We start from the raw sequence: 72,089 nt of genomic DNA, 5'->3' as shown, positions 1-72,089 counted from the left end.
TAGTATACAAGAACCATTTGTAAGTGGCTGAATTCCTGCGCATAATAAAAAGGAAAGTATAGCGTCCTGTACCCCCAGTAGAAGTTATGGTTAAATATAAAACCCCATAACTCCCCCCATATGTTCATACCCAAGGTGTATACGTTTCAAGAGTTTTGGTGCGTAACCTCTTTCACTTTACATTATTTACAGATTTTAAACTTTGTGATGACTCTCAAAGCATAAAACAATCAACATATATAATTCTTTCAAGAAATCAAACATACCAATTTAATTCTTGAATAACTAGTGACCACATTTAATTTAATATTGAACTCTTTTAAAACTACCTCGGTGTAGAAGCACCGCATAATGCACCGCAAATTCTATCCCTCGGTGTTTAGAACACCTTAAGTGCATAATGCACCGCAAATCCTATCCCTTGGTGTTTAGAACATCTTAAGTGCACTTAGGCACCAAAATATGAATTAAACCTCGTGTACATAGAAACTTAAATAGGTCTTTTCCCATGCTTATAACATCAATAAAAATTGTATGAACCATAATGAGAGGAATGGTGTCCTTCCAATAAGTGTATTATTCCTATAGAGGGTTCGGAATTATTAGAAAGCTAATTCTTCAGTGAGGTCAAGTGATTAGAATGCCTAGGTGAAGGCCGCTTTCGATCAATTGCGGCTTAATCTTGACTGAACCCTTCAGGTCGCACCCCAATCGAATAACCGATCCAAATCGACGAATCAATCCGAAAGATTATATGAGTCATTAGAGATTACGAACAAAGACGTCGGATAACGAGCTTAGAGCGTCAAGACCGAGCGTCGCAAGTCAAGCCGAATTTAGAATTTTACAAGACGTAAAATCAAGCAAGCGACAAGCTTGAGCCTAGCCGTAGCCTCGCATTGGCCTAGACATGTAAGTGCTAGGCTAGGCGAGGTCCCAAACTATGCGTGCCTAGAATTCCCTAGCACACGCACATCGCATGGCACAAGCATCGCAAGATGCGTGCATGCGTGTGTGTGGTGTGGCTGTGCATGGATGGGCGTGCTAGAATAGCAGCGACAGCTAGGAAGCATTGCAAGCATGGTGCGTTTAGCATGCTAGGCCAAGCACCAAGCCCATCGCTAGCACACAACATCACAAGGCTGGGCGTTGCTAGCCCGAAGCATCGCACATGCTAGTAGCGGGCTGCGCATTCAAGTGCTAGGCTGTGCGAGCTTGCTAGCCAAGCTGGGCCAGGCATCGTTGCACGCTGTGCTTGCATTCCAGCGTAGAGACACCAAGAAGCAGCACGCTGCGTGTCAGGCATCGCATAGCATCAGCCCAGCACCTCGCATAGCAGCGCATGTGCAACAACCCAGCATACATGGCTTGCTAGCAGCACGCATGCATAGGCGTGCTGGCTGGACAGCCCAGCCTTGGTGCTAGGCGCTAGTTGGCAGCCTTGCCAGCCAAGGCATGCTGCCAGCCAGCCATGTGGCATGGTCAGCCGGTCAAGGAGGGGACCAAATGGGTTGGTGCTTGGCTTGGGGAGCAACGTAAGTTGGTCTTCCCTTGGTGGTCCTCACCTACTCTCTCTCCCTCCTTGTGCAACTTGTAGCTTGTTGATTGAATTGTATTTTTATTTTGTTTTGATTAAAATAAAATAGAGGAAAATGCAAATCTCCCACATTGATGGGAGGATGGAGATCAAGTCTCCATTCCCTATAAATACCCAAGTTTTTGGTTTTGGGAAGAACACTTGAGTGGAACTAAAAACGCATCTCCTTAGTAAAGTGAGAAAACCTTAAGTTCGTAATACACTAGTTTTTATCGGTCAAGTCCCGACTAACCTTCAGGACTAAGACCCTTCGGGTCGGGTCTAGGGTGCGAGCCGTAGGAGGCCGTCGCACTTGCGAGGCTCGGGCTTTTTAGTAAGAGCTTTTGAATTGAGCGAAGCACGTGTCAAGGGTAAGAATGTCTTTTCTCTTTCTCTCTATTATGTTGTTAATTATGTGATTAAATATTTTGTTGCTTTAATTAGTGAGTGGGTCTTGAGCGGGTTTCTCTTTCGCGTAGCGTTAGACGCTACGAAACCCAACAGCGATATCGGAGTCACGCTCATTTTAATTATTGTCACTAGTAATTAATTGAGGTGATTTAAAATGGATTTAAATTCTGGTTTTGCTTTCTAATTAGATTAGAAACTCGTTTTAATTAGTTTTAATATCGTATTTTACTAATTTTGGCCTACGAATCCAGATTTCGAATCAAAAATAGTAATTGTAGGGTGGAATCTATGTTCTAAATCGTTTTTGACTCTCTTTCGAGAGCTTTATAGAAGCCAAAAACATGTTTTTCGAGGGATTTTTCGTGTTTGACGAAAAATTTTAAATTTTTAAACCTTGATTAATTATGGTTTATTAAAGGTAGATTAAATGTATGGTTGCATCACTAGTCTACTTCCAATATAAACATCATTAAGCATGTTTATGAAGTCATAATTGGTGCTTAATTTGGTAAATTCATTTTTCACATAAACTTGAAATTTTCACATTTTTGCAAATAAACTGCTTTAAGTATGAATGTTTTCGGTAAATTTGTAATTTTTGAAGTCCCTAATTTTTTTTTAAAGATCCAATCTTTAATTGTTTATTTGGTTGGAACTTTGATTGCTAAATTCCATGTTGAACTAATTTTTGGATTTAATCATTTTTGGGTTGATTAAAGTCCTAAAAGTTCAAAACTTGTTATTGAAATTTAAATAATCTTCATATTGGAAGATATAATTTTTCAATTATACACAAGTTATTATTGGAAATTTTTCATTTGATGAAAGAGTATTTTTCCAACGTCCTTAATTTTGTCAAATCTTATTATTAATTTATATTTGATTAAATTAATTATGAGTGTAGTCTTTCAATTTTGTCGCATCAAGATAGACCTAAATTGATTTAAAGAATGGTTCTTGAATAATTTAGGTTTGTGCAGTATTATAATTGAATTTAATTAAGTTGGACATATTTTATTTTTCATTTTGCTCTAAATTGATTCTAAAATAAATTTAGAATTAAATTTATGTCACACATATATCGGGATTAAAATCCCGAGATAAAAGCACGTAAATCGAGGTAAATCACCCAAGCGTCACCAAGGCTAGCCGGGCTATTCACGCAGCCCACATGTGGCTGCCTAGGTGCGCATGTTGGTGCTCTTACCTCATCTTGGTGCTGCTGTGTGGTGGGCTGGGAGTGGTGCACTTGGTGCGTGCTGCTGTGTGGTGCGTGGCTACTAGACGTTACTCGCAAGAGCTGTTGGGCAGCAAGACAGCGAGCGCCAGCAGGCCCTGCCACATACTGCTAGCGCCAGCGCGCATATTGCGATGCTGCTGGTGCTAGCAGGCGTAGCGTGCCTCGCTAGGCAAGCGTGCCTGCGCCCAAGCACACACAAGCCGCATCCTTGATGCCTAGCAAGCCTAGCTCCATGGCTAGTATGCTAAGCGCTCGGTTTTAGTGGGCTAATTTGATGTTACGTGGTCTATGAGTTTTGCCAATTTTTGCTATTTTAATTTTATTTAATTACTTTAACGAGGCTAAGCCTCGGTTATTCCGGCTCTTGCAAAAATAATTTTGACAAAATTTGGTTGAACCAACTTAATTAATTGGATTAATTAAGTTGGATGCGCAATTTAGTGGGAGCTTCGTTAATTGCATGAACTAATTGGGTCTTAATCACATAAAACATTTAACAACTTTTACTAGTTTTAATTAGGCGCGTTAATTAGATTAACCACCTAAGTTAGTTACTAGTTTGCGTGTGTTATGCATTGTCACTTGTTTATCGTTGTAAAATGTATGGGCCATTCACATATAGTGAATGGATGAATGGAATGTATATTGTTTCACAGGTTATGTGAAAATGACAATTAGTGGGGCCCGACTAGGATAGTAAATACAGTCTGCGATCCGTTATGTATTTTTGTAAATCTAAATACGGTCTACGTACTGTTGCGTATTTTTGTACCTTAATATTTAGATTATTCCTAGTCGTAGTAGCTAGTAGATGCATAGTTGGCGGAGATGTCTCGATGACAGCGTTTCTAAGAAGACAAGCCAAAGAAGTTGCATCGGAGACCCTTGATGATTTGAAGATTTCAAGGGGTCATGCTAGTTTCCAAATGCATCTTATACTTATGATTTATATATATATTGTGTTTATATAAGATTAAATTATTGTATGATAGATGCATGTTTAGTATTTCAAATGTTGCAATGATTAATTAAGTTCACTTAAATCAACCAACATAGAAACCCTAGGTCCCTATAATATTGAGCCAAATTTGCCATTCCAAGAACGACACTTACCGAACTAATGCGCGTGGTGCTGGGCTACGCCAAAGCGAGGCATCACCGCTTCCTTTGGAACGTAAGGTATACTAGGTATACAAGTTGTCTTGGTTAAGCTCAACGATATCAGTAAGGAGTCTTTAGATGTCGTGGCAATGGAGATAAAATGTCAAAGAAGCATTAGATGCGATGTTTTATCGAACCAAGGGTAGCTTGGAGCTATTAGTAATTGGATTGCTTACCCTAAAAATATTAAGTGTTATCACAAGCCAAAGCATGCTTAAACACTTTTTGATTTTTGGGATCTTGGAATCATTTTATTCTCGCCTAAAAGGACTAATGTTAATGCGTGGATAAAATTCTCAATAAGATTGAAAATTTGCATGAACGCTTTAAATTTCAAACTTAATGGTTTATGAATGGTTTTGTCATTTTAAATTCTTTCAATTCTTTCAATTTTAAATTCTGCAAGTAACTCAAACAACAACTCTATGTGCCCGGAACTCCCCGACAAGTTGGCTTTTAGCCTTAACTTGGTCAACTTCAAGGAATGGGAGGAGGAACTCAGGAAAACTCTTCGGAATTGTTCCTTGGAGTACACTCTTGATACTCCCATTCCAAGCTTCTTCTCTAAGGGAATCATGAGCGATGAGGCTCATGATAAATGGTCTTCCGATTGCAAGAAAGTCACACATCTAATGGCTAATTCCATCCCGGAAGATTGGAAGGAAAAGCTCTCCTTCTATTTTCTGGACATATTTCTCAAAGCACTTGAGGATTTTGTAAATATAAGAGTCACCAAGAGTGACAATGGAAACTATGATGGACTCGTGTTTGATTTGACTAGGTCACTCTCAAACATGAAGATAAAGCCACCGGATGTGGGCTGTCTTGCTAAGGAAAGGCGCCGGCTTTGGTTAAGGGTCTATAATACCAAATTGAGGCCCGGTATGCCCCTCCAACCTCATGTGCTTGGAATGACTAGGCTCTTCAAGCACATGCAGCTTCTCAGATCTCATTGGAGGATGAGATGGCGGGACATATCTTGCTTGCTTCACTCCACTCGGGCTATGATGCACTTAGTGTGCATATAGTTGCGGGAAAGGAGACACGCTCTTTATGAGAGGTGATGCAATTGCTTAGCCAAGCCACCTCCTATGGAGTGACTGAAAGGCCCTTGAGAGCAAGGAAGAGAGAGTTCAAGAACAAGGCGAAGATGCGATGTTTCTATTGTGGTAGGCAACGCCACTATAAGAGGGAATGCAAGCTCTTCCGAAAGGACGAGGAGGAGAGGAATGTGGCATCTGCCTCAGGTATCTTCATTAACACTTGTGTATAAAGCTATTCATAGGTATTGGATACCATGTGTAACTCACTTTATGTTTCCTTTTCAGGAACCAAGTGAGAGGGCTTCACAAGTGGATGTTCAATGACAAGCGAACGACAAAGATGGTCTTTTGATCGTGCTTGTAGGCACATTTATTTTGTCTATGGCTTGAAACTAAACAATGGTTGTTTCTCATGATTTTGAACATACTTTTGATCTATGGTGTTGGACACCAAGTTACTTTGATCACAAGACTTAATCAATGGTTGGTTTTTTTGAAATGTCTTGGTTATATGTTCTATAAAATTGCATGTTTTACATATGTTTAGACAAATTAGTGATACCGCTAAAAGAACTAAGACCATTGAGTCGAATCAAATCTACTTGTGCCATTGTCGTCTTGGCCACGTTAACATCAAACACATCAAGAAACTTCTTCAAGAAGGTGTTCTTGACTCATTAAACTTAGAGTCATTTGAAAATTGCAAAGGATTTCTATTAGGCAAGATGATAAAGAAGCCATTCTCCAAGTTGGGAGAAAGGGCTAGTGACTTATTAGGTCTAATACATACGGATGTATGTGGACCAATGAGTTCACCCGCAAGACATGGTTATAGATATTTCATTACCTTCACAAACGACTATAGTAGATATGGCTATGTGTACCTTATGTCGAGCAAATCTGAATCCTTTGAGAAATTCAAAGAGTTTTAGAGTGAGGTTGAAAATCAGCTTGGCAAGAAAATCAAAGTGCTTCGATCAGGTCGAGGTGGCGAGTATTTGAGCCATTAATTCGACGATAACTTGAAAGAAAATGGCATTCTTTCAGAGTTGACACCTCCCAGAACTCCACAATGGAACGGAGGAATCGAACCTTGTTAGACATGGTTCGATTAATGATGGGTCTTAGTGAACTTCCTATCTCTTTCTAGGGACACACACTTCTAACAGTGGCACTAACTCTGAATCGTGCTCCGTCAAAAGCTGTTGAAAAGACTCCATATGAATTATGGACGAAGAAACCTCCATGGTTGTCTTTTCTTAAGATTTCGGGTTGCGAAGCACACATCAAGAGATTAATTTCTGACAAACTTCACCCAAAATCTAACAAGTGTTTCTTTGTGGGCTACCCAAAAGAAACCAAGGGGTATTACTTCTACAACAATTCCGAGAATAAAGTGTTTGTTGCTCGTGATGGTGTATTTTTGGAGAAGGAACACCTTTCCAAAATGACAAGTAGGAGGAAAATCGAATTCGACGAAGTTCAAGAGGTCGAGCAACAAAGTCAACCTGACAAAACTGACAATCAAAGTGCTTTAAAAGCAGTTAATGAAATTAGTCAGAGTCAAACCGACAATGCAAATGCTCAACCTATTACCCTGCGTAGGTCGCAACGGCCAAGATCTCAACCAGACAGATTCCTTGGTATTGTCTTAACCAAAGATCAAGACATTGTAGTTATGGATGGTGATGAGCAAGCGACTTACAAACAAGCTATGACGAGCCCTGACTCTGCAAAATGGAAAGAGGCCATGAAATCCGAGATGGACTCCATGTTAGGAAATTAAGTCTGGGACTTGGTTAATTTTCCTGAAGGTTACAAACCTATCGATTGCAAATGGATTTTCATGTTGAAAACATACAAAGATGGAAAGTATCTGTATACTAAGCTAGACTGGTGGCAAAAGGTTACAAGCAAATTCACGGAGTTGATTATGATGAAACCTTTTCACCAGTCGCAATGCTTAAGTTCGTCCGGATTATCCTAGCGATTGTTGCATATTACAATTATGAAATATGGAAAATGGATGTCAAAACCGCCTTCCTTAAGGGGATTTTGGAAGAAACTGTGTATATGACACAGCCGGAAGGTTTTGTTGATCCAAGCAATGCTGGGAAGGTATGCAAGCTTAAGAAGTCCATTAATGGACTAAAGCAGGCAAGAAGAAGTTGGAATCTGTGATTCGATGAAGCCATTAGTAAGTTTGGTATTATTAAGAATCTAGATGAGTCTTGTGTTTACAAGAAGGTCAGTGGAAGTGACATTGCATTCCTAGTATTATATGTCGATGACATATTACTCATTGGAAACAGCACTAAACTGTTAGAGTCCATAAAGGGCTGGCTTGGTAAGTGCTTTTCAATGAAGGACTTAGGAGAGGCATAGTATATATTGGGCATCAAGATCTATAGGGATAGATCTAAGAAGATGATTGGATTAAGCCAAAGTACTTATACTGATAAGGTACTGGAACAATTCAACATGGAAGGGGTTAAGAGAGGGCATCTACCCATGTCCCATGGCATAACTCTCAGCAAGAAGCAGTGTCCATAGACACTTGATGAGCGAGAGAGGATGAGTCAGATTCCATATGCTTCGCTGATTGGATCGATCATGTATGCCATGATATGTACTAGGCCAGATGTGTCGAATGCCTTGAGTGCTACGAGCCGATACCAATCAGACCCAGGAGAGGCACATTGGACTGCGGCCAAGAATATCCTACAGTAACTGAAAAGGAACAAGGATAAATTCCTGATCTATGGTGGATGTAATGATTTGGTTGTTGAAGGTTATACTGACGCGAGCTTCCAGACTGATAGAGATGACTCCAAGTCGCAGTCGGGGTACATATTCTGCCTTAATGGAGGAGAGTTTAGTTAGAAGAGTGCTAAGCAGAGCACCACTACAGATTCTACGACTGAAGCCGAATACTTGGCAGCTTCGGAAGCAGCTAAGGAGGCACTTTGGATTCGTAAGTTCATTGGTGAACTTGGTGTTGTACCCTCAATTCGTAAGTCCAATAGACCTCTACTGTGATAACAATGGACCTGTTGCTCAGGCCAAGGAGCCAAGGGAACAACAGAAGGTCAAACATGTCAAGCGGCGATTTCAGATTTGTAAGATTGGAACGGACGACAATGTAGCCGATCCATTGACTAAACCTTTGCCTTAAGTGAAGCACAAAAAGCACGTTAAGGCAATGGGGATCAAGCATGTTGGAGATTGGCTTTGAATTCCCTGTATATGTGTTTTAATTAAACTTGATGTTTTAATGTAAAACACTATGTTGAACCATTCAATTTTGGAGCAATTAAATTTTCAACAAATTTATTATTACTCCATTTCTATTTAGTTGTTGTTTAGAACTAAGTAATAAGTCCATTCGATTATTGAGATATTCAAAATAGGGTATCAAGACCATGTCTTGGATAAAGAAACACCTGTAAATTGAACATTGAATATTTTAATCGAAAATCATCCCTAATCATGGTCATATAAATGATGGACTATTAATGACCACTTGAGATTAGTGTGTAATATGATTTATAATACTGTTTCTTGTGCTACGAGACATGATTGTCATAAATCATTTGCACATGTACTAGTTTGGAACTCAACCGGATCGACCTGTGAGAATACTTTAAGAGATATCAAATCGTCTTAAGTATAATTGCACACTTGTCTGGAAGGACAAGTGGGAGATTGAAAGGAATGATGTCCTTCCAACAAGTGTATTATTCCAATAGAGGGTTTGGAATTATTATAAAGCTAATTCTTCAGTGAGGTTAAGTAATCGGAATGCCTAGGTAAAGGTCGCTTCCGATCAATTACGACTTAATCTTGACTGAACCCTTCGGGTCGCACCCCAATCGAATAACCGACCCAAATCGACGAATCAATCCGAAGGATTAGATGAGTCGTTAGAGTATTACAAACAAAGACGTCGGATATTGAGCTTAGAGCGTCAAGACCGAGTGTCGCAAGTCGAGGCGAATTTAGAATACGACAAGACATGAAATCAAGCAAGCGACAAGTTAGAGTCTAGTCGTTGCCTTGCATTGTCCTAGCCATGCAAACTCTAGGCTAGGCAAGGTCCCTACCAATGCGTGCCTATCATCCCTTAGCACACGCATATCGCATGGCACAAGCATTGCAAGATGTGTGCATGAGTGTGTGTGGTGTGGCTGTGCATGGCTGGGCCTGCTAGCATAGCAGCGCCAACCATCGCATCATGCTAGGCATGGGGAAGCACAGCTAGCAATCATGGTGCATTGCGTGCTAGCTAGCATGCTAGGACAAGCACCCAACCCATCACTAGCACACAACATCGCAAGGCTGGGTCTTGCTAGCCCGAAGCATCGCACATGCTAGCAGCGTGTTGCGCATGCAATAGCTAGGCGGTACGTGCTTGCTAGTCAAGCTTGGCCAGGCATCGCTGCATGTTGTGCTTGTGTTCCAGCGTAGGGGCACCAAGAAGCAGCTCGCTATTCGTGCTAGGCATCGCATAACAACAGCCGAGCACCTCGCATAGCAGCGCATAGGCAACAACCCAGCATGCGTGTCTTGCTAGCAAGGCGCATGCATAGGCATGCTGGCTGGACAGCCCAGCCTTGGTGCTAGGAGCCAGCCATCTTGGCAGCCAAGGCAAGCTGTCAGCCAGCTATGTGGCATGGTCAGCTGGTCAAGGAGGGGACCAAATGGGTTGATACTTGGCTTGGGGAGCAAGGTGAGTTGGTCCCCCCTTGGTGGTCCTCACCTACTCTCTCTCCCTCCTTGTGCCACTTGTAGCTTGTTGATTGAATTGCATTTTTATTTTATTTTGATTAAAATAAAATAGAGGAAAATGCAAATCTCCCACATTAATGGGAGGACAGAGATCAAGTTTCCATTCCCTATAAATACCCAAGTTTTGGGTTTTGGGAAGAACACTTGAGTGGAACTAAAAAGACATCTCCTTAGTAAAGTGGAAAAACCTTAAGTTCGTAATACACTAATTTTTATCAGTCAAGTCCCGACTAACCTTCGAGACTAAGAAAGTTTGGGTCGAGTCGAGGGTGCGAGCCATAGGAGGCCTTCGCACTTGTGAGGCTCGGGCTTTGAAGTAAAAGCTCGTAGATCGAGCGAAGCACGCGTCAAGGGTAAGAATATCTTTTCTTTTTTCTCTCTTTTATGTTGTTAATTATGTGATTAAATATTTAGTTGCTTTAATTAGTGAGCGGGTCTTGGGCGGGTTTCTCTTCCGCGTAGCGTTAGACGCTACGAGACCCAACACATAATAAAATTCTCTTTTTATATTCCAAACTCAATTAAACTTTTAGTTTAACTAAACATGCTTTCAATTATGCCAATAATAAAGCAATGGTTCAATAACAATATTCCATAATCACCATTCTAATAAATAGATATTCAAACCAATCATGCTTCATAAATAATTCACCAAATTCATTTCAATTCAACAATCCAATTCAATTCACCAATTCCAACCAATTCCTAGCATTAAACTAACTTGGAACTAATCAAAACATATCCTAGCATGCTTCTACACGCTATATAAAATTCCGAGTACGCGTATGTACCTTGAAAATGCTACTAAAATAGTCATACATCCTAAAACACTTCCCAGACAAAGTCTCCTATATAAAGGGACAATAAAACTACATCAATTACCCTTGTATACGCAATTTCCAGCAACTTAAACTCACTTTAAACAACTTATAATAATCTGAAAATTATTTTAAAACCGCTAATTAGCCTCACTTTTAGTGGGTAATTAACTCCTTTCATTAAAATCAAATTCTACTACTTTAAGCAAAATTCCAGCATTATTGTTTAATAAAAAATCGATTATAAGTTCACCAAAAATACATCTTTATACTTATGATACGACTGTTGCGTGTCTACCAAAAATAAACCTATCTAAAACCTCCTAAAATGTAGTAGGGTAAGCTAGGGTCGATCCCACATAGAATTAGATTATTAAATTATTACTTGTGTATGTTAAAAACCCCTGATTTGAAGAATGACTATTACGATCTAATATATAAAACTACGGACTTGAAAATGAGCTAAGTACGGAGATATAAAACAAACAGTAACAATAAATATTAAAAATCAAGAATGACAAAATAGGGATCAGGAGATACAATATAGCATTGGAATATCGATTGATCATCGAATTATATAAATCATGTTTTTATCTCAATGTTAGGCGATGAAAACAAACAAACATTCAACACTTCCCTTAATTGCAAATAAACAAAACAAGCTCTTGGAATATTGTCTTACTAACTAACAATCTAGAACAAGCTCTCTAGGCTCGATTAATTTAGCAGCATTAATAACTAGGAAGTAGCTAACTTAAGCCACAAATCTCATGAGCTCGGATCGTGCAACTTAAAGGGCTGATAATCATAGGCATCAAACAAGCTTCAGTCACCTATCAAAAACCTAAGTGCTACTAAGGAGTATTAATCCGGACAATTACGTATCACAAATCAATATTCTAGCAATTAAACTAGCAAACTATACTAAAGATGGCCGGTCCAAAATATAACGCAACTAATTCATACCAATACACCATATTATCATTCCAATCAAGATATAAACATAATAAGCTTAAATCATAACATTCTTATTCTCACAATACAATAATCCAATGTATACTATATCTATGTACCCACGACTAATCTAGCCTGACATACTGAAAAGTGAAAGTATAACAATGGAAGCTATATAAATAATATTACTTAAAGAGAATAATGAGATAAAAATAAACAAGTAAATGAATCTAATTTACTTGAAACAATTCTTAATCTGATAATACTGAAATGATGAAAACAAAATTAACTTAGTACTAAATCACCAACTATTGAAATACTGCATGCAAAAATCATAAATTAACAACCACGAACAACCAGCCCAGAAACTTTCCCCCAAAGTACAACTTTTAACTTAACGAAATTCCAGCCTGTTTCGTAGCAAACCGAGAGCTACAACCACCTCGATTCCTCCGTCTTACTGTTCTGCTCCCCTCGAATTTGATGCTGCTGCTTTTCTTCTAGCTCTATTCTGAATTTCTCTGCCCAGCAAGATCTCCAGATAAGCTGCAGAATCTCACCCCCAAATACCCCCAAAAATACGGATCAGAATTCCACCAAGAACTCCCCTAACAGAACAATAAAGAACCTTTTATTCATCTCAGCTGCTCCGAGTATTTCGCTCCTATCCTCAGCTGACTCCATCTCTATCTTTTCTTGCTTGACAATTTGATTTTCCGCAAAAATCGCTCTATGGTTTTGTTTGTGCCATACCCGCAATAAACAGTAAGAGGAGTTCTCACTGCTCTTTTTTCTTTCTATTGTTTTGGCTGAGTAACCAGTTGGTGTACCTCATGAGTTCATGGTCCACTTGGCTATTTGCTATGAAACATTATTGGGTTGACACACATGTGAGTTGATTAGGCTTGTGAGCTTAGCTTCGTTTAATCTAGGAGGTAATAAAATATCACTTTGATATCGTAATCTTCCTTCCTACAAACAAATAATAAAACTGTAGTAAATTGTGTCTTGGGAAGAAAATTACTTATAATACTCTTAAATCATTAATTGTCAATATAAAATCAAGAGTTTAATATATATAAATAATATAATTTTGTGACCCTATCAACTTAAATAATCACTAGAATCATTGGGTACATAAAAGCCTCAAATCAATTTGTATAAGAACCCTAAAAAAATCAGGTCTTGAATAATTAAAGACCCTAATTTTATAATTTATGAAATCTGAAAAATAACAAATGTAATAATTTGAAATTATAGTTTTAAATCCTTCAAAACATGGTTTGATACTAATTAAACATATTTTGAACAATTAAAACCAAAACCTATAAATATAATTATCAAGATAATTAGAATAAAAGAGAGGAGAAAGAAGGGAGGAGTTAGGTGATATGGTGGTGGTGGTCGGCTGGTCGCCGACGGCTGGTAGGCGGCCAAACACCGGCAGTGGGCCAGCCTTGGTGATGTGGCAGCACTAAGTGGAATTGGATTCACTTGATCCAATTCTTACGTACAAGGAGGAAAACAAGAGAAAAAAAAATAAGGAAAAAGAAAGGAAAAGAAAGAAAAAAGAAAAGGGAAATGAAAAGGAAAAAGAAAGAGAAAACTAACCTTTTTACTTATTAACTTTGTGTGGGAAAATTTTGGAGATAAATGGAGTATTTATAGTGAAGAGTAGGTTAGAGTAGGTTTTGGCTTCATAAAATTAATATACTTAAACGATAAAATAGTTGGCTCAAATGTAAAAATAGGATGATTAGGTTCATTATGAAAATGAACTACATCCGGATTGAATAATTATTAACCCAAAAATCAAAACTTGTTTACTTAAATCTGATAATTAAAATAATTTAACCTAAAATATATTTTATAAATAAATAAGTAATTTATAAAATACTTTAAAAATACGGGGTATTACACTTAAATTCGGACGTCCCAGTTTTTTGTGAGATGCACTTCATGGTGCGGCTTGATGCAAAAACGGACAACTGGTTTATTCTTAACACCTAGAAGGAATATTGGGTGGCTATGCGCAAGCCGTCCAAGTGGCGTGACTGGAAGCACCGATTCTACCGCATCAGAACTGACAACGAAGAATTCAATTTGCGGATGAACCACTTCAACGCCGAGCCTATCCAGCTCGAACCTGGGATGCACAAACCCACTAAGTCGCATGTCCATCTTGACAACGAATTTTAACTTGACTATTTTAAGGTCAAGAAGGTGGTCAGGAATAGGAAGCCTGTGACCGTGCTGTCTAATTGGATTCCATTGGCCGACTGGCTTAGGAATCCGGTATTCATGTCGGCCTGCGGCCTATACCGAAACTACCCCCAAGGTGGAACCTTGTGACTTGCCCGTTCGAATGCTTTTACAACTTGAAAATGTTCTAACACTTCTGTTTTCTTTTTAGACGAAGCTCTTGTGATGTTGGACCCTGAACAAAAAGGAGAGACCAACATGTCTGACTTTATCTTGGTGTGGTACAAGTTTTGCCAGCAGCAGTACAACCAGGCTAAGGAGATACTGATCACTTGTTTTTTTTTTTTTTTTTTTTTGTCGAGTTGGTATGTTGGGAAAGGAATCCTTTCCTACTTCGCTCGGACGCAAGTCTTTTCATTATATTGCCGAGCTGGTATGTTGGGAAGGGTGTCCTTCCCAATTTTGCTCGGACACTGTTTCTTACTTTGGCTTCACACTGTTTTTTTCAAGCGTCCACTCCGAAGACCAAGAGGAAGGAACAGACTTCTGCCTCCAAGGAAGGCCAGTCGTCCAAATCAAGGAAATTTATATCCTCAAAGGCTAATTCTTCCCCCAAGGCGGCCAAGACCACGCCGCAGACTGTTCTAAGTAGTCTAATGGAGAACAACCCCAGTTGACACCGAGTATGGGCTCCAAGTCTGTGGTTCCACAAGCTAAGGAAGTATTAGGAATACGTCCACATGGGTGAAGGGGGAAAGTTATTGGTAGGCGTGTCGCGTACCTTACAAAAATAACCTAACTATTCCTCCTAACTATGTAGTCGGGAAAGTAAGGGTCAAATCCCAAGAGACTAAGGCTCACCTAAATTATCTAGACTCAAGTAATCACTAAGCAAGAATCAATCAATATGGAATAAACTAAGAGCTAATGTATGGAAAACTAGGATAAATCAAACGAATATAATGAATCAATAAGCTAAAACATCCAAGATCAAGTATCACCACAATTACGATCGATGCAATTACATATCTACTCCTAACATACAATTCCAATGAACACGGGGAAAAGATAACCCTAACAAATACCAAGGACCTTTCTCGAGTATCAATGGCTTCACTAGTAGAAAATCATAAATTAGCACCGAGGAATTGGCAACGGTTATTATAAATCGGTGCCCCAAAATATAAATGGCATAGGTTAACCGGTGCCCCTTGATATTTTTTTTCTAAATTTTTTTAATACAAAGAGCACCGGTTAACCGGTGTTAATGTTATAGTGTTATAAGCCGTCCTCTCTCCTTACCCCACTCTTAATTGCATCCTCTCTCTTCTCTGCTCAAACCCTCCTTTCTCTATCTTCAATCTCTTGCCTCCTCTTGCTCTCTGTCATTCTTTACTCCACCACCGCCCCACTATCTCTTTCATTCTTCTCTCTATCTCTTTCATTCCCAGATCTTTCTTTCTTTCTCTATCTTTCTTCGTAGTAGTGGGGAATTGAGGGTGATGGCGGTGGTGAATGTTGTCGCGACCATCGTAATTGGCAGCGGTGGTGCCTTCCCTTTGCAGTTGTGGTGGATTTTTTCACGAAGGTATGTTGCTCTTCGATTTGAAATCTAGGGTTTCTGATTTTTATCAATTTAAGGTTCAATTTTTGCCTTTATACAAAATTGAATCCTATAGTATGTTAATTGAGCGAGATATTTGACAATTATTTACATGCATGTGTTGGTGAGTTTCCTTTTCCCTTCTATTTTAGTCGTGGTGCTGCGAGGTTAGTTGTTGCGTGTGTGGTGCGCTGCTATTGCGTGTTGTGTGTTTTGTGTGGTGCTCTGTTGTGCGGTGCTGTTGTTATTGAGTGTGGTTGTGTGCTAGGTTGTTCTAGCGTAGTGTTGCGGTGCTCTATGTGCAAGGGTGCATTTCATCTATTCTTGTGGCATATTTACATGTTTATCAAATCAATATGTATCATGAGATCAGAGTGGGGATTTCATAAACTAATTATACTTGCATATACTTTTTTAAGAAAACATTATTGAGTTTTGATTTAATAATAGTGAATCATGTCTTCAACTTGTGTTTATGATTTGATATTTTCAATGCTTTGGCCAGATTATTGCGTGATATATTTAGAGAATAAGTATCATTTTCATTGTGTTGTTATGATATACCTCTTCCTTCATAAAACATACTAGATTGGATGATTTTCAATTAGTTTCTTGTTTAAGTCAGTAGCACTGGATGTACTATATGATTTTGCATATGTTTAGGACAATTTTATGTTATTAGGATAGTTGTTTGTTGACTTATGATAACTGTTTTTGAACCTTGTTAATAATTTAAATCAAAAGTTATAAAAATTATGTAATTTGATTTTGTTTGTATTGTATATTAATCATGTATACATGTATTTGTTCTTTTTCTTCATTTTGTATGTCGTCTTGTATGCTTGGCTTTGTCTTTATTAAATGACTAATGTGCTACATACCACATTTCTAATGTTGTATTGGCAAAATATATGGGTTTTGCTGTTGAATCGTGGTGTGGGTTGTTATTAGTTGTTAACATGGAGTGTTCTTGTTTGTTGTAGGGATTGAGTATGAGGTCATGGGCTCCAGCTATACATATAAAACTACTAATAGGTGGTGTTTGTGCCTAACAGGACACTAGTATAGTTCTGTGCAATGTATGTGTGTGGGTTGGCAATAGGCAGGGGTGTGGTAGTGTAGTTGCTTGGTGCTTGTTTGGTTCGTGAGTAAAATGTAGTTAGTAAAAGCCAGGTCTAAGTGCATATGCAAGCAACCCTCAGGTGGATGCTGCTAATTCACTAGTTTCTCTCCTAGAGCAAGCAGAAGCTGTTATTCCCAAGAACTTGCTTGGGAAGACTCCGGTCAGAGTTGGGGTAAGCTATTTAGCTGATTGTTATTCTTTTCTAATTGATTGATTGTCTAATAAATTGTTATTTGACAATATAACCTGAAAGAATTGAGCCATTTTCTCTTATAGGCAACCGCAGGTTTGAGAAAACAGGATGATGATGCTCTGGAAAGAATATTGCAAGAAGTATGTTCTTATTGACCCTCTTATCTGTCACGGATGATTACTTATTAGACTTATTACTTTTTGGTGCCTCTCATTATTGATTGTCAAAGAAGATTTAACAGAACGATTCTTTCTTTTAATGTCTTTTAATTGAAGTTGGTATCTTATTCTACATAGGTCAAGGACCTGCTCAAGGATAAAAGCGATCTGAAATCAGAACCAAAATGGGTCACTGTCTTGGATGGAAACCAAGAAGGTGCATTTCAATGGGTATGTGGTCACATCATGTGTATTTTAAACTTCTTTTGTTCCATATGCTAAAGTTCCAGTGAAATAGTTTTTACTACATAAATACTATATCTGGGTTCACTTAGTAGAATTAAGGACTAAATTGGATATAATTATTTGGGTTCATTTAGTAGAATCAAGGACTAAATTGGGTACTACTATGTGGGTTCATTTAGTAGAATTAAGGACTAAATTGGGTAGCAAAGTGACTAGTCTCTTTCTCTCTCTCTCTCGATGCTAGTCTGGTGTGTTTACCATTTTCCAGTTTTTTATTTTCCCTTTTTCCCTTTGTGTATTGACTAGATTTCATCACATTTTACTGGACATTTTTCCCCCCTGCTACTTGGTGCTTTCTTGAATCGTCTCTACTTATAGACTATGTCAATCTATTGTTGTTTCTCCCTAAGGGCTCAGTGATTGTTAGGTAGGGCCTTTCATTGCTGTACAAGTACTATCCTCTTTCTTTTATATGAGCTTGTGTTTGTTTTTGATTACTGATGGTTATGCTCATAAAAGGGCATTTTTTTTCTCTTCTTTTTATTTATTTATTTTATTTATTATATTTCTTTTTTTTTTTTTTTTATTATTATGGAGCCTAGTTGATTGGTTATAGATTTTGAAAGTACTCTCTATGCGAGTGTATTTCTCCTCTTAATTTTTTCTATGCATGATGCTAGTTATTAGTGGTTTCAGCATTTGACTTCTTTATGTTAAGCCTCTGGATATTAATTTGTTTTCTTCATTGGTGTGTAGGTAACTATAAACTATCTTTTAGGAAAATTGGGAAAGCGAACTCAGATACAGTGGGAGTAGTTGATCTTGGAGGAGGGTCTGTTCAAATGGCATATGTTGTTTCTGAGAGTGATGCTACCCATGCTCCAAAGGTGTCTGATGGTGAGGAGGCTTATGTGAGGGATATGTATCAAAAGGGTGTGGTAATTTTTGTTGTCCTTTTAATTTATTTTATTTTGGATGAAAAGTGTAAATATTTCCTAGTTATTAATGAAAATAAATAAGTTTTCATATATATATTGTTTGCGGACCATTTTAAGAGGAAAAAAGCAAAAAAATAAATAAATTTTTTTTTTATTTTCTTCAAGTACAATGGCACCGGTTAACCGGTGCCAAATGTTGGGAAAAGTAATTTTTTTTTTTAAAGCATGTAGTTGGCACCTAACCGGTGCCAAAGCCTTTAGTTGGCACCGGTTAACCGGTGCCAAAGCGTTTAGTTGGCGCCGGTTTTGAGCCAGTGCCAAATTTATAGGGATTTGGCATCCCTCAAATCCCCAACGGTTCAAAACCGGTGCCATAAGGGGGGTTTGAACCGGTGCCTTTTTACCTTATTCGTCTAGTGCTTCCCTAACCCACAATCAAGCCTATGCTCATGGTATCATGCAAATTAGAGACATTAAACACTTTATTTCAATTCTCAATTATCCGTTCAACTATTCTCATGTTGAATTTCAAATCCTAAATCAATTTACTCAATTCCGTTAAAATCCAACTCTCGCTGTGATAGAAATAATGGAATAATAACAATACTAATTATCTCTAATATAGCATTGGCATAATCACAATCAATTTAGCATAGACAGTTACAATGGTTATTAGAGAATTTAAAGATTAATTCATGCATCAATCATAATTGGGCTACCCTAGATCTTGGAATAAGAAATCTACTCACACATATTGAAGAAAGCAATAACAATCATAATTATAGAAAACATGATTGAAAAGCATAAATAATTGAAAGAGAAAGGAATAAGAAATCTACTCACACATATTGGCGCGCTTTTTTTTCAATACTATTGGCACCGGTTCAAAGCTAGAGCCGGTGCAGAAAACGACAATTTAGGCACCGATTCAGGTCAAAACCGGTGCCAAAAATACCCCAAAGAAATAAAAATATTTTTTTTTTGCATTGTTTTCACTTTAATTGATATAGAAACATTAACATATATATAAAGTTACATATTTTCATTAAAAAAGGCTGTAATATTACAATTTTCGTCCAAAAAAAAATCAAAGCAAGGAACGAAAATACAGCAAATTACTTAGCACCATGACAAATAAAATTAACTTGGCAAAAAGTGTACTATGTTGATCACTTCACACAGCCTGCCTTCCATGAGAAATCTTGTGCCATACAATTTTGGATCATCTCTCTTGAAGCCGGAGTTCCATATGTCTCTATTGCCCTCTTCACTGTTGTTACTACAGCTTGTAAATCAGTTGGATCCACCGCTTCACACTGATATACCATTATACACCAAAATGTCAGCTCTTCAGAGTACAGGAATGATCATTATACTAAATAGTATAAAAAAAATGAAATAGGTTGATTTTTTTTGGTTTAGGTGATTGTTACATTTGCACTGAAACGACCCATGTGGAATCCGGTGTAACCTTCTTGTACAGTATCGACAAGTCCACCAGGGGAGGCCACTAATGGCACCTGATCAATGAAAGATCAGAATAGGTCATCATGTTCATATATTGATGTACAAAGCTTCAAAAATAGGATAATTCATTGCATAAAGCTGTCACAAACCGTTCCATAATGCATTGCACGGAGTTGGATTAGCCCACAGGGCTCAAATCTGCTAGGTATCAGCATGTAATCAGCACCAGCTACAATCATATGAGCCAATGCGACGTTGAATTTGGTCACCCCTCTCGCCGTTTGAGGGTAGAGAGCTTCCAACTATTGAATCTGCTTCTCCATTTCCTTCTTTCCTGTCCCCTACTCCCCCCAAAAAATCATGAAAACAAATCAGAAAAATGGTTTTGTTAAAGAATAAAAAGGCATGTTTGAGGTAAGATTTATTCTTACAAGAACAATAATCTGCACATTTTGCCCGATGAATTGAGGAATTGCTTCTGCAAGAATGTCAAAACCTTTCTGCTCTTCAAGTCGGCCTATAAAACCAATCAAAGGGATATTCCTGTCCACGGGTAGACCAACGTCAGCTTGCAGAACTTCCTTTATAAGAGGCTTTGCATATGCAACCAGGGGCGGACTTGGCCTTGTGCCTGGTGGGTCAAATGACTCACCAAGGCCCAAAACAATTTTTAAGTTTTTTTTTTTTTTTTTTAAAAAAAAAAAAAAAAAAAATTATTAGTTTGTTAATTTTAGTCTTGTCAATTTTAAGCTTGTTAAATGTTAGTTAGTATTGTAATCTTGTCAATTTTCTATTTGGATGATCTTTGTAAATAATTTTTTTTGGGAATTTTGGTAAAAAAATTTTTTTTTACATATTTGGTTATCGATTGTGAGTTTGTGACTCACCGGTCAAAAATTCCTGGGTCCGCCACTGTAATGCAACCTGAAAGAAGCGAAAACTAACACATTAGGACATTTCATGAAGGTTTACAAAAGCAAAAATCTTGTTTAATGTTACTTACAGTTGATCTATCATAATTAGATCCAACGTACTTATCAGTAGTTGGATTCCATTCCAGCACATCCATGCTGTTCACTATGCTAGTGATTCTAGTCCTCTGAACTATATCATTGAGCTCCACACCTCTCTCAACACTCGATACAATCTCTTGTGCATAGAAAGGGCTCACATTTACTACACGGTCTGATTCTAAAATACCTGCCTTCATCCAGTTAAATTTCCTTCCCTTTACAAGTTTGCTGTGCCTGTATCATGCACTTAACATTAATTGTGGACTAGTAAATTAGTAATCCGTCCATGCAATGCGATATTTAGTAGGTAAGATACTTAACCCATCAAAAATATCAGCACATTGGCTAACAGAAGAAACCACCATTCAGCACCATAAACAGCAACATCAGCCAGAGCCCAGCACTCAAGAGCCCAGCTGCAACACCAAACAGAACCCGAGGCAGCTGCAACAGCAGCTGAAACTTTTTTTTTTTTGCTGACTTTATATTAACTTTTAGAAGCAAATTGTTCCAACAACCAAGCGTACAAATAAAGCAAGTGAAAGCTCACAGCCTGGCTAAGGTCCATACAAATCTACAATATTAATCCCATTAAGACGACCAATATTAGGCCCTAATCATTAGCAAAGCAATGGATGCACCAAAATTCAAATCAGAATACTAAATGTTCAAAAAAAACACATACTTATAGAAATATATCCCCATTACAAGGAGTGCAAAATATAAGTAAATGACTTGTGCATTTACCCTATCCGTAGAAAATTCAAACAAAGATGGAAACAGTTGTTGTGTCTACATACCATACCACCAAAGAAATGGCTCGTTCACCAAATAACCAAGACCTAGACCCCTGAGTAATTGGTCCACCAATGAAAGATGGGATGGGACTCCAAATTCTAATGATCTATCCATTGCATCATTTCTGAAAATCAGAATAATTCAAAATGACCCTTTACCAATCTTTAGGTTCTACACAAGGTTAGGAACAGGCACTTCTTTTCAGTTGATCAGACATATAACAGGATGGATTAGGTTTGAAGTAATAGAAACCGTATATTAAGATAATTAACAGGACAGAATCAAAGCACTAGCCGTGAACCCCTATATCTCACTTGATAGACTCAACCAGACAACCTAATCAACCCAAAATATGGGGCATCGGGAAACGGTCCCAAAATATCCAGTCCCCATTGGGCAAATGGAAGAGGATTCAGGATTGGATGAAGATCTTGCAATGGCCAATGAATAACTGGTGCGAATTTTTGGCATTTTTCACATTTTCTGACCAGTTCCTTTACATCTACGATCATGGTTGGCCAATAGTACCCGACCCTTAGTGCCTTATGGGCGAAGGTTCTTCCCCCTATGTGGTTTACACAGATGCTGAGGTGGAACTCCCAAAGGATATAATTAGCATCTTTTGGACCCACACACTTCAATAGCGGGGCTGAAAAAGATTTTTTCAGAAGCTCTCCTCTAAAGACGATGAATCTTGAGCTGATTCTTTTTATCTTAGAGGCTAAGCTCCTGTCTTCGGGGATTTCTCCTCGAAGTTTGTAAGTTAAGATGGGATCCATCCAGCTTGACTCATGTGCGACGCAGCATATGTCCATTGTTCCATCCACACTTCTTTCTCGGCACACCTCCACGAATACGGATCGATTCAACTCAGTTAAAGTTGAACTTGCAAGTTTGGAAAGTGCGTCGGCTTGTGCGTTCTGACCCCTTGGGATCAGCTCGACTTCAAAAGTTCACAGCTTCGCAATAACAACCTTGATCTTCGCGATGTAAGGTATCATTGAGGACTCTTTGCCCTTATATTCGCCACGGATCTGATTTGCGACGAGCTGAGAGTCTGTCTTTTAACAAACGTGTTCAACATCTAGTGTTATGCACACCTCTCGGCCAACAATTGCTGCCTCCTATTCAGCTTCGTTGTTTGAAGCCTTGAACGAAAATTTTAGTGCATACTCAAAGGATTTGCCTTCGAGAGAGGCCATAACGACCCTTGCTCCCGAACCATTCACGGTGGAGGATCCATCCGTGAAAGCAGTCTACATTTTCTTCCCTTTATCGAGTGTCTCTTGATAGGAACACTCGGCAAGGAAGTCTGCTTAGGCTCGCGCCTTGATAGCTGCCCTCGGCTGATAGCTGACATTGAACTCAGCGAGCTCGAAAGCCCACTTTCCTAGTCTGCCAGAGTTCTCTACTTTGCCGAGGACTTTTTCCAGCGGATGATCAGTTACGACCACTATTTGATGGGAATCAAAGTAGGGCCTCAACTTCCGAGCAGCTACCACTACTGCATAAGCAACTTTCTCGAGTAAGGGGTAGCGCGTCTCGGCATCTGTCAGAGTGTGACTGACAAAATAGATCGACTGCTGAATTCTTTCTTCTTCCCTCAGCAACACCGCACTTATTGTTGCTGGGCTAACCGCCACGTACAAGTATAAGGCCTCCCCTTCAATTTGGTCTTGCCAAAGTTGGGAGTTGAGCCAGATTCTTGCTGAGTTGCTTAAAGGCTTCTTTTTGCTCGTCTTCCCAGATGAGCTCTGATTAGGGGATTTTGCTCCCACCAATCGGAATGCGCCACATGGACCAATCAGGTCCTGCCAAGTGTCCCCTAGTTGGAACAGCCAGGGCTTCCCACGTGGCACGCGCTTATTCGTCCACCTTGGACCTGTTATGTCACGACATGTGGCATACTCCATGCCTAATGGAGAAACCGGCCACCCAGGCCCAACTTCCGAGGGAAGCCCAATCGGCCCTAGGTTAACCTAAACCTAGGATGGGCACGTTTCCCAAGGTTATAAATACCTCCCTTAATCCTCATTAAGGGGGATTACGAAAAAGAACACAGAAACATTACGGGAAAAACACATTAATTACTCACAGTAATAACCGGCTGATCTCGCTAACAAAGCAGATTACCTACGTTAATCACTCTCACCTAGAGAGACCTAATCACTTTAATTTCCGTATTAATTACTCCTTAATCAGGTACTAACTTGACCGTTGGAGGCGGAGCTCACAGGAGTCTCCGTTATTTTGCAGGTACAGGCGTCCGGTTCCAGTCTCGGAATTGTAACTCTCCCGCAAGACATCAGAAAACCCCGAAACATTTGGCGCCGTCTGTGGGGAGAGTACTTCTGAGATGGCATCCAAGTCTGTACTGACTCCTGAAGAGAGGCGTCCCCTAGACGACCCTCAAGTTCAGTCGGACCATGATACCGAAAGTGAATTTGAAGTTGAAGCTCATACAGCTTCAGACGGGACCCTAAGGGCCCGACGTACCCGTCATACCGAAAGGAGGGAACGGGAGCATCTTCAAACAGGAAGCGAGCCAGCAGGCGCACCGCCTGTTCGGCAACAGCCGACTGATGGGTCTGCTCCCATCACAAGGAACGAACTCATGACCTTCATGAGGGACTTCAAGGGAGAGATTCAAGAGTTGATCAACAAGAAGCCGCCTGCTCCAGTCAAGGAGCATTCGGCCAAGAAACCCTCCACTTCACTGAAGAGGAAGCCAGTTCAAGGGCGAGAGGCGACTCCTCATCCTAAATCTAGGAAGCGGGAGCCACCTGCCCTTGATTTCACAAAATTCCGTTATCCTACAGGAAATAGGAAACCTGTTCGTCATATTCAGGCGGACGGGTCGAAGAAAACATTCACAGATGCTCGGCTACTGCTAGAGCAGAAGAAGAGTGACCGATTGTCAGAGTCGGCCTCTACTTCAAACTTCCAAGACAGTCTGCGAAATACCTCAATGAGGCATACGCAGTCGTATCATGAGAGTCAGTCAGGCGGTACCTCCCGTCAGTCCGGCTTTCATAGCGACCAGGCGGTACCAAACTTACCGTTTGTACCGCAACAACAATATTTTTTGCAGCCACCTCCATTTGGTGGACCTGCAGCAAAAAACGTCCAACCTATGGACTGGCAGCTACGGTTGCTTAGACTTGGTGAACAGTCGTCGGCCTTCTCCAAGGAAATTACTGAAGCCGCTCAGCCGGCTAAAGTGAAAAATGTACTAGTAGGCGCCTATGACGGCACTACTAACCCAGAAGACCATCTGATGGCATTCACCAACCTGATGTACCTTCAAGGGTTGGATGATCCCACTTGGTGCAAGTGTTTCCCAGCGACTCTCAAAGGAATCGCACAACAATGGTTCGGCAACCTGCCGACTGGTTGTGTAAATAGCTTCAGGACGCTTGCTTACTTATTTGCCTCCAACTTCGCCATGAACATCCCTGCGAAGAAAACAACCCTTGATTTGGGAACAATTCAGCAGGGCGAGAAGGAGGGGCTTCGTTCTTACATCAGGCGGTTTAACCTGATGAGAATACAGATTCAAGGGTTACCGGATGAGGTAGCCTATACTGACTTTTTCAGAGGTCTCAAAGACGGGTCTACCTTCAAATTTGATTTGGTTCGAAAGAGGGTGGCGACTCTTCAAGAGGCCTTGATTGAAGCAGAAGCCTATATACAGGCAACTGATCTTTGTACGATAAAACAGTCGGACGAGAAAAGGTTCGACAAAAGAGAAGGACGACAGAAACAGTCGTCAAACAAAGATGAGAAAAGAAAAGAGGTCTGGGCGGCTGATTCCTCTAAACAGCCGGCCCAGAAAAAGAAAAAAGAATTCAAACCATACTCCCCAAAGTATGCGTTTAACAAGGATAACCAGTTTATCCTAAAAGAAATCAGGGGACGAATCTCAATTGAGAAGCCGGTCCCCATGAAAGATTCTGCAAACACCGGAACCAAGATAAATTATGTGCTTATCATGATGATATTGGTCATCACACCAATGACTGCATCAGCCTCATGCGGTATCTAGACCGCCTGGCTGAGCAAGGTGATCTTGACACTTATGTCAAGAAATCTACGGGGAACACTTCCTCAAAAAAGCAGTCGGCCAAAAAGCATCAGCAGGCCGACAACTCTGATATAGATGATGCAGTCGTCTACACCATTGCAGGCGGCTTCTCAGGAGGCGGCCCCACTATTAGGGGCAACAAAGATAATATAAGGCGGTTAGATGTAAATTCCGTTCACCAAGAACGGCCGTCCAAATATACATTTCCTGAGATTGTCATCACTGAAGAAGATCTAGGAGGGGTAAGGGGGCCGCATGACGACCCTCTCGTTATTGAATGTAAAGTGGCTAACCAGAGAGTTGGCCGAATCCTCATAGATACCGGAAGCTCCTCAGCTCTCATCAGTAGCAAATGTCTGTCGAAACTGAAATATCAGACTGATTGCATACATCCGGCCTCCCACCCTTTAGTAGGGTTTGGCGGAGGAGTCGTCCACCCACTGGGACGAGTAGATTTACCCATTCGCCTGGGCGAAAAAGGGGAAGGACGACACATGGTAGTCCGGTTCCTAGAAGTAGAGGAACTCTCGGCCTACAACATGATTCTGGGTCGACCAACCCTGAATAATTCCAAGGCTGTTATAATCCCGTCTCTTATGTTGCTCAAGTTTGAGAGGGATAATGGAACAGTCGGCTCCCTAAGGGGAGATCAGAGGATGGCCTGAGAGTGCTATCTCTCGGATGTCAAACCCACTGTTATGGCCACTGGGTCAAGTGGTGAAAAAACAGACCTTGACAATGTCAAGGAGAGTGCGCCTGTTCAAGAAGAAGGCGGCAAAAAGAGAAAGGCGTCCCAGACAGGGGCTGCAAGAAAAGCAAGAAAATAGCAATCATTGGCAGAGGAGCGGCCGGATGAATTCCGCCCTCAGCCGGTTGGTGAGCATGCGGACCTGATCTTAGACGACTCACGTCCTGACCGAACAATCAAAGTTGGGACGACTGCTCTGAGAAACCTTGGTGACGACTTTCACAACCTATTGAAAGAATACAAGGACATCTTTGCATTCGACGTCCATGAAATGCCAGGCATTAGTCCTGATCTGGCGGTACATAAACTCGTCGTGGATCCGAAAAAGAAGCCGGTACGGCAAAAGAAGCGGAACCATGGCAAAGAAAGAAGTCAGGCGGCAGCCGCCGAAGTTAAAAAATTACTTGATGCAGGGTTCATTCGGCAATGTTACTTCCCAGACTGGGTTGCAAATGTGGTGCTTGTTAAAAAGCCGAATGGCACCTGGCGAATGTGTGTAGACTACATAGACTTAAACAAGGCGTGCCCCAAAGACAGTTACCCCCTGCCTAAAATTGATAACCTGGTCGACTCAACAGCCGGCCATGCCTTGATGAGTTTTATGGACGCCTATTCTGGTTTCCATCAAATTCCTTTATGGAAGAAAGATCAGGAGAAGACGGCCTTCGTCACTGATCAGGGGTTATACTGTTACACGGTCATGCCGTTTGGTCTTAAGAATGCCCCGGCTACCTTCCAACGAATGATAAACACTGTGTTCTTTGATCAGATTGGGAGAAACGTCGAGGCATACATTGATGATATGATTGTCAAGACTAAACTTCAGAAAGATCATCTGTCGGACCTCCGAGAAACATTCGCCACACTCAGGCGGCACCATGTCATGCTCAATCCCAAGAAATGTGTATTTGGAGTTGAGTCTGGGAAATTTCTCGGATTCCTTATCAATTAGAGAGGAATAGAGGCGAACCCTGAGAAGGTGCAGGCGGTCATTGACATGCAGTCGCCTCGTACCATCCGAGAGGTTCAGAAGTTAACAGGTTGTCTGGCGGCCTTGGGAAGATTTCTAAGCCGATCAGGCGACAAATGCCTATACTTTTTCCAGGCAATTAAGAAAAAGGCAAGGTTTGAATGGGGGCCGGATGCTGAGGCCGCCTTCCAGAAATTAAAAGTTCACTTGCATTTCTTGCCGAGGCTGGTCAGCCCTTTGCCCAAAGAGGTTCTCTACATGTACCTGGCCGTCTCTGATCATGCGTTAAGCGCTGTTCTCCTTGCTGAAAGGGACGGCTGTCAGCTCCCGGTCTACTTTGTCAGTCACGTACTGAAAAATGCCGAGTTGAGGTATCCCCTAGTGGAGAAATTTGGTCTTGCACTCTTCATGGCTGTTAAAAAATTGAAGCCCTACTTTTTGGCACATGCAGTCGTCGTGTATACAGACCAACCTATCAAGCGGCCACTGACCATCATGGAGTCGTCAGGCCGAATGATCAAATGGGCCATAGAAAAACAGAGCCTCGAAGTTACATTTGAGCCTAGAAAAGTAGTGAAGGGGCAAGCCTTTGCTGACTTTATTGTAGAGATGACTCGTCCTCCTGACTCTCAAGTTCCAGACCAAGTATGGAAGGTATATGTGGACGGAAGCTCTACGTCAAATGGTTGTGGAGCAGGCGTTATATGTCAGTCGCCAGAGGGCGACAGGTACGAGTATGCTCTACGCTTCAGTTTTCAGGCTTCAAACAATGAGGCAGAATATGAAGCTTTACTAGCCGGGATCCGCATGTGCAAGGCGGTAGGGGCAAGAAAAATAGACGCCTGTTCCGATTCACAATTGATAGTGAGTCAGTACAATTGCAAATACGAAGCAACCCATCCGGCCATATCAAGTATTTACAGGCGGTCCGACAAGCAGTCGGCTCCCTTGAGGATTTCCATCTAATCCAAGTGCCGAGATCAGAAAACAACCAGGCGGATGCACTGTCAAAATTAGCATCATCCGCCTCCTCTGATACTCCTCGAACTGTTTTTTGGGAAGTAATGGAGAAGAGAAGCATCGAGGAAAACCCTATTGGAATCCTAGATAGAAGCTCAACCTGGATGGATTCAATCAGGGCATATCTGACAAACGGTACACTGCCGGATGATCCTCAACAGGCGGCAGCACTGAAAAAACGAGCCACCTGTTTTGAAATGATAAAGGGAGAACTTCACAAGAGGGGGTACCTTCAACCCTTCTTAAAGTGTGTTACTCTAGAAAAGGGACGAGAGATACTAGATGATCTTCACTCTGGTTACTGTGCTTCTCATATAGGCGGTAGGACGCTTGCTCAAAGGGCAAGGCGGCAGGGCTACTTTTGGCCTACTTTGGAAGCAAATGCAATGGAGATGGTGAAAAAATGTGACAAGTGCCAAAGGTTTGGCAAACTAATTCACCGTCCGGCTACTGACCTCACTACCATTCACAGCCCACTACCGTTTGCTAAGTGGGGCATGGACATTCTGGGTCCATATACACCTGCTACAGGCGGAAGGAGGTACATACTTGTTGCCGTCGACTACTTCACTAAATGGGTAGAGGCGGAGGCTGTAAAGGGAATCAAGATGAAAGATGTAATTTCATTCATTTGGAGAAATGTCATCACTCAGTTCGGGGTTCCCATGTCTATGGTTTTTGATAATGGTCCCCAATTTGAGACGCCTGTTCTCAAAAGCTGGTTGGGTGACCAAGGAATTGCAAACTACTTTGCATCTGTCGGCCGTCCACAAGCAAACGGCCAGGTAGAAGCCTTTAATAAAATCATCTCAGACGGTCTCAAGAAAAAGATTGAACGAGCAGGCGGCCTGTGGGCGGATGAACTACCACATGTTCTCTGGGCCATTAGGACGACTGAAAAAGGGGCGACTGGAGAAACTCCATTCCTCCTAACTTATGGTGCGGAAGCTGTTCTTCCAATAGAACACTACGAGCCGACTCTTCGAGTAATGCTATATGACGAAGAGGAAAACTGGGAAGCCATGCGCCTGGCATTAGACTCACTTCCTGAAAAGAGGGGCAATGCTGTCTTGCGCCATGAGATCTATCGCCTGAGAATGACTAGATCATACAACAAAAAAGTACACAGGCGTCCACTCAAAGTAGGGGACTTTGTACTTAGAAAAATGGAAGCAGTTGGTAGGGCTAATGAGTCTGGCAAACTAACTCCCAACTGGGAAGGACCCTACCGAATCTATGAGGAAGTCAGGGACGGTACCTACCGTCTGGAAACACCAGACGGACAACCGTTGCCTCGAACTTGGAATGTAGATAATCTTAAGAAATATTTCTTTTGAATGATGTAAATAGTCAAGAGCTACTTAATAAAAGTGCACTTACTATTCAAATTTGTACTAAGAGAGGCACGCTTACTAACAAATAGTCGGCTACTCTCCGTGTTTAATTTTACTTACGAGGGGCATGTCGTCTGTACCTTTACAGTCGGCTACTCTCCATTGAGTTTTTCACTCTATCTTCAGAGGGGCATGTCGTCTGTAACTTTACATTCGGCTACTCTCCATTGAGTATTTTACTCACAATAGGGGCATGTCGTCTGGGCATATAGTCGGCTACTCTCCATAAGAAGATGGCCGACTGGTTCCAAACACATAGCCACTCCCCTAATACTTAGCTAAAAAGATTAGGGCCTGGCCGACTCTGTACCTAACAGGCGGCTACCCTCCTTTTACTTAGCACCTACGTTCACCAAGAACTTACCAAGGCCACAGGCCGAATGATCAGACCAGGCGCCAAGCCAACTGATCAAATCTACAAAACTAATACGACCTGTCCCAACATCATAGCAGGCGTCCGACGGCATCCCCCCGGATGAAATTCGTCGCAGAGAGCAGCTCCCTTTTGGGTGGAACATTGTTCTATAAACTAATTACACGACACCTATACGACTGTCCCCAAGGGCAACCACGTAGCCGTTTTTGAGACAAGGATAACTCTATCACTAACCAAACCAGTGGTAGCAGTTGACATCTGAGTCAGATGACCGCCTGTATTACTTGGGATAAATTCAGGGGGTACCTATTGAGTTAATAGCCAACAAACATTGGCGAATCAAGGGGTCTAGCCGGCCTACGCCGCCTGGTACCTCTACTTCTCAAACAAAAGTGACGGCGACTGAGTAACTCCAACGTTAACTCATAGTCACTCCCTCAAATTTGGTATGGAACCTAAAAGGTTTGAGTCGTCCGCCTGTTTTTAACAAACAGGGGCACTCAAACCCCTATTCCTACTAGGTAACCTATTGAGTTAATAGCCAACAAACATTGGCAAATCAAGGAGATCAGCCGCCTGGTACCTCTACTACTCAATCTAGATTGTGACGAAGACTAAGTAACTCCTATGTTAACTTAATAGTCACTCTAACTTAGTATGGAGCCTAAAAGGTATGAGTCGTTCCGCTTGTTTTTAACAAACAGGGGCTCTCAACCACTACTCTTGCTAGGTTAACAAATTATGAGTTAAAAGCCAACAACATTGGCAATAAAGGGAAACAACCGGTACCCGCCGCTTGTTATCTCTACTACTCAATTCCTTGGCGACTAGGTTATACTCTATTTACTTGGTCAGACCACTTTCCTACTTGGTTAAATTTACAAATGACAGGCCCGCCTGCCTAAAAAGGATCCAGACAAAATAGTTCGAATACCGATTGGATAAATGGCCGACTGATCGTCTATCCTGGAAACAGACAACCAGTCGTCCAGGGGCATAGGCGGCGTACTAACTATGAGTACCTGTCTGCAACGTTCGACCATGTAAAACAGTCGGTCTAGTAAACAATTGGATATTAGATATGGAATACTTAGACAAATTTGAAGTAAAACAAAAATTCATTAAAAATAAGCCGGTCATTAAAGACCAGCAAAATATTCAAAGCCCCGGCCCCCTGGCCGGGTAAATACAAAGCAAACGGCACGCAGGCCGTGGAAAGAATACATAAAGCTTAAGAAGGGGGCAGTTCAGTATTAGCAGCTGCCGCCTGGTCAGCACTCTTCTTGCTGGACTCGGCTTCAGCTGCATCCTTTTTTGATGCCTTACCCCCAAGCGGCACAAGCGCCACTACCGGCTCCTCCTCCTCCTCCTCCAACGCTTCCGACAACGCCTCTTCTTTAGCAGCCGCCAGGATCTCTTGATTATATGTTTCCGAACACTGGCGGTACGTTCTTTCCCAAGAGGCAAAGTCGGCACTGGGGAAGAGGCGGCCCAAGGTCATGCGCTGGATTTGAGCGGAGTCTTCCATCATCTCCCGGACCAGCTCTTTCTTCTCTTGCTCGGCCTTTTCCGAGAGCTCTTGGGTAAGACTCTTCTCCTGGGTCACCAGGCGTTCCTTTACGCTGGCCAAGGATTTCTCCATGGCTTCGTAAGAGTACATTTTCAGGCGAAGAGGTTTCAGCTCGGCCTTGAGATTTGTGATGGTCGCCTCCAGCTCGTCATTCTTCTTCTGGGCCGCCTCTAACTGAGCCCGAATAGCGGCGGTAGCCTGCGCCTGATAATAAAGAATATCAATGGTCAGTACTTCATTTTGGGCAATTTGAAACATTGCCTTATCACAGTCAGAGGCGGCCATAGCTTTTGCAGCCTTTACCTCTTTGTTCTTCCGATCAAGCGGCTTGCGAAGGCCGTTAACTCGGAGCAGGGCCTAAGTGCAAAAAAAACAGGCGTCAGTTTCCAAACAAAAAAGAAAACAGGCGTCCAGAACTTCAAATACTCAAAAATATGCTAAGTATACCTCAGCAAGGACCCCTGCAATCCCGTCAAGGTCAAGGGTGCCGACACCCCTGACCGCCTCCTTTTCAGCTGGAGGAACTGCCCTGATCATAGACTTGGCCATCTCTACCAAGTCAGGCTCCTGGGGGCCGGCTGCATCAAGCATAAACAAACGGATTAGACTTAGTAACAAAGGGAGCAAGTCTAAAATTTACAAGGACAACTTCATACCTCTAGGCGGCCCAGTTGGAGTTTTAGAAGAAGTGGTCGGCTGTTTCTCAGCCGCCACCTGTTTCCTGGCAGAACCAGGAGAGCTCCCAACAGTCGTCTTCCAGGCCTTGGGGTCCGGCTGTTGGGAAGATGAAGCTCTTGGAGCACCCGTCTAAAAAAGAAGAAAAAAGTCAGTATATGCATAAACACTCCAAAAAGAGGGTGAAAGGTTCGGAGCTCACCAAGGGTGCCCCCTTCTTAGGGGAGTCGGTTGAAGCTTGTTGCATAATAGAGGCCCGCAACATGGCCGCCGCAGTCTTGGAGGCGGTAATTTTGCTCATGGCGTCAGCTGCAAAAACAAACAGCAAAGTTAATAAAAGATAAACAACAAATGTATGAAACAACAGAGTATTCGACAGGCCGACTACCTCTTGAGCACCGACTGCTGAGGCCGCAGGCGGCCAAAAAGTACTCGTCATAGAGCCACTTGAAGCTCGGGACGCAGTGCAGGGGTACTTGCTCTCGTACCCCTGAAGTAGAGTCAACCCTCGACTCTACTTTAAAGAGTCCTTTATCAAGGATCTCTTTCTTAGCCTTGGGGGGAACAGGCGGCATGCTACGGCCGCCTGCAAGAAGGGGCGGATTCCTGTTCCACCTATTGAAGCGCTTGTTCTGCTCAATGTCATAACTCTCAATGATGAGGAAGGTGCTCCGCCAGTCCTTCCACTTGTTTGCTTTACCTCTTGTCATGAGGTAGCCCCTGTGGCTTGTCAATTGATACCAGCCGGTACCGCCTGACTTAGGGGTCCGGCTGAGATAGTTCATATGGGCGAAAGCCTCGCAGCTAGGCTCCACCCCGTGCAGTTCGCACCCGGCCACATAGCCGAGTACGTTGACCCAGGAGTTTGGGGCTAACTGCCATAACCCCAACTCATACCCATCCAAAATCCGCTGAACAGCCGGATGTAATGGGAAGCGAAGCCCTGCCTTGATGGCCGCCTCGTAGCAGCCAAAGCAGGAGCTTTCGTACTGGAACCAGCCGGCCAGACGACTGTGTCTTCTGGATCCGGCACAAACACTAGAAAGTCGGGGCCCATGGTGTGGTTTGCAATAAAGCTCTCCACTTTCTCTTGCATGGCTGTGATTCGGCCCCGAGGTACCGTGCAGTAGTAGGGGGTATTTAGCTCTCGATAAGAGGCGGATGGCTCCGCCCAATTGTCCCCCTTCTCAACTGCGTGAGAAAGTCTCGCCTCTTGCAGGCGGCTGTTTTTCTCTTCTGTACCCAAAGAAGCATGGCCAGAAGAGCTTGACTCGGAATCGTCCTCCGACGAGTCCGAAGAGGACGACTCCTCCCCTCTCCCGGAGGGGCCCGCCTCCTCTCTTTGAATAGGAGCAGATTTGTGAACTGTTAAGTGGGAAGGGGTCACTATGACTCCCCCCACAGAATTGCCGGCATCCAGGCTGCCTTGTTTCACTTCCACATCTGGCGCCTGGTCAGATGTTTACTAATCGGCACCCTGTGGGAGGAGCCGTCTGAATTTGAGATCCTAGCTGTCTTTTTGGTTCTGGCCATCCTGCTCTGCATAGACACAGATACAGTCGGACTTTGTATAAAGGGCAAAGATGGGTCTGGAAAAGGGCAGGCGGCACTCCTAGTCCTAGATTCAGCCGTCCCCGGTGACCGGCTGATCACTAACCTAGGTCGTGTCGTGTGCTTCCATGGTGCCATTTCAGAAAATAAAAAGAAAATTAAGAGTAAGAGAACTAAGTTACCTGAACGAGTGACGGTTGATGAAGTTCTGGAAATCCGGTGCAGTCGGCTTGTCAGAACAGGCGGTAGGCAGAAAAGGTCCAAAATGTCAGAGCAAGTTCAGGGGTCCGAATGTTCTCAAATAGTTCTCAAAGTGTGAAAATGACTCAAGACAACTCTCCCTTATATAGGCGAAGTGAGAAGGCGAAGGGTCACTTTCAGAATTCAAAATTTGGGCGGGAAAATCTCTCGTCCTTTCGCCGACTGACAGCTGTAGCAGGTCGTCGCCTGTTACAGTGCGACACCTGTCACAGGTAACACGTGACCAATCACGTGCCACCTGTGAGGGGCAAATGATTAGGGGATTTTGCTCCTACCAATCGGAATGCGCCACGTGGACCAATCAGGTCCTGCCAAGTGTCCCCCAGTTGGAACAGTCAGGGCTTCCCTCGTGGCACGCGCTTATTCGTCCACCTTGGACCTGTTATGTCACGACATGTGGCATACTCCATGCCTAATGGAGAAACCGGCCACCCAGGCCCAACTTCCGAGGGAAGCCCAATCGGCCCTAGGTTAACCTAAACCTAGGATGGGCACGTTTCCCAAGGTTATAAATACCTCCCTTAATCCTCATTAAGGGGGATTACAAAAAAGAACACAGAAACATTACGGGAAAAACACATTAATTACACACAGTAATAACCGGCTGATCTCGCTAACAAAGCAGATTACCTACGTTAATCACTCTCACCTAGAGAGACCTAATCACTTTAATTTCCGCATTAATTACTCCTTAATCAGGTACTAACTTGACCGTTGGAGGCGGAGCTCACAGGAGTCTCCGTTATTTTGCAGGTACAGGCGTCCGGTTCCAGTCTCGGAATTGTAACTCTCCCGCAGGACATCAGAAAACCCCGAAACAAGCTCTTTTGACTTAGGGTGCTTCAACGCTTTGAAGAAGGGAAACCCCTTGTCCGAAGCTCTAGAGATGAACCTGGAAAGGGCAGCCATTCTGCCAGTGAGACGCTTAACATCCCTCTTTGTTTTCGGATTAGGAAGATCCAAAGCTGCTTGAACTTTGGAGGGATTGGCACCAATCCCCCTTTTGCTGACCATGAAGCCGAGGAATTTGCCCGGCTTCACGCCGAAGACACATTTCTTCGGATTCAGGTTTATTTGATGCTTTCGAAAGGTTGGCGAAGGTTTTGGCCAGGTCCGTAACATGGTCTGTATCTTTTTTGCTTTTGACGATAGAATCGTCGACATAGACACTACTACATTTTAGACCTAATACAACTGATTTTTTCGTTGTATTAGGTGTTAAAAACCGTTGTATTAGACCTAATACAACGGCTAGCAACCGTCACATTTGCTAGGGTTGGATTAGGTCTAATACAACGGTAAAATGGACCTAATCCAACGGATTGAGCAATTAGTTGGATTAGGTTCCTTTTTTCTTGGAATAAAGGAACCTAATACAATGGATTGCTCCCCAATCCGTTGTATTAGGTCTTTTATTATTATTATTATTATTATTATTATTATTATTATTATTATTATTATTATTATTATTATTATATCTCAAAAACAGAGAAAATCATACAACCTACAATAAATTAGTGGGAAGCCGAGATATAATTTGGGTCTCCACTCCTCTAGCTATAGCAAAGCCTACCCTAGTGAAGGTATGAGCTGCTATTATTATTATTATTATTATTATTATTATTATTATTATTATTATTATTATTATTATTATTATTATTATTATTATTATTATTATTATTATTATTATTATTATTATTATTATTATTACAAGAGAGTGAGAGAGAGGATTGAGAGAGTGAGGAGAGAGACAGAGTGAGAAGAAAGAATGAGAGTTGAGAGGGATTAGGCCCAAATTATAAGGCCCTCCTGACTTTTTTTTTTTTTTACCGATCCGTTGTATTAGACTAGGTCTAATACAACGGATTCTTATATCTAATATAACGGTTAGTATAAACCGTTGTATTAGAGCTGTTTTAGTATAAACCGTTGTATTAGCCTAGTCTAATACAACGGTATGAAATGAGCCGCTGTATTAGCTAATTTTGTACCGTTGTATTAGATTAAAAATGTAGTAGTGAGACTTCCATGTTTCGGCCCTTTTGCTCGACGAAAACCTGGTCAACTAGCTGTTGATAAGTTTCCCTTGCATTTTTCAATCCAAAGGGCATCATCTTATAGTTGTACACCCCGACGCTTATAACGAATGCCGTTTTTTATTTGTCATTGGGATGCATGAAGATCTGATGATACCCCGAGAATGCGTCCATAAAACTATTTAGGGCATGCCCACTTGTCGAATCGACTAACTGGTCGATTCTTGGCAAGGGATAAAAGTCTTTTGGACAGGTCTTATTTAGATCCGTGAAGTCAACGCACATCCTCCAGGTCCCATTTTCCTTCTGAACCATCATCATGTTAGCCAACCATTCTAGATACTGACAAGGTTCAATGAAACCTGCATCCATAAATTTTTTGACTTCAGCAGCAATATCTTGGTTCATTTGGGCGGAGTAATTCCACCTCTTTTGCTTAATTGGTCGACACGTTGGGTCAACATTAAGCTTATGAGAGATGAGGTTCAGGTCAATCCGTGGCATTTCTGCGGCCGAGAACACGAACACATTTTTGTTGTCCCGAAGGAGATGAATTAGTTCAACACGGACATTTACATCAAGTTCCAGCCTAATACTGACACACCTTTTAGAATTTCCTTTGGTCAACTCTATTAATTTAGTCTGATTGTCCAACTCCATGGCTTGGGCTCTAGATTTCTCTCGATAGAGTTCTGCTATCAATGTCAGCAAGCTTTCCTGAATTTGGCAGATTTCCTGAGTTTTTTGGCTCAGACAAGGAATCAGCCTTTCTTGTCCCCAAAGATTTCTCTTTAACTGGGGTCCCTTAGGCCGAAGCACTCAAACCTTTAGGCTTTTTTGAGCAACGGTCCTTTTCTTTCTCCTCCTCACCATCTTGGTCGCGCAGCGACTCTAGGATGGTTTGAGGTGGTTGCATTTTCGGGCCTCCTTTTGGCTGCCCTTTATTTTTTCGGAGTGTCCCTTGTCCGAAACGTAGATCATTTCTTGATAGTACGTTGAGACGACTCCTTGAATATCATGGATGAGGGGTCTCCCCATGATCACGTTTTACACAGATAGAACATCTACGACCAGAAATTCGGCCATGGTGTTCCTAGCTGCTCGGCCTTTGCCGATGGTGACAGGAAGAAGAATCTTCTCATCAGGATATGATGAAGAGCCGTTGAATCTGGATACCGGGTAGGGTACTGGAGTCAAGTGCTTGGCTTTCAACTTCAGCTGGTCAAATGCTCCCCGAAATAGGATATTTGCCTCGCTACCACCGTCGACGAGAGATCGCAAAACGTAATGGTTTACAATGTTCATGACGATAACTAACGGATCATCAAGGGGGTACACCACCCCCCGGCAGTCTTCGGCTGTGAACAGAATGTTCGGCACCGGAGACTGGGGTGCCCGAATGTTCGCATGATTATCTGATGGGACAAGCCCCTCAATGGACATTTCACCGCATTTCGAGAAGTTCCTCCAAAAATGACATAGATATCGAGAATTTTTTTGTCTTGCGACCTGTCCTTTTTCAGGGGAAAGTCCGGATCCTACCGAGAGTCTTTCTTATCCTCGCGGTGATCCGCAAGGTAATTTTTCAGATAGCCCTTTCGAACCAGATCTTTGATATGGTCCTTCAGCTAGAGACAGTCCTCGGTTCAATGTCCAGGAGATTCATGGAACTCGCGCCATCGGTCTTTGCCTTTATGTTGATGCCACGGTGGGAGTTGTAGGGTTTTGTAGTGACCCACATTACGCGGAATGAAGCTCGCCAAGACCCGCCCCCAAAATAAATGCAATTAACAAGCAAAACATAATTAAAAGCATAATAAAGGATAAACGATTATACCTTTGACGCGTGCTTCGCTCAACTATGAGCTCTTACTTGAACCTCGAAAACACAAGGCCTCCGACGGGATCGTACCCTCGAACCCGACCCGAGCGTTCTAAGTCTCGAAGGTTATTCGAGGCCTGGACAAATATAAACTTGGAGTTTAACAAATTTCAAGGTATACTCAACAATGGAGTTGCCTTTACTTTTCCACTCAAGTGTTCTTCTCAAAATCCCAACCAAGTGGATATTTATAGAGAATGGGAACTTGAATCCCATTTCATAATCAATGTGGGATCATGTGCAAAAGCATTAATTTATTTAATTCCAAATTAAATAATTAATTAAATGCAATCACAATGCAACAAGTGTCAAGGGGAGAGAGAGGGTTAGGTGAGGACCATGAACCTTAGGGGAACCATTGCCTTGCTCCCCAAGGCATGCTCCAAGCCCTTGGTCCCCACTTCCTCAAACCGCCACCAAGCAATGGTTGTGCTGGCAGCTTGCTTCGCTAGCACGACCATCCTAGCTTTCCCAGCTGGCACGCATCACCCAGCCTAGCACTTGCGTGCTGCTAGCGAGCCACGCCTTGTGCTAGGCGCTAGGCGCTGTTGCCTGGCTATCGCACGCACACGCACAGCCTTGCTGGCTGGGTGCGTAGTGTTGCTGGGATGATGGGCCTAGGTCACGCACATGCACAGCGGGCTGCTTGGTGCTGCCATGCGAATATTAGCACGCAAGCCAGCCCGTATGCTGCTGCGATGCAATGCAAGCATGCATGCCAGCACTCGCATAGCTAGCATGCACTAGCACTCGCACACGCACAGGGCGATGTCTGGCTTGGTGCTGCTGTGCGAGGCTGTTGCTGCGATGGTGCGAGACATACACGCAAGGCCTAGCATGCGTGCTGCTAGCGAACCACGCATGTTGGATAGCTTGATGCTTGGCGACGGTGCTAGGCACACATGCACATGAACACACACGCAAGTGCCCAGTACTGCGATGGAGCGATGGTATTCTGATAGTGCCTAGGCACGCACACACACAAGTGGTACTGCGATGGGAAGCCTAATGCGCCTAGCACGCATGGCGCGCCTAGCACACCATGGTGCGCCTAGGCTTGCGATGAGCTACCCTAGCCTAGCTACGGCTATGCTCGTACTTATTACTTGTGATTTTGCGATGCTCGGCCTCGATGCCCTAGGCTCGATATCTGACGTCTTTGTTCGTAAAACTCCGACGACTCATTAATTCCTTCGGATTGATTCGTCGTCTCGGATCATTCGGATTGATTCGTCGTCTCGGATCGGTTGTTTGATTGGGTTCAACCCGAAGGGTTCAGTTAAGATTAAGCTGTAATATAAATTATACCTTAATATTACTGATCGGAAGCAGCCTCCACCTAGGCATTCCGATCACTTGATCTTACTGAAGAATTAGCTTTGTAATAATTCTGAACCCTCTATCAGAATAATACAGTTGTTGGAAGGACACCATTCCTTTCAATCTCCCACTTGTCCTTCTGGACAAGTGTGCATATAGTTATAGCCCATTTCCTATGTCGCTTAATGTCTCTTTGTGAACTTTAAGGTAAGATTCATTGTCATCCTTATTACGTTCAAAAGTGTTTCTCAATCTCCGAGTTCGACTGTCAATAAGTAGATGATTTCTAAAATCCATCTGACCATGGCCATGCATTTTCACAATCTCGCTCTTCGAGTGGCCTTTTAAACAACAAATACATATTCCCTATTGTTAATAGGGGGACATTCCCTGTCTTGTATTGTATTTTCTCTTACTAAGAGGACCTAATCTCCCGAGTGTTCCCGTTATGTTCCCCAGTTACGGCAGACGTTAGGCAACATCAAAGAGACTAGTTCTCAAACAAGAAAACTTCACAATACTCATGGTCGAGGAAACGAGTTCCGATAGCTATAATAAAAAATGTACTCATGACAATTTTGAATCTCTTAAAGTACTCTCATAGGTCGATCCAGTGCAGTTCCAAACTGGCACCTGTGCAAATGATTTATGACCATCATGTCCTTACAGCAAAAGAAACGGTGCTGTAAATCATACTACACACTAATCTCTGGTGGTCATCAATCATCCATCAGTTAGATGACCTTGATTAGGTACAATTTTTGATTTAAATATTCAATGTTCACTTAACACGTGTTTCTTTATCCAAGACATGGTCTTGATACCCTGTTTTGAATATTTCTATAAATCGAATGGACTCATTATTTAATTCTAAACCACAATTAAATAGTTCGTGGAATTTTATTAGTAAAATTTTATTCCACTATGAAACTTCCAAACGATTCATCTTATGATAAATGGCTTTCTTCAAATGTTTCAAGAGTAATACTCTTAATTAAACATTTATAGAAATCACACCCATATCTAATATGCTTGATTTCTTTTATGCAATTGCGAATGCTATCGTTCACTTATTGCATAGGTTTAGCCACTATTACTTTGCAAATCTTAGCATCTTCACTATCGAACAATTTCATAATAAGATAACAAGATTTTGAGAGTGTTCTGGATCATATGTGATTTTATTGTCCAAGTGATGGCTCCCACTCATTATCATGACTTGAGATCTTTCAACTTGACAACCTACAATCAATGTTCGACAACGAACTTTCCATTGAACGCTTTCCTTTTATTGCCTTCCAGGCAACAATATTCTAAACGTATATTTCAGTAGAAATTCTGACGTTGCTTTGCTCGGATTTTATTCCGAACGACTCACAAAGATTTGGGAGGCCCTAATCACTTGTGATTATGGAAATTTACCTTAAATTTCCGCACATTATACATGGATTCGTGTCCATGTTACCATTCTAAAGCCACGACGCATTCTAGCTCGTGCTTATAAACGACTTCCTTATTAAGGATCTAACCCTTGCTAACGATGTGCTTGCAACATCAATTCTCAAATTGCAATTGTTTCTATGCTTCAAGAACTTATCCCCTTTTACTCATCAAAGTACTTTGGATTTTCTTGACCATAATCTAACGATACATTACTTGATCGATTGGTATTTTATACTTCTCATGCTCTAAGCATGTAAATTGAGTGAAGAATCCATATCATAGCATACATGATGGTTTCAATCGCAGAATTATTCCCAATATGTTCCATTCATGTCACCTTTTAGCTCATCCAGTTTCACTAAGTCTTGCTAAACTGTTTGCTATGTGATACGGTTGAAAGTCTCTACTAGAGTCTTTCTTGTTTGACTTAGTATTTTCTCGGCTTATACTTAGTTTTAACATTTACTTAGTTTTATACATATGGGTCGAAAGCCTTTTCAAGTCCTTCATGTTTAACACGGTAAATTCCTCTACTCGTTTAAACATTTCATTAAGTCTATCCAATAGATATTAATTCCCATATGTACTAAGTGTCGCCTTTTGCTTGGTCCATTGTCGAAAATCATTTCAAATCTAAGCATTTAGCATTTGATAGTCATTTCACAATAGAGTTCACAAACTTCTTGTTGGACCATACAAGATTGACTCTTGCTCCCACTAAACTTATTGTTTATGAGAATTTCTATGATTCTCCTTTAGTCAAACCTTTTATTGACTTTTTGAGAATACATGTTCCAATTCCTTCATGCAATGCTTCATTTAATCTCACAACGGATTTCTTGAGCTTGCTTTCAAATCTAGCATTACTTAGAATTGCAAAACCCTTAGACTATTTCCATAGTCTCTTACAAAATCCAATTTTAGGAAGGCGGTTTCGTATTTTTGCCATATTTCATATGCGCAATTTTGCTAGAACAATCACAAAAAGACTTTAGCATTCCAATTGATGAAATAGGTTTCTATTAAAATCAACGCCGTGAATTAATTGTATCCTTTTCAACCAATCTAGTTGTGTATGCTTGTGCATTTCCACATTTGTCAGTTTTCTTCTTGAAAAGTTATTTGCGATTGATAGGTCTGTCACCCTTCACGCAAATGAATCAAGTTCCAAACATGATTTACAAACATGGAGTCTATTTCGGATTTTATGGCCTCTAACCATTATTCGGAATTTGGATTTGTCGTAGCTAATTTACAAGACACTATTCCCTTACCATCCAATGGTGAATAATATGCTTGTAAGTCTTAGGTTTATAGGATTCAATCCAAGCCTTTGGTGAATTCTATACCTATACGGGGTAATAGGTTGAGCATTTACATTGTCTGTTTGATTCTGACCAATCTTATCAACTACTTCTAAAGCATTTTGATTGTCAGTTTTATCAGGTTGACACTGTTGCTCGTCCTCTTGAACTTCGTCGAGTTCGATTTTCCTCCCACTTGTCATTTTGGAAAGGTGTTACTTTCCAGAAAGACACCATTTAGAGCAACAAATACTATGTTCTCAATTAGGTTGTGGAGGTAATGCCCGTAGTCTCACTTGAATACTTACAAAGAGACATGTATATTGTCTTTGGGTAAAAGTTCGTTGTCAAACAAACAGTTAGCTCCTTCTCAAGCTATCTTAGCCCTTATTGAGCCACTTAGCTCCCACTGAGACAATGAACTCCCATTGAGCTAAGAGCCCTAGTATAGACATATACTTGAAAAGACGCTAGAAACCATTTCTGTCCATACTGAATATGGTGTCCTTTCTTAACTTCGACACTTTTGTTTAGTGTAACATTTAGTCATTTGTGCAAATCTTAAGAATTTTATAGGAAGGGATGTGATTCATCATCCTTTGAGTCATTTCCAAATGGCATCGAGGTCTCCGTCAATTTGTGGAGCTAATTATGAAATTTCAATTCCATAAGTTTGATGTGATCACACTTGGCTCAAGCAAACATCGCTCGATCTAATCTAGCTAGACGTTGTGATATCTTGCCAAGTCGATTCTATACCTCACTGAACATTTCAGCTACTCAAGGTCCAGTTTGCTCATATTTGATGAATGTAGCAACATTCTTTCAAAGCCTTGAGAATGTTCTTGTCGATGTGACATTGCTAAAGATGTTTGGAACACAATTCATGTCCATGACTTGAACCTTGTGAGTTTTCATGTTAGGGAAATGTTTATTTATAATCAAGCATTCTTGACTCATGGGTTAGACAACCATGCTATTCAAATAAAATCCGCAACTATTGCTCTTTTATTGAATGTGAGTCTTTCCGTGTGTAAACGGATCGTTTGCTGATTATGGAACACAATAACCATTATTTGTTTAAGCCTTAATTAGTTTTAATATGACTTTAAACAAAACAAATGACCTTACAACTGATGTAGCACTACTTGCTTCATTCTAAGCTTGTAAGTCAATAACTTAGCTTGTCTTCAACGGTTTGAGGTCACTTTCAAAGTGGAACATTCAAGCAGTATCCAATACTTGTGAAGATAAAGTGTTGCTAAGTTAATCATAATAACATGAGCTCAAGGGTAGAAAAATAACCTTATTCCTTTTCTTTTGTTCCTTGTTTCCTATATTTCTTATCATACGCCATCTCATAACTTTAAGAATCATTTCAATAAGTGTCTTGACTTTTACACTTTGTTAGGCATGATTAAGAACCTAATGCGCCGTGAAATAAAGTTCCATCTTTTCTTTCAATTCGTACTTGAATTGCTACATCAATGAGTCCTACTCATTTATGTATGAAGCGAAAAGATATGTTGGTTGTCAATTATTGACAATTTTGAGTTTTCAACTCAATATTTCATGTTTATGAAAACTACCTAGTATTTTGAAAACATGATATCCAACCGTCCTTTCGGACTTTAGTCATAAAAGTCATATGAGAGGTTGAATTTTGAGATGCCTTTCCATTTTGAGAACCATTCTCAAAAGATTTCCTTTAACCAATCAATGGAAACAATATAATTTGATTAAGAATTCTACTAATATATAAGTGCAAAGTTTAACCATTTATCAACATCATAATAAGTTTGAAATTCAAAGCATACATGTAAACTTTTAATCTTATTATGCGTTTTATCCACGCATTAAAAAAAATGTCCCTTTTAGGCGAGAATAAAACGATTCCAAGATCCCAAAAATCAGAAAGTGATTAAGCATGCTTTGGCTTGTCTTAACACTTAATAACTTAGGGTAAGCAATCCAATTGCTAATAGCTCCAAGCTACTCTTGGTTCGATAAAAAGTCGCATCTAATGCTTCCGTGACATTTTATCTCCATTGCCACGATATCTAAGGACTCCTTACTGATATCGTTGAGCTTAACCAAGACAACTTGTATACCTAGTATACCTTACGTTCCTAGGGAAGTAGTGATGCCTCGCTTTGGCGTAGCCCATCACATACGCGCATTAGTTCGGTAAGTGTTGTTCTTGGAATGGCATATTTTAGCTCAATATTTTTAAGGGACCTAGGGTTTATATGTTGGTTGATTTAAGTGAACTTAACTAATCGTCGCAACATATGAAAACCTAGACATGCATCTTACATTCATATATAACAATAATATATAAAGCATAAATTGATGCATTTGGCAACTAGCATGACCCCTTGAAATCTTCAATTTCCATGGGTCTTCATCTTGGCTCGTCTTCATCGAAACGCCGTCTTGAGACATTGATAAGTGGCATTTATGCCACTATTCGGGATTCATTTCCCTACCATTTCCCTCCATTTATCGCTTGTTTAGCCCTATTTTGCCGTGCTTCTCCATATATTGCACAACAATGCCATTTCCCTCGTACTCCCCCCCTACTTTACCTTTTTGTACTGTTTTTGGGTGTTTTCCTGTGTTTTGCAGGTAAACCGATTGATACGTGAAGTAGAGGAAAGTTCGGGATAGTTTCGAGAGCCGGTTTCATGAGTAAATCAAGTGAGGAGCATCTGATCAGGCTGTGCGCCCAAGAGAGCCCTCTCTCCCACTCTGCGCGGGCGCACAATTCAAGAAAGAGGGTGCTCAATCGAGATGAAATCAGAATTGTGTCCACTGTAGATGCCTCGCGCGCCTTGGAGCGGGCGCGCACACTGACCTGTGCGGGCGCGCAGACCGACCTTTGCTCACTGTTTTGGCCATAACTTTTGATCTACAAATCGGATTGAGGTTATTCAAGAAGCATTGAAAACTAGACTTGACGATCTTTCTAACGGTTTGAAAATGAATGTCGCTACCAGGCCAATCCCAGTGCGCGAGCGCGCAGGCCTCTATCGCGGGCGCACACGAGTAGCTACGGGTCTTTTAAACGCTTCTTCCTCTCCTTTTTTGGCAAAGTTTTGATTGGGGGTTTCTTTGGGGTTTTCTCTCTCCTCTTTGAGGGGTTAAACCCTAACATTTCACCATCAATCTTCACATAGATTAGGCTTAGATTTAGTTTTAATCTTTGTTTTTAAACTTTGTAATGTAGATTAAGAGTAATTTAGGGTAGTTTAGAGAGAGAAAGTGAAGATCTTTAATGGAGGGTTGAAGAAGATGAAGATGCAAAGTGACATTGCTTTGGATTACTCTTCATAAATCTAATGAGCATTCTAAACTCTATCTCATTTATTGCTTTCTTTAATTCTTGCTTTGTTTAGTTATTTGCTTGATTAGTATAGTAGTTTTGGTAATTTGTTCTTCTTGTTGGGTTTTATTCTTAGTCTCTCTCTTGTTCCTCTTTGTTGGTTAATGTTTGTTGTTCTTGTTAGTTTAGTTTGTGTTAATGTCTTTGATTTTGTTAGTTTAATTATGTTAGAGTAGATTGTTAACTAGGGTTAGGGATGATTATTGATTGATGAGCAAGATGAACACTTACTTGATGGTTTAATTGGAATTGTTGATGTATTGAACTAAAAATGAAGGTCTTAATGCTTGATGTCATTCTAGCCCATTGATGTCATGATTTAATCGCTATTATGCTAGTTGTGCGGGAGTGAGCTAGATCAATAGAATAATTTCATTGTTTAGTTGACCACGACCTCATAGACGGGGTTAAGAGTTTAATGGCCTAGTGTGTGCGGGAGTGACCTAGGTTATTAGGCAATTCTCCATATTATCGTCTTGACCAATTAGATTATTGATGTTTGTTTGCATGCAATTGATTAGTGTTAGTATAGTGGCGTGTGCGGATTAATTCTTAGTGATTTGGATGTGCTCATTGAGGTATGTGTAATGCTTACTTTTGCTTTGGCCGGTTGAATGCATGATCTAATTGCTACCCATTTAGTTGCTTGGAAAAGAGCTAATTAGGTAAAAGTGAACCCTTTGAGTTGATCACGAGCCCTTAGCCGGGGTTGGGTGCTTGATTGTGTAGCATGCTCGGGAGAGACCTGGATGATTGAGCTTTGCCCCTTTCAAGTTATTGAGAATATTCGTGTTCATTGCTATGCTTGTGCTTGTCACATTGATTGCCTTGATTCCCCTTCCTTAGTGATTTTATTTCTTAGTTTCTTTTCATAGTTTTTAGTTTTTCCCTTCTTATATTTAGTCCGTTCTTTCTCCATATCTCTTTGACCTAGCTTAGTAACGGTAGTGTTTACAATAATTCGCCGTCTTTGCGGATCGACCCTTTAATTATCACTAGACTTGTTTGGTGTAGGTTTAGGTATATAAATATCGTTTGGTAGAGGGTAGTTAGTCCAACGACCTAGCTATTCGCCTCTCATCAGACATCTTGGCCAAAATAAAATAACTAGCTAGTACGACTAGGATTAATCTAAAGTACAAAAATACTTAACGGTTCGCAAACCGTATTTAGATTTACAAAAATACATAACGGAACGCAGTCCGTATTTTCTATCCTAGTCGTGTCCCACTAGTTGCCATTTTCAATAACCCGTTTTGAAAACAATCTTCCATTCATCCATTTACTATTTGTGAATGACCCATGCATATTACAAAATACACAATTAAACGCGCAAAACTAGTAACTAACTTAGGTGGTTAATCCGATAAACGCGCCTAATTAAAACTAGTAAAAGTAGTCAAACTAGGCAAATTGTTCACTTAATCAATTAAGCTCCCACTAAATTCCGCATCCATACTTAATTAATCCGATTAATTAAGTTGGCATAACCCATAATTTGTCAAAATCAAAAATTTTGCAAAAGCCGGAAAAATCGAGGTCTAACCTCGTTAAAATAATTACATAAATTATTTAAAACGACAAAAATTTTCACGAAATTGTATAGCTCAAAATTAAGCAAAATAGCCCACACAAGCACTTGGTGGGTGCGCAGTTGCGCACCATAGCTGCTAGGCAGCCCATGTGCTGCGCTTGCTGTGATGTGTGCTAGCAATTACGCCCATCGTAGCATGTTGCGCCAGCCAGCACTAGCAGCTCGCTACGCATGCTGCGCATGCTAGCTAGTGCCTGGCAGCGTATGGCAGGCAGGCTGGGGCTGCTGCCTCGCTGCCTAGTAGCACGCACAAGCAACTCCAACAGCCCTGCCATGCACCTAGCACTATGGCAGCACGCAACTCCCACTGCCACACAACAGCCCCTCAAGGCACACCCCTATGCGCACCATAGGCAGCCACATGTGGGCTACTAAGTAGCCCGGTTAGCCTTGGTGGCGCTTGGGTGTTTTTGCCTTGATTTGCGTGCCATTTCTCAGGATTTTAATCCCGATTTACGTGTGACATAAAATTAATCTAAATTTATTTTAAAATTAATTTAAGGGCAAAAATGAAAATAAAATAAGTCCAACTTAATTAAATTTAATTTTAACGGTGCACGAAAATAAAATAAGTCCAACTTAATTAAATTTAATTTTAACGGTGCACAAGCCTAAATCATCTAAAAATTTATTTTTGAAATAATTTAAGTCTTCCTTTATGCTTAAAATTGAAATAGCTATGTCCATAATTAATTTAGCCAATATTCAAATTAATAATTGATTGGACAAATGGGATTTGGAAAAATAAATTAACCATCTAATGATAAAGTTTTCCAACTTTCATACTTGTGTAAAATACCAAGATTATATCTTCCAATATGAAAATTAATCAAAACTTTACACACAAGTATTTGAACTTCATGGATTTTAATCAACCAAAATGAAAAATCCAAACTTTGTCCAGTATGGAATTTAGGGTTAGAGTTCCTATCATTTAAACCTTTAAAGATTAGAACTTTAACATACTTGGGAACTTAAAATTACACATTCACATCAAACATTCACACATTAATGCCATTTATTTTCATAATTGTGAAAAATCAAGTTTGTGCGAAAAATAACATATCAACTCAAGCACTAATTAAAACTCCATAATTATGCTTAAGGATAATTAAAAAAGCAGTATATTAGGAATGCAAAGATGCATTTAATCTAACCTAGTAATGCTTGCACTAATCAAGGCTTAAAAAGATTTAAAATTTTCGTTGAAAAACAAAAAACCGCCCAAAACATGGGTTTTTGGTTCGAATTTGGCTTCTGACAGTATTTGAAGAGAGTTGAATTTGTTTCAGAATGTCGATTCCACCCAAAAATCACTATTTTTGAGCCAAAATTTGGGTTCGACAGCCAAATCGATAAAAAAATACGAGTTTTAAAATAATTAAAACGAGCTTCTAATCTAATTAGAAAAGCAAAACAAGAATTTAAATCTTACTTTAAAACACCTAAATTAATTAATAATTGCAAAATTAAAAGAAGCGTGGCTCCGATACCGCTGTAGGGTTTCGTAGTGACCCACACTACGCGGAATAAAAAACCCGCCAAGACCCGCCCCCATAATAAATGCAATTAACAAGCAAAACATAATTAAAAGCATAATAAAGGATAAACAATTATACATTTGACGCGTGCTTTGCTCAACTATGAGCTCTTACTTGAACCTCGAAAACACAAGGCCTCCGACGGGATCGTACCCTCGAACCCGACCCGAGCGTCCTAAGCCTCGAAGGTTAGTCGAGGCCCGGACAAATATAAACTTGGAGTTTTACGAATTTCAAGGTATACTCAACAATGGAGTTACCTTTACTTTTCCACTCAAGTGTTCTTCTCAAAATCCCAACCAAGTGGGTATTTATAGAGAATGGGAACTTGAATCCCATTTCATGATCAATGTGGGATCATGTGAAAAAGTATTAATTTATTTAATTCTAACTTAAATAATTAATTAAATGTGATGGTGCACCTAGGCTGCGATGGTGCGCCTAGCACACCTAGTGTGCTTAGGCTTGCTCCTAGCCATGCTAGGTTCATGCTAGCTCGAACTAGCCTAGCATCCATATGGCTAGGCCAGTGTGGTGCTAGGGCTATGTTCATACTTGTTGCTTTGTGATTTTGCGACACTCGGTCTCGACGCCCTAGGCTCGATATCCGACGTCTGTATTCGTAAAACTCTGTCGACTCATTAAATCCTTTCAGATTAATTCGTTGTCTTGGATCGGTGATTCGTTTGGGTTCGACCTGAAGGGTTCAGTTAAGATTAAGTTGTAATATCAATTGTACCTTGATATTACTGATCAGAAGCGGCCTCTACCTAGGCATTCTGATCACTTGATCTTACTGAAGAATTAACTATGTAATAATTCTGAACCCTCTATCGGAAGAATACACTTGTTGGAAGGATACCATTCCTTTCAGATTGGGTCGGGTTCGAGGGTACGATCCTGTCGGAGGCCTCGTGTTTTTGAGGTTCAAGTAAGAGCTCATAGTTCAGCGAAGCACGCGTTAAAGGTATAATCATTTATCCTTTATTATGCTTTTAATTATGTTTTTCTTGTTAATTGCATTTATTATGGGGGCGGGTCCTGGCGGGTTTCATTCCGCATAGTGTGGGTCACTACGAAACCCTATAAATGGTGTGCTCTGATAGGCGGCGCAATCAGATAGGGAAACGTGTCCTTTGGGGGCGCCGTTATGGTGCTTTTCTCGGGATTGGGCATCTTGATGTAAGGAGACCTTCTCCCATTCAGCTGCTCCCTTGTTTGCCACGTGTCATCTTCCTATTGGGACATGTGTTGCCCTACTATTGGGCAACGTGAATCTGTAGGATTAGACCACGTGGTGGGGGTATTTTTACCCTAAACATTTTCCCCCTCAGAGGGGGTGACTCGTACAATACAGGTCGCCTCCTTTGATTTTCACTCGTCCGAGGTCATTCGAGTACCGGGTTGATGGAGCAATTCGGCTGGACAAGAAAGACTATACTGTCCGCCTGGTTTTTGGGAAAGGTCCTCTGGGCTAACTGCCTTGATCCGTCCGCCTAATTTCATCTTCGGACCTAAGTCATGAAATTAGACATACGAGGGGTGCTACCTACAATTAAGTGGGACTCCTGTTCTTCGTATTTTTTGGGCTGATGGTTCGAATTTGCTGACGTGGCCGTCTATTCTGACATGCCATTTGGATAACCGTACATCTTCTCCGTCCATATAGATGGAATGGTTTAAATAACCCTTTGAGCTTCTAGGTTAGGTTTTTTCAAAAAGAGTTGTTTGAGCTTATGTGCGGGAAAGGTGATTTTACCATTTTGTCCCCATAAATTTTCCTATAAATAACTTGTTTGACTTCATTTTGTCACTTTGAAAATTTGAGATTTTTAGAGAGATCAGAGCTTTTAGAGAGAGAAAGTGATTGTTCTTCCCAATTTTAAAGAGCTCGCCGTGACTCTGAGTTTTCCGGTCAACCCATCAAGATCTTCAAAGTCTTCAAGTTTTCTACTCGTACAGAGGTAACCGTCTGCTTTTCTTTATTTTTTCCTTTTCCATACTTGTTTTATTTTTTAAACCTGAACTAGCACAATACTCGGACTCGTCCGTTTCTCCTTATGAGATCGGCCGTTCGCCTGGGATTGAGGAGTCTAGAGTGGACGGAGATGACTCCTCTCTTTGGAGTGGGTCCATTTTTAGTGCGTACCAACTCACCCCTACTTATTCTTCTCTGTCCTTGCAGTTGAATATGGTGCGTACAAGACAAACGTAAGAGCGTTACGCCGCCAGAAACGCAGACAAAAGTATGGTCAATTCTCTAGTTCCCTATGATCCAAGTAACACGGAAGGGGAAAGTACGGGTGCTACAGTTAGTGGTAGTGCCTGTTCTGTAGTGGAACCGCCTCCTTTTCCGGGCAAGATGCCCAACAAAACGCCTCCCGGTCTTCTTTTAGACAGTCTAGGGAGGGATAGACTGTGGTGTCCGGGCCAAATTCGGTACAACGCCTTTCACTATACACCAGCTCGGTCTTGATTTTGTCCGAGCTGCCATCTTTTGAAAGGCATCCTTTAACAAATCAGGTAGACGCTAGGTCCGGCAGAGGGGGGTCTTTCGACCCAAATCCCCAACAACACTCAACGCAATCTACCAGGTCGGCCAGGCCTAGGACTAGGATACATATTTCTGAACCGTCCGACCTGCCCCCTTGCAGCGCTCCTCCTTCGGCAAATCAGGCGGACGCTGATGGAGGGAAGAAAGATAAGGGTAAAAGACCCTTGGTGCCTGAGGGCGCCATTGTTTCTGAAGCCGACCAAGGTTCCGGGGCATAAGCTTGGCCGAGGCTGCTGCCCTGGACATAGTGTTGTCCTCCGAAATCGGCTCGGCCAGGGCCTCTAAACCGAGGCCCCTGAAAAAGAAATTGAGAATCTGGACGCTGATCAGGTGGCCGAAGAGAACAATGTCGAGAACTTCAAAGACCAATATTCTTGTACGATCGACGACGTTGCCCTAGGTTTTTTGAACCATAAATTTGAGGAGTTCAAAGAATTCCTCCAACTTAGGGAAGGCTACCAGACCGTGGTGCCGTGTCGCTTACACTCGGTGGCCGCCTGGAAAGCAAGAGACAAGGGAATTGAAAAAAATATTTTAATATCTTTCGCGTCGCTTTGAAGGTGGGCCTTCGCTTCCTGTTACATCCATTCGTCGTCCAGGCCCTGCTAAATGAATACAACATTGTCATTTTCCAGCTAGTGTCGAACAGATAGGCAAATATATTTGGCTATATGGTGATGTGCCTCAGGCAAGGCTTTATGTAACACCCTTAAAATTCCTCCCTTTTTGAAATACATGCTTTACCCTTTTTAAAATACAAAATAGGAAATAACCAAGGCATTACTGTCACCGTGATAACTGTTAAGGAATTTATCAAAGATACATAGTGGAAGACATTTTCAAAACCTTTTAAACAAAGTCAAAGTCCAACAGTCCACTAAGCAAAAGTAAAGTATAACGAAGTCAAACCTACAACTTGGAACCATTGTAGCCCCTTTCAAAACCAAACGAATGTTTATAGTAATGTATTAGTCTGATTAAACAACAATAATAAACCAATAATAAATTGTAAACACCTATTCCAGATAAACTAGAGTAAGATTCGCTCTTCGCTCAAACCCCCAACATGAATGTGCTACAACACTTGAAAAACTTCTCTTTAAATGTCCGTACTACTCACCATAAAAAATGGGTCATCGTAGGGCCAAGATAAAGACAAGGCCAAATACACACAAAACACAACAATCAGCAATGCTGAGTACATAAGCGTAATCGAAACACACTAACATGTATGCAACCTAGCATTAATTAACTTACCTTTAGCCTTGAGTTTAACATTCACCCAATAACATAAATTATATGACAAATTGGATTATTTATTTAGTTTGATTACGCATCGAACGAGTTTCCCCCCTAACCTTTCCCAATAAAGGGGTACTAACACGGGAGCTAACCGTGCTAGTATACAAGAACCATTTGTAAGTGGCTGAATTCTTGCGCATAATAAAAAGGAAAGTACAGCGTCCTGTACCCCCAGTAGAAGTTATGGTTAAATATAAAACCCCATAACTCCCCCCATATGTTCATACCCAAGGTATATACGTTTCAAAAGTTTTGGTGCGTAACCTCTTTCACTTTACATTATTTACAGATTTTAAACTTGGTGATGACTCTCAAAGCATAAAACAATCAACATATATAATTCATTCAATAAATCAAACATACCAATTTAATTCTTGAATAACTAGTGACCACATTTAATTTAATGTTGAACTCTTTTAAAACTACCTCGATGTAGAAGCACCTTAAGCGCATAATGCACCGCAAATTCTATCCCTCGGTGTTTAGAACACCTTAAGTGCATAATGCACCGCAAATCCTATCCCTTGGTGTTTATAACATCTTAAGTGCACTTAGGCACCAAAATATGAATTAAACCTCGTGTACATAGAAACTTAAATAGGTCTTTTCCCATGCTTATAACATCAATAATAATTGTATGAACCATAATGAAAGGAATGGTGTCCTTCCAATAAGTGTATTATTCCTATAGAGGGTTCGGAATTATTAGAAAGCTAATTCTTCAGTGAGGTCAAGTGATCAGAATGCCTAGGTGGAGGCCGCTTCCGATCAATTACGGCTTAATCTTGACTGAACCCTTCAGGTCGCACCCCAATCGAATAACCGATCCAAATCGACGAATCAATCCGAAAGATTAGATGAGTCATTAGAGATTACAAACAAAGACGTCGGATAACGAGCTTAGAGCGTCAAGACCGAGCGTCGCAAGTCGAGTCGAATTTGGAATTTGACAAGATGTGAAATCAAGCAAGCGACAAGCTTGAGCCTAGCCGTAGCCTCGCATTGGCCCAGCCATGTAAGTGCTAGGCTAGGCGAGGTCCCAAACTATGCGTGCCTAGAATGCCCTAGCACACGCACATCGCAAGATGCGTGCATGCGTGTGTGTGGTGTGGCTGTGCATGGATGGGCGTGCTAGAATAGCAGCGACAGCTAGGAAGCATCGCAAGCATGGTGCATTTAGCATGCTAAGCCAAGCACCTAGCCCATCGCTAGCACACAACATCACAAGGCTGGGCCTTGCTAGCCCGAAGCATCGCACATGCTAGTAGTGGGTTGCGCATGCAAGTGCTAGGCTGTGCGAGCTTGCTACCCAAGCTGGGCTAGGCATCGTTGCACGCTGTGCTAGCATGCCAGCGTAGAGGCACCAAGCAGCAGCACGCTATGCGTGTCAAGCATCGCATAGCAGCAGCCCAACACCTCGCATAGCAGCGCATGTGCAACAACCCAGCATACATGGCTTGCTAGCAGCACGCATGCATAGGCGTGCTGGCTGGACAGCCCAGCCTTGGTGCTAGGTGCTAGTTGGCAGCCTTGGCAGCCAAGGCAAGCTGCCAGCCAGCCATGTGGCATGGTCAGCCGGTCAAGGAGGAGACCAAATGGGTTGGTGCTTGGCTTGGGGAGCAACGTAAGTTGGTCTTCCCTTGGTGGTCCTCACCTACTCTCTCTCCCTCCTTGTGCCACTTGTAGCTTGTTGATTGAATTGTATTTTTATTTTGTTTTGATTAAAATAAAATAGAGGAAAATGCAAATCTCCCACATTGATGGGAGGATGGAGATCAAGTCTCCATTCCCTATAAATACCCAAGTTTTTTACTCTAGTTTTTATCGGTCAAGTCCCGACTAACCTTCAGGACTAAGACCCTTTGGGTCGGGTCTAGGGTGCGAGCCGTAGGAGGCCGTCGCACTTGCGAGGCTCGGGCTTTTTAGTAAGAGCTTTTGAATTGAGCGAAGCACGTGTCAAGGGTAAGAATGTCTTTTCTCTTTCTCTCTATTATGTTGTTAATTATGTGATTAAATATTTTGTTGCTTTAATTAGTGAGTGGGTCTTGAGCGGGTTTCTCTTTCGCGTAGCTTTAGACGCTATGAAACCCAACAGCGGTATCGGAGCCGCGCTCATTTTAATTATTGTCACTAGTAATTAATTAAGGTGATTTAAAATGGATTTAAATTCTGGTTTTGCTTTCTAATTAGATTAGAAGCTTGTTTTAATTAGTTTTAATATCGTATTTTACTAATTTTGGCCTACGAATCCAGATTTCGAATCAAAAATAGTAATTTTAGGGTGGAATCTATGTTCTAAATCGTTTTTGACTCTCTTTTGAGAGCTTTATAGAAGCCAAAATTCACCCAGAAACATGTTTTTCGAGGGGTTTTTCGTGTTTGACGAAAAATTTTAAATTTTTAAACCTTGGTTAATTATGGTTTGTTAAAGGTAGATTAAATGTATGGTTGCATCACTAATCTATTGCAAATATAAACATCATTAAGCATGTTTATGAAGTCATAATTGGTGCTTAATTTGGTAAATTCATTTTTCACATAAACTTGAAATTTTCACATTTTTGCAAATAAATTGCTTTAAGTGTGAATGTTTTCGGTAAATTTGTAATTTTTGAAGTCCCTAATTTTTTTTAAAGATCCAATCTTTAATTGTTTATTTGGTTGGAACTTTGATTGCTAAATTCCATGTTGAACTAATTTTTGGATTTGATCATTTTTGGGTTGATTAAAGTCCTAAAAGTTCAAAACTTGTTATTGAAATTTAAATAATCTTCATATTGGAAGATATAATTTTTCAATTATACACAAGTTATTATTGGAAATTTTTCATTTGATGAAAGAGTATTTTTCCAACTCCTTAATTTTGTCAAATCTTATTATTAATTAATATTTGATTAAATTAATTATGAGTGTAGCCTTTCAATTTTGTAGCATCAAGATAGACCTAAATTGATTTAAAGAATGGTTCTTGAATAATTTAGGCTTGTGCACTATTATAATTTAATTTAATTAAGTTGGACATATTTTATTTTTCATTTTGCTCTAAATTGATTCTAAAATAAATTTAGAATTAAGTTTATGTCACACATATATCGGGATTAAAATCCCGAGATAAAAGCACGTAAATCGAGGTAAATCACCCAAGCGTCACCAAGGCTAGCCGGGCTATTCACGCAGCCCACATGTGGCTGCCTAGGTGCGCATGTTGGTGCTCTTACCTCATCTTGGTGCTGCTGTGTGGTGGGCTGGGAGTGGTGCACTTGGTGCGTGTTGTTGTGTGGTGCGTGGCTACTAGACGTTGCTCGCAAGAGCTGTTGGGCAGCAAGGCAGCGAGCCCTAGCAGGCCCTGCCACATACTGCTAGCGCCAGCACGCATGTTGCGATGCTGCTGGTGCTAGTAGGCGTAGTGTGCCTCGCTAGGCAAGCGTGCCTGCGCCCAAGCACACACAAGCCGCATCGTTGATGCCTAGCAAGCCTAGCCCCATGGCTAGGATGCTAGGCGCTCGGTTTTAGTGGGCTAATTTGATGTTATGTGGTCTATGAGTTTTGCGAATTTTTGCTGTTTTAATTTTATTTAATTACTTTAACGAGGCTAGGCCTCGGTTATTCCGGCTCTTGCAAAAATAATTTTGACAAAATATGGGTTAACCGCCTTAATTAATTGGATTAATTAAGTTGGATGCGGAATTTAGTGGGAGCTTTGTTAATTGCATGAACTAATTGGGTCTTAATCACATAAAACATTTAACAACTTTTACTAGTTTTAATTAGGCGCGTTAATTAGATTAACCACCTAAGTTAGTTACTAGTTTGCGTGTGTTATGCATTGTTACTTGTTTATCGTTGTAAAATGTATGGGCCATTCACATATAGTGAATGGATGAATGGAATGTATATTGTTTCACAGGTTTTGTGAAAATGACAATTAGTGGGGCCCGACTAGGATAGTAAATACAGTCTGCGATCCGTTATGTATTTTTGTAAATCTAAATACGGTCTACGTACTGTTGCGTATTTTTGTACCTTAATATTTAGATTATTCCTAGTCGTAGTAGCTAGTAGATGCATAGTTGGCAGAGATGTCTCGAAGACAACGTTTATAAGAAGACAAGCCAAAGAAGTTGCATCGGAGACCCTTAATGATTTGAAGATTTCAAGGGGTCATGCTAGTTGCCAAATGCGTCTTATACTTATGATTTATATATATATTGTGTTTATATAAGATTAAATTATTGTATGATAGATGCATGTTTAAGATTTCAAATGTTGCAATGATTAATTAAGTTCACTTAAATCAACCAACATAGAAACCCTAGGACCCTATAATATTGAGCCAAATTTGTCATTCCAAGAACGACACTTACCGAACTAATGCGCGTGGTGATGGGCTACGCCAAAGCGAGTCATCACCGCTTCCTTAGGAACGTAAGGTATACTAGGTATACAAGTTGTCTTGGTTAAGCTCAACGATATCAGTAAGGAGTCTTTAGATGTCGTGGCAATGGAGATAAAATGTCAAAGAAGCATTAGATGCGATGTTTTATCGAACCAAGGGTAGCTTGGAGCTATTAGTAATTGGATTTCTTACCCTAAAAATATTAAGTGTTATGACAAGCCAAAGCATGCTTAATCACTTTTTGATTTTTGGGATCTTGGAATCATTTTATTCTCACCTAAAAGGACTAATATTAATGCGTGGATAAAATGCTCAATAAGATTGAAAATTTGCATGAAGGCTTTAAATTTCAAACTTAATGGTTTATGAATGGTTTTGTCATTTTAAATTCTTTAAATTCTTTCAATTTTAAATTCTGCAAGTAACTCAAACAACAACTCTATGTGCCCGGAACTCCCCGACAAGTTGGCTTTTAGCCTTAACTTGGTCAACTTCAAGGAATGGGAGGAGGAACTCAGGAAAACTCTTCAGAATTGTTCCTTGGAGTACACTCTTGATACTCCCATTCCAAGCTTCTTCTCTAAGGGAATCATGAGCGATGAAGCTCATGATAAATGGTCTTCCATCCCAGAAGATTGGAAGGAAAAGCTCTCCTTCTATTTTCCGGACATATTTCTCAAAGCACTTGAGGATTTTGTCAATATAAGAGTCACCAAGAGTGACAATGGAAACTATGATGGACTCGTGTTTGATTTGACTAGGTCACTCTCAAACATGAAGATAAAGCCACCGGATGTGGGCTGTCTTGCTAAGGAAAGGCGTCGGCTTTGGTTAAGGGTCTATAATACCAAATTGAGGCCCGGTATGCCCCTCCAACCTCATGTACTTGGAATGACTAGGCTCTTCAAGCACATGCAGCTTCTCAAATCTCATTGGAGGATGAGATGGCGGGACATATCTTGCTTGCTTCACTCCACTCGGGCTATGATGCACTTAGAGTGCATATAGTTGCGGGAAAGGAGACACGCTCTTTATGAGAGGTGGTGCAATTGCTTAGCCAAGCCACCTCCTATGGAGTGACTGAAAGGCCCTTGAGATCAAGGAAGAGAGAGTTCAAGAACAAGGCGAAGATGCGATGTTTCTATTGTGGTAGGCAACGCCACTACAAGAGGGAATGCAAGCTCTTCCGAAAGGACGAGGAGGAGAGGAATGTGGCATCTGCCTCAGGTATCTTCATTAACACTTGTGTATAAAGCTATTCATAGGTATTGGATACCATGTGTAACTCACTTTATGTTTCCTTTTCAGGAACCAAGTGAGAGGGCTTCACAAGTGGATGTTCAATGACAAGCGGACGACAAAGGTGGTCTTTCGATGGTGCTTGTAGGCACATTTATTTTGTCTATGGCTTGAAACTAAACAATGGTTGTTTCTCATGCTTTTGAACATACTTTTGATCTATGGTGTTGGACACCAAGTTACTTTGATCACAAGACTTAATCAATGGTTGGTTTTTTGAAATGTCTTGGTTATATGTTCTATAAAATTGCATGTTTTACATATGTTTAGACAAATTAGTGATACCGCTAAAAGAACTAAGACCATTGAGTCGAATCAAACCTACTTGTGCCATTGTCGTCATGGCCACATTAACATCAAACACATCAAGAAACTTCTTCAAGAAGGTGTTCTTGACTCATTAAACTTAGAGTCATTTGAAAATTGCAAAGGATTTCTATTAGGCAAGATGATAAAGAAGTCATTCTCCAAGTTGGGAGAAAGGGCTAGTGACTTATTAAGTCTAATACATACGGATGTATGTGGACCAATGAGTTCACCCGCAAGGCATGGTTATAGATATTTCATTACCTTCACAAACGACTATAGTCGATATGGCTATGTGTACCTTATGTCGAACAAATCTGAATCCTTTGAGAAATTCAAAGAGTTTTAGAGTGAGGTTGAAAATCAGCTTGGCAAGAAAATCAAAGTGCTTCGATCGGGTCGAGGTGGCGAGTATTTGAGCCATTAATTCGACGATCACTTGAAAGAAAATGGCATTCTTTCAGAGTTGACACCTCCCGGAACTCCACAATGGAACGGAGGAATCGAACCTTGTTAGACATGGTTCGATTAATGATGGGTCTTAGTGAACTTCCTATCTCTTTCTAGGGACACACACTTCTAACAGCGGCACTAACTCTGAATCGTGCTCCGTCAAAAGCTGTTGAAAAGACTCCATATGAATTATGGACGAAGAAACCTCCATGGTTGTCTTTTCTTAAGATTTGGGGTTGCGAAGCACACATCAAGAGATTAATTTCTGACAAACTTCACCCAAAATCTAACAAGTGTTTCTTTGTGGGCTACCCAAAAGAAACCAAGGGGTATTACTTCTACAATAATTCCGAGAATAAAGTGTTTGTTGCTCGTGATGGTGTATTTTTGGAGAAGGAACACCTTTCCAAAATGACAAGTGGGAGGAAAATCGAATTCGACGAAGTTCAAGAGGTCGAGCAACAAAGTCAACCTGACAAAACTGACAATCAAAGTGCTTTAAAAGCAGTTAATGAAATTAGTCAGAGTCAAACCGACAATGCAAATGCTCAACCTATTACCCTGCGTAGGTCGCAACGGCCAAGATCTCAACCAGACAGATTCCTTGGTATTGTCTTAACCAAAGATCAAGACATCGTAGTTATGGATGGTGATGAGCAAGCGACTTACAAACAAGCTATGACGAGCCCCGACTCTGCAAAATGGAAAGAGGCCATGAAATCCGAGATGGACTCCATGTTAGGAAATTAAGTCTGGGACATGGTTAATTTTCCTGAAGGTTACAAACCTATCGATTGCAAATGGATTTTCATGTTGAAAACAGACAAAGATGGAATGTATCTGTATACAAAGCTAGACTGGTGGCAAAAGGTTACAAGCAAATTCACGGAGTTGATTATGATGAAACCTTTTCGCCAGTCGCAATGCTTAAGTTCGTCCGGATTATCCTAGCGATTGTTGCATATTACGATTATGAAATATGGAAAATGGATGTCAAAACCGCCTTCCTTAAGGGGATTTTGGAAGAAATTGTGTATATGACACAGCCGGAAGGTTTTGTTGATCCAAGCAATGTTGGGAAGGTATGCAAGCTTAAGAAGTCCATTAATGGACTAAAGCAGGCAAGCAGAAGTTGGAATCTGCGATTCGATGAAGCCATTAGTAAGTTTGGTATTATTAAGAATCTAGATGAGTCTTGTGTTTACAAGAAGGTCAGTGAAAGTGACATTGCATTCCTAGTCTTATATGTCGATGACATATTACTCATTGGAAACAACACTAAACTGTTAAAGTCCATAAAGGGTTGGCTTGGTAAGTGCTTTTCAATGAAGGACTTAGGAGAGGCATAGTATATATTAGGCATCAAGATCTATAGGGATAGATCTAAGAAGATGATTGGATTAAGCCAAAGTACTTATACTGATAAGGTACTGGAACGATTCAACATGGAAGGGGTTAAAAGAGGGCATCTACCCATGTCCCATGGCATAACTCTCAGCAAGAAGCAATGTCCATAGACACCTGATGAGCGAGAGAGGATGAGTCAGATTCCATATGCTTCGCTGATTGGATCGATCATGTATGCCATGATATGTACTAGGCCAGATGTGTCGAATGCCTTGAGTGCTACGAGCCGATACCAATCAGACCTAGGAGAGGCACATTGGACTGCGGCCAAGAATATCCTACAGTAACTGAAAAGGAACAAGGATAAATTCCTGATCTATGGTGGATGTAATGATTTGGTTGTTGAAGGTTATACTGACGCGAGCTTCCAGACTGATAGAGATGACTCTAAGTCGCAGTCGGGGTACATATTCTGCCTTAATGGAGGAGAGTTTAGTTAGAAGAGTGCTAAGAAGAGCACCACTGCAGATTCTACAACTGAAGCCGAATACTTGGCAGCTTCGGAAGCAGCTAAGGAGGCACTTTGGATTCGTAAGTTCATTGGTGAACTTGGTGTTGTACCCTCTATTCGTAAGTCTAATAGACCTCTACTGTGATAACAATGGACCTGTTGCTCAAGCCAAGGAGCTAAGGGAACAACAGAAGTTCAAACATGTCAAGCGGCGATTTCACATGATAAGGGAATGGAAGTCCGAGGGTGAAATCAGAATTTGTAAGATTGGAACGGACGACAATGTAGTCGATCCATTGACTAAACCTTTGCCTTAAGTGAAGCACAAAAAGCACGTTTAGGCAATGGGGATCAAGCATGTTGGAGATTGGCTTTGAATTCCCTGTATATGTGTTTTAATTAAACTTGATGTTTTAATGTAAAACACTATGTTGAACCATTCAATTTTGGAGCAATTAAATTTTCAACAAATTTATTATTACTCCATTTCTGTTTAGTTATTGTTTAGAACTAAGTAATAAGTCCATTCGATTATTGAGATATTCAAAACAGGGTATCAAGACCATGTCTTGGATAAAGAAACACCTATTAAGTGAACATTGAATATTTTAATCGAAAATCATCCCTAATCATGGTCATATAAATGATGGACTATTAATGACCAATTGAGATTAGTGTGTAATATGATTTATAACACTGTTTCTTGTGCTACGAGACATGATTGTCATAAATCATTTGCACATGTACTAGTTTGGAACTCAACCGGATCGACCAGTGAGAATACTTTAAGAGATATCAAATCGTCTTAAGTATAATTGCACACTTTTCTGGAAGGACAAGTGGGAGATTGAACGGAATGATGTCCTTCCAACAAGTGTATTATTCCGATAGAGGGTTTGGAATTATTAGAAAGCTAATTCTTTAGTGAGGTTAAGTAATCGGAATGCCTAGGTAGAGGTCGCTTCCGATCAATTACGACTTAATCTTAATCTTGACTTAATCATGGTGCATTGCGTGCTAGCTAGCATTCTAGGCCAAGCACCCAACCCATCACTAGCACACAACATCGTAAGGCTGGGTCTTGCTAGCCCGAAGCATCGCACATGCTAGCAGCATGTTGCGCTTAGCTAGGCGGTACGTGGTTGCTAGTCAAGCTTGGCCAGGCATCGCTGCATGTTGTGCTTGTGTTCCAGCGTAGGGTCACCAAGAAGCAGCACGCTATTCGTGCTAGGCATCGCATAACAACAGCCGAGCACCTCGCATAGCAGCGCATATGCAACAACCCAGCATGCGTGTCTTGCTAGCAAGGCGCATGCACAGGCATGCTAGCTGGACAGCCCAGCCTTGGTGCTAGGAGCCAGCTGGCAGCCTTGGCAGCCAAGGCAAGCTGTCAGCCAGCTATGTGGCGTGGTCAGCTGGTAAAGGAGGGGACCAAATGGGTTGATACTTGGCTTGGGGAGCAAGGTGAGTTGGTCCCCCCTTGGTGGTCATCACCTACTCTCTCTCCCTCCTTGTGCCACTTGTAGCTTGTTGATTGAATTGCATTTTTAATTTATTTTGATTAAAATAAAATAAAGGAAAATGCAAATCTCCCACATTAATGGGAGGACGGAGATCAAGTTTCCATTCCCTATAAATACCCAAGTTTTGGGTTTTGGGAAGAACACTTGAGTGGAACTAAAAAGACATCTCCTTAGTAAAGTGGAAAAACCATAAGTTCGTAATACTCTAATTTTTATCGGTCAAGTCCCGACTAACCTTCGGGACTAAGAACGTTTGGGTCGAGTCGAGGGTGCGAGCCGTAGGAGGCCTTCGCACTTGTGAGGCTCGGGCTTTGAAGTAAGAGCTCGTAGATCGAGCGAAGCACGCGTCAAGGGTAAGAATATCTTTTCTTTTTTCTCTCTTTTATGTTGTTAATTATGTGATTAAATAATTAGTTGCTTTAATTAGTGAGTGGGTCTTGGGCGGGTTTCTCTTCCGCGTAGCGTTAGACGCTACGAGACCCAACACATAATAAAATTCTCTTTTTATATTCCAAACTCAATTAAACTTTTAGTTTAATTAAACATGCTCTCAATTATGCCAATAATAAAGCCATGGTTCAATAACAATATTCTATAATCACCAATTCTAATAAATAGATCATTCAAACCAATCATGCTTCATAAATAATTCACCAAATTCATTTCAATTCAACAATCCAATTCAATTCACCAATTCCAACCAATTCCTAGCATTAAACTAACTTGGAACTAATCAAAACATATCCTAGCATGCTTCTACACGCTATATAAAATTCCGAGTACGCGTATGTACCTTGAAAATTCTACTAAAATAGTCATACATCCTAAAACACTTCCCAGACAAAGTCTCCTATATAAAGGGACAATAAAACTACATCAATTACCCTTGTATACGCAATTTCCAACAACTTAAACTCACTTTAAACAACTTATAATAATCTAAAAATTATTTTAAAACCGCTAATTAGCCTCACTTTTAGTGGGTAATTAACCCCTTTCATTAAAATCAATTTACTACTTTAAGCAAAATTCCAGCATTATTGTTTAATAAAAAATCCATTATAAGTTCACCAAAAATACATCTTTATACTTATGATACGACTGTCGCGTGTCTACCAAAAATAAACCTATCTAAAACCTCCTAAAATGTAGTAGGGTAAGCTAGGGTCGATCCCACAGAGAATTAGATTATTAAATTATTACTTGTGTATGTTAAAAACCCCTGATTTGAAGAATGACTATTACGACCTAATATATAAAACTACGGACTTGAAAATGAGCTAAGTACGGAGATATAAAACTAACAGTAACAATAAATATTAAAAATCAAGAATGACAAAATAGGGATCAGGAGATACAATATAGCATTGGAATATCGATTGATCATCGAATTATATAAATCATGTTTTTATCTCAATGTTAGACGATGAACACAAACAAACATTCAACACTTCCCTTAATTGCAAATAAACCAAACAAGCTCTTGGAGTGTTGTCTTACTAACTAACAATCTAGAACAAGCTCTCTAGGCTCGATTAATTTAGCAGCATTAATAACTAGGAAGTAGCTAACTTAAGCCACAAATCTCATGAGCTCAGATTCGTGCAACTTAAAGGGCTGATAATCATAGGCATCGAACAAGCTTCAGTCACCTATCATAAACCTAAGTGCTACTAAGGAGAATTAATCTGGACAATTACGTATCACAAATCAATATTCTAGCAAATAAAACTAGCAAACTATACTAAAGATGGCCGGTCCAAAATATAACTCAACTAATTCATACCAATACACCATATTATCAATCCAATCAAGATATAAACATAATAAGCTTAAATCATAACATTCTTATTCTCACAATACAATAATCCAATGTATACTATATCTATGTACCCACGACTAATCTAGCCTGACATATTGAAAAGTGAAAGTATAACAATGGAAGCTATAAAAATCATATTACTTAAAGAGAATAAGGAGATAAAAATAAACAAGTAAATGAATCTAATATTACTTAAAACAACTCCTTAATCTGATAATACTGAAATGATGAAAACAAAATTAACTTAGTACCAAATCACCAACTATTGAAATACTGCATGCAAAAATCATAAATTAACAAAGGAATCTAGAGTAAGGACTACCAATTTTTCTAGAGTGAAAATTGGCGAAACAACCACGAACAACCAGCCCAGAAACTTTCCCCCAAAGTACAACTTTCAACTTAACGAAATTCCAGCCTGTTTCGTAGCAAACCGAGAGCTACAACCACCTCGATTCCTCCGTCTTACTGTTCTGCTCCCCTCGAGTTTGATGCTGCTGCTTTTCTTCTGGCTCTATTCTGAATTTCTCTGCCCAGCAAGATCTCCAGATAAGCTGCAGAATCTCACCCCCAAATACCCCCAAAAATACGGATCAGAATTCCACCAAGAACTCCCCTAACAGAACAATAAAGAACCTTTTATTCATCTCAGCTGCTCCGAGTATTTCGCTCCTATCCTCAACTGATTCCATCTCTATCTTTTCTTGCTTGACAATTTGATTTTCCGCAAAAATCGCTCTATGGTTTATTTGTGCCTTACCCGCAATAAACAGTAAGAGGAGTTCTCACTGATCTTTTTTTTTTCTATTGTTTTGGCTGAGTAACCAGTTGGTGTACCTCATGAGTTCATGGTCCACTTGGCTATTTGCTATGAAACATTATTGGGTTGACACACATGTGAGTCGATTAGGCTTGTGAGCTTAGCTTTGTTTAATCTAGGAGGTAATAAAATATCAATTTGATATCGTAATCTTCCTTCCTACAAACAAATAATAAAACAGTAGTAAATTGTGTCTTGGGAATAAAATTACTTATAATACTCTTAAATCATTAATTGTCAATATAAAATCAAGAGTTTAATATATATAAATAATATAATTTTGTGACCCTATCAACTTAAATAATCACTAGAATCATTGGGTATATAAAAGCCTCAAATCAATTTGTATAAGAACCCTAAAAAAATCAAATCTTGAATAATTAAAGACCCTAATTTTATAATTTATGAAATCTGAAAAATAAAAAATGTAATAATTTGAAATTATAGTTTTAAATCCTTCAAAACATGGTTTGATACTAATTAAACATATTTCGAACAATTAAAACCAAAACCTATAAATATAATTATCAAGATAATTAGAATAAAAGAGAGGAGAAAGAAGGGAGGAGTTAGGTGATATGGTGGTGGTGGTCGGCTGGTCGCCGGCGGCTGGTAGGCGGCCGAACACCGGCAGTGGGCCAACCTTGGTGATGTGGCAGCACTAAGTGGAATTGGATCCACTTGATCCAATTCTTACGTACAAGGAGGAAAACAAGAGAAAAAGAAATAAGGAAAAAGAAAGGAAAAGAAAGAAAAAGAAAAGGGAAAAGAAAAGGAAAAAGAAAGAGAAAACTAACCTTTTTACTTATTGACTTTGTGTGGGAAAATTTTGGGGATAAATGGAGTATTTATAGTGAAGAGTAGGTTAGGGTAGGTTTTGGCTTCATAAAATTAATATACTTAAACGATAAAATAGTTGGCCCAAATGTAAAAATAGGATGATTAGGTTCATTATGAAAATCAAATACATTCGGATTGAATAATTATTAACCCAAAAATCAAAACTTGTTTACTTAAATCTGATAATTAAAATAATTTAACCTAAAATATATTTTATAAATAAATAAGTAATTTATAAAATACTTTAAAAATACGGGGTATTACACTTAAATTTGGATGCACTTCATGGTGCGGCTTGATGCAGAAACGGACAACTGGTTTATTCTTAACACCTAGAAGGAATATTGGGTGGTTATGCGCAAGCCGTCCAAGTGGCGTGACTGGAAGCACCGATTCTACCGCATCAGAACTGACAACGAAGAATTCAATTTGCGGATGAACCACTTCAACGCCGAGCCTATCCAGCTCGAACCTGGGATGCACAAACCCACTAAGTCGCCTGTCCATCTTGACAACGAATTTCAACTTGACTATTTTAAGGTCAAGAAGGTGGTCAGGAATGGGAAGCTTGTGACCGTGCTGTCTAATTGGATTCCATTGGCCGACTGGCTTAGGAATCCGGTATTCATGTCGGCCTGCGGCCTATACCGAAACTACCCCCAAGGTGAAACGTTGTGACTTGCCCATTCGAATGCTTTTACAACTTGAAAATGTTCTAACACTTCTGTTTTCTTTTCAGACGAAGCTCTTGTGATGTTGGACCCTGAACAAAAAGGAGATACCAACATGTCTGACTTTATCTTGGTGTGGTACAAGTTTTGCCATCAGCAGTACAACCAGGCTAAGGAGATACTGATCACTTTTTTTTTTTTTTTTTTTTTTTGCCGAGCTGGTATGTTGGGAAAGGAATCCTTTCCTACTTCGCTCGGACGCAAGTCTTTTCATTATATTGCCGAGCTGGTATGTTGGGAAGGGTGTCCTTCCCAATTTTGCTCGGACATTGTTTCTTACTTTGGCTTCACACTGTTTTTTTCAAGCGTCCACTCCCAAGACCAAGAGGAAGGAACAGACTTCTGCCTCCAAGGAAAGCCAGTCGTCCAAATCAAGGAAAACTATATCCTCAAAGGCTAAGTCTTCCCCCAAGGTGGCCAAGACCACGCCGCAGACTGTTCTAAGTAGTCTAATGGAGAACAACCCCAGTTGACACCGAGTATGGGCTCCAAGTCTGTGGATCCGCAAGCTAAGGCAATATGAGGAATACGTCCACATGGGTGAAGGGGGAAAGTTGTTGGTAGGCGTGTCGCGTACCTAACAAAAATAACCTAACTATTCCTCCTAACTATGTAGTCGGGCAATTAAGGGTCGAATCCCAAGAGACTAAGGCTCACCTAAATTATCTAACTCAAGTAATCACTAAGCAAGAATCAATCAATATGGAATAAACTAAGAGCTAATGTATAGAAAACTAGAATAAATCAAACGAATATAATGAATCAATAAGCTAAAACATCCAAGATCAAGTATCACCACAATTACGATCGATGCAATTATATATCTACCCCTAACATACAATTCCAATGAACACGGGGAAAAGCTAACCCTAACAAATACCAAGGACCTTTCTCGAGTATCAATGGCTTTTTTTTTTTTTGAGGAGATCGAGTATCAATGGCTTCACTAGTAGAAAATCATAAATTAGCACCGAGGAATTGGCAACGGTTATTATAAATCGGTGCCCCAAAATATAAATGGCATCGGTTAACCGGTGCCCCTTGATTTTTTTTTTATTTTCTAAATTTTTTTAATACAAAGAGCACCGGTTAACCGGTGCTAATGTTATAATGTTATAAGTCGTCCTCTCTCCTTACCCCACTCTTAATTGCATCCTCTCTCTTCTCTGCTCAAACCCTCCTTTCTCTATCTTCAATCTCTTGCCTCCTCTTACTCTATGTCATTCTTTACTCCACCACCGCCCCACTATCTCTTTCATTCTTCTCTCTATCTCTTTCATTCCCAGATCTTTCTTTCTTTCTCTATCTTTCTTCGTAGTAGTAGGGAATTGAGGGTGATGGCGGTGGTGAATGTTGTCGCGACCATCGTAATTGGCGGCGGTGGTGCCTTCCCTTTGCAGCTGTGGTGGATTTTTTCACGAAGGTATGTTGCTCTTCGATTTGAAATCTAGGGTTTCTGATTTTTATCAATTTAAGGTTCAATTTTTTCCTTTATACAAAATTGAATCCTATAGTATGTTAATTGAGCGAGATATTTGACGATTATTTACATGCATGTGTTGGTGAGTTTCCTTTTCCCTTCTATTTTAATCGTGGTGCTGCGAGGTTAGTTGTTGCGTGTGTGGTGCGCTGCTATTGTGTGTTGTGTTTTTTGTGTGGTGCTCTGTTGTGCGGTGTTGTTGTTGTTGAGTGTGGTTGTGTGCTAGGTTGTTCTAGTGTAGTGTTGCGGTGCTCTATGTGCAAGGGTGCATTTCATCTATTCTTGTGGCATATTTACATGTTTATCAAATCAATATGTATCATGAGATCAGAGTGGGGATTTGATAAACTAATTATACTTGCATATACTTTTTTAAGAAAACATTATTAAGTTTTGATTTAATAATAGTGAATCATGTCTTCAACTTGTGTTTATGATTTGATATTTTCAATGCTTTGGCCAGATTATTGCGTGATATATTTAGAGAATAAGTATCATTTTCATTGTGTTGTTATGATATACCTCTTCCTTCATAAAACATACTAGATTGGATGATTTTCAATTAGTTTCTTGTTTAAGTCAGTAGCACTAGATGTACTATATGATTTTGCATATGTTTAGGACAATTTTATGTTATTAGGATAGTTGTTTGTTGACTTATGATAACTGTTTTGAACCTTGTTAAAATAATTTAAATCAAAATTTATAGAAATTATGTAATTTGATTTTGTTTGTATTGTATATTAATCATGTATACATGTATTTGTTCTTTTTCTTCATTTTGTATGTCGTCTTGTATGCTTGGCTTTGTCTTTATTAAATTACTTATGTGCTACATACCACATTTCTAATGTTGTATTGGCAAAATATATGGGTTTTACTGTTGAATCGTGGTGTGGGTTGTTATTAGTTGTTAACATGGAGTGTGCTTGTTTGTTGTAGGGATTGAGTATGAGGTCATGGGCTCCAGCTATACATATAAAACTACTGATAGATGGTGTTTGTGCCTAACAGGATACTAGTATAGTTCTGTGCAATGTATGTGTGTGGGTTGGCAATAGGCAGGGGTGTGGTAGTGTAGTTGCTTGGTGCTTGTTTGGTTTGTGAGTAAAATGTAGTTAGTAAAAGCCAGGTCTAAGTGCATATGCAAGCAACCCTCAGGTGGATGCTGCTAATTCACTAGTTTCTCTCCTAGAGCAAGCAGAAGCTGTTGTTCCCAAGAACTTGCTTGGGAAGACTCCGGTCAGAGTTGGGGTGAGCTATTTAGCTGATTGTTATATTTTTCTAATTGATTGATTGTCTAATAAATTGTTATTTGACAATATAACCTGAAAGAATTGAGCCATTTTCTCTGATAGGCAACCGCAGGTTTGAGGCAACAGGATGGTGATGCTCTTGAAAGAATATTGCAAGAAGTATGTTCTTATTGACCCTCTTATCTGTCACGGATGATTACTTATTAGACTTATTACTTTTTGGTGCATCTCATTATTGATTGTCAAAGAATATTTAACAGAACGATTTTTCTTTTTATGTCTTTTAATTGAAGTTGGTATCTTATTCTACATAGGTCAAGGACCTGCTCAAGGATAAAAGCGATCTGAAATCAGAACCAAACTGGGTCACTGTCTTGGATGGAAACCAGGAAGGTGCATTTCAATGGGTATGTGGTCACATCCTGTGTATTTTAAACTTCTTTTGTTCCATATGCTAAAGTTCCAGTGAAATAGTTTTTACTACATAAATACTATATGTGGGTTCACTTAGTAGAATTAAGGACTAAATTGGATATAATTATGTGGGTTCATTTAGTAGAATCAAGGACTAAATTTGGTACTACTATGTGGGTTCATTTAGTAGAATTAAGGACTAAATTGGGTAGAAAAGTGACTAGTCCCCTCTCTCTCTCTCTCTCTCTCGATGCTAGTCTGGTGTGTTTACCATTTTCCAGTTTTTTATTTTTCCTTTTTCCCTTTTTGTATTGACTAGATTTCATCACATTTTACTGGACATTTTTCCCCCCTGCTACTTGGTGCTTTCTTGAAAAGAATCGTTTCTGCTTATAGACTATGTCAATCTATTGCTGTTTCTCCCTAAGGGCTCAGTGATTGTTAGGTAGTGCCGTTCATTGCTGTACAAGTACTATCCTTTTTCTTTTATATGAGCTTGTGTGTGTTTTTGGTTACTGATGGTTATGCTCATAAAAGGGCATTTTTTTTCGCTTCTTTTTATTTATTTATTTATTTTATTATATATTTTTTTTTATTATTATGGAGCCTAGTTGATTGGTTATAGATTTTGAAAGTACTCTCTGTGCGAGTGTATTTCTCCTCTTAATTTTTTCTATGCATGATGCTAGTTATTAGTGGCTTCAGCATTTGACTTCTTTATGTTAAGCCTCTGGATATTAATTTGTTTTCTTCATTGGTGTGTAGGTAACTATAAACTATCTTTTAGGAAAATTGGGAAAGAAAACTCAGATACAGTGGGAGTAGTTGATCTTGGAGGAGGGTCTGTTCAAATGGCATATGTTGTTTCTGAGAGTGATGCTACCAATGCTCCAAAGGTGTCTGATGGTGAGGAGGCTTATGTGAGGGAAATGTATCAAAAGGGTGTTGTAATTTTTGTTGTCCTTTTATTTTTAATGAAAAGTGTAAATATTTCCTAGTTATTAATGAAAATAAATAAGTTTTCATATATATATATTGTTTGCGGACTATTTTAAGAGGAAAAAAGCAAAAAAAAAAAAAATAAATAAATAAATAAATTATTTTCTTCAAGTACAATGGCACCGGTTAACCGGTGCCAAATGTTGGGAAAAGTAATTTATTTTTTAAAGCATGTAGTTGGCACCGATTAACGGTGCCAAAGCCTTTAGTTGGCACCGGTTAACCGGTGCCAAAGCCTTTAGTTGGCGCCGGTTTTGAGCCAGTGCCAAATTTTTAGGGATTTGGCATCCCTCAAGTCCCCAACGGTTCAAAACCGGTGCCATAGGGGGGGTTTGAACCGGTGCCATTTTACCTTATTCGTCTAGTGCTTCCCTAACCCACAATCAAGCCTATGCTCATGGTATCATGCAAATTAGAGACATTAAACACTTTACTTCAATTCTCAATTATCCGTTCAACTATTCTCATGTTGAATTTCAAATCCTAAATCAATTTACTAAATTCCGTTAAAATCCAACTCTCGTTGTGGTAGAAATAATGGAATAATAACAATACTAATTATCTCTAATATAGCATTGGCATAATCACAATCAATTTAGCATAGACAGTTACAATGGTTATTAGAGAATTTAAAGATTAATTCATGCATCAATCATAATTGGGCTACCCTAGATCTTGGAATAAGAAATCTACTCACACATATTGAAGAAAGCAATAACAATCATAATTATAGAAAACATGATTGAAAAGCATAAATAATTGAAAGAGAAAGGAATAGAGATGAATACCCAATGATGCTTCAATTGAAATTACTCAAATTGTTAATCAACAATACCCAAATCTAACCTAAGAATTAAATTGCTAAAAGGAATAAAACTAAAGTTCTAGTGAGAGAAAGAGCACTTAAGGAAAATCTGAGTAATACACTAATGAAAATTACACCGGGTATTTATACCCTTAATGACCTAAAAATAAGAAAATTAGAATTCGGAGTTGCGCATAATTGTGCCCGGTTTGACCGGGATTGACATGCCCGATCGAGCACATGGTATAAACAACAGCGCTGCTTTCTTCTTTGAACTTCCTCTGCGCCCGATCCAACCGGGCAGGTAGTACCCGTTCAGGTGCGAGGCACAACGTCTACCCTGGC

The 72,089-nt window shown here is 40.4% G+C and overlaps 2 protein-coding genes across 2 annotated transcripts; both read left to right on the top strand.

Moving 5' to 3' along the window:
- Positions 1–15,695: 15,695 nt before the first annotated feature.
- On the top strand, positions 15,696–19,774 carry LOC110708181 (apyrase 2-like). Its single transcript, XM_021886268.1, has 6 exons — positions 15,696–15,781; positions 16,989–17,091; positions 17,196–17,252; positions 17,409–17,487; positions 18,273–18,454; positions 19,637–19,774. The coding sequence occupies exons 1-6, from the start codon at positions 15,696–15,698 to the stop codon at positions 19,772–19,774; spliced, it is 645 nt and encodes a 214-aa protein (XP_021741960.1).
- Positions 19,775–62,454: 42,680 nt separating this feature from the next.
- Positions 62,455–70,938, top strand: LOC110708180 (probable apyrase 2). Its single transcript, XM_021886267.1, has 6 exons — positions 62,455–62,518; positions 69,213–69,269; positions 69,403–69,524; positions 69,629–69,685; positions 69,841–69,919; positions 70,706–70,938. The coding sequence occupies exons 1-6, from the start codon at positions 62,455–62,457 to the stop codon at positions 70,936–70,938; spliced, it is 612 nt and encodes a 203-aa protein (XP_021741959.1).
- Positions 70,939–72,089: the final 1,151 nt, after the last annotated feature.

Source organism: Chenopodium quinoa, unplaced genomic scaffold (genome assembly GCF_001683475.1).
Source record: "Chenopodium quinoa cultivar QQ74 unplaced genomic scaffold, ASM168347v1, whole genome shotgun sequence".
NCBI classification, from domain to species: Eukaryota; Viridiplantae; Streptophyta; class Magnoliopsida; order Caryophyllales; family Amaranthaceae; genus Chenopodium; species Chenopodium quinoa.
The sequence above is the reverse complement of the archived record's forward strand: the minus strand, read 5'-3'. Positions and strand labels throughout refer to the sequence as shown.

Excerpts from the sequence above, each read along its gene's own strand:
- LOC110708181 (XM_021886268.1), top strand. The coding sequence starts at position 15,696 with ATGGCGGTGGTGAATGTTGTCGCGACCATCGTAATTGGCAGCGGTGGT. Across the intron at positions 15,782-16,988 it reads TGGTGGATTTTTTCACGAAG|CAACCCTCAGGTGGATGCTG; the intron begins GTATGTTGCTCT and ends TGCATATGCAAG. Across the intron at positions 17,253-17,408 it reads TGGAAAGAATATTGCAAGAA|GTCAAGGACCTGCTCAAGGA; the intron begins GTATGTTCTTAT and ends TATTCTACATAG.
- LOC110708180 (XM_021886267.1), top strand. The coding sequence starts at position 62,455 with ATGTGGCGTGGTCAGCTGGTAAAGGAGGGGACCAAATGGGTTGATACT. Across the intron at positions 69,525-69,628 it reads AGACTCCGGTCAGAGTTGGG|GCAACCGCAGGTTTGAGGCA; the intron begins GTGAGCTATTTA and ends TTTCTCTGATAG. Across the intron at positions 69,920-70,705 it reads CTTGGATGGAAACCAGGAAG|GTAACTATAAACTATCTTTT; the intron begins GTGCATTTCAAT and ends ATTGGTGTGTAG.